The sequence below is a fragment of the Humulus lupulus genome, chromosome 4 (assembly GCF_963169125.1).
Source record: "Humulus lupulus chromosome 4, drHumLupu1.1, whole genome shotgun sequence".
Taxonomy (NCBI): Eukaryota; Viridiplantae; Streptophyta; class Magnoliopsida; order Rosales; family Cannabaceae; genus Humulus; species Humulus lupulus.
In genome coordinates, this window is record NC_084796.1 from 199,736,409 (window position 1) to 199,808,497 (window position 72,089).

The window sequence follows — 72,089 nt, forward strand, 5'->3', positions numbered from 1 at the left end:
GGCTATCTTTCCAAGTATCAATAACATGTTCATTAGGGTTCGCCTATACAAATGTAGAGATAGGAAGTTAGAATGTAAATTTTTGTTAAATTAAATTAATATTTTTACTTACAAATTGGTGACGCTTAGCTGCCATTGATTTTGTGCCTTGCGTCGATGTAAACTTCATTTCTTTTTTGTTTTTCTTGTTTTGGTTGGATCTCACAATAAATTTTTGGCTCAAAAACAACTGAACAATATCTTTCCAACTCTCCTTGGGGCAATGGTCAGGTGGGGCAATGAGAACACTCTACAAATCTTCCGGCATAGAGTAATATTTTTTTAAGTGAGTATGTCTGATGTTCTTTCTCTCAGAATATCTTTTGTGCATCTCTGTGTAGATAGTTTTCATAACTCTCTCGAGTTCTGGATGACCATCAACATTATAAAAATGCTACATTAAAAAAATAACATGTTAGTTTAGTTTGTAAATGATTTTAATAAAAAAATTATACCACAAGACTTGTTCTAAATTTTTACCTTCATCTTTTGTACGACTTGTTCCTTAAATTGTTGAGATACATCAGCAAAATCCAAGTAATGTCCTAGCAACAACAATGTGACTTGGAGGCCTATCTCCCGGAAAAAAGCTTGGTCCTCCAAGCCAACCACTTTGTCCGTCCTAGGATCAAGCTGAAGATCTAGTGGTATCTCGGCATTCCGCCTTCGAATTTCAAGTGGTATGTTATTAGCCAGGCCACGACCCTTTCTTCTCGGCACTTTAGCTATCCACATTATCAACAATAACCAAAATTTGAAATATTAATATATATTAAACATTCATTGAGCTTGACTTTCAAGCTATGAACAAAATTTGAAAATTATTATTAACCTGACTCGCAGGAAGAGGGTGCTCTACTAGGATTTGGCGGGTCTAGACCTCCACCATCTCTGCCGTGAGAGGTGGCTATATCCGCTGACATTGTACTTAGGAACAAAAATTATTAGTTAGTATTAAATTATTAGTTAGTATCAAATATCACCAATGGAAATGAACAAAATGATTACAAGTCCCATATATTATATTTTAAACGATTGTCTATATTACAAAAATATAAAAACTATGTAGAATAATCACTATCACTTTCATCATTAATTAAATTAACATCAATCGGAGACACATGATTAACATCATCTTCACAAATATCAACTAGCAATTCATCTTCTTCAATGACTTCTTCTTCGCCTAAGTCGTCATTTATGAAATTATCATCCAATTGATCAGCAGGTGAATTTTGTATAGTGCCAATATATGTTGTAGCTTCATGAGATTCCATAACCAACTGACCGAGATCCACGGTCAACACAAAATTTGATGAGCTTCTGTCATGTACAACATCAACATCTGCATCAGCTTCATCGTCCTCGATGTCCCAAATTTGACGATGATTGACATCCTCAACAATTTTCCAGTGTCGGCCTCTAAGTAGATCTTCGAGATAGAATACTTGCTTAGCTTGGCTAGCAAGTATATAAGGCTCATCTTTCTACCATTCACTACTGACGTTTATACTGGTGATATTATTTTCAGTGATTGTTTTCTTCTTTCTTGGATCAGTGTTAAACCATTTGCACCTAAACAATGCAACTGAATATGCATCAGTGAAAGATAACACCGGTACTTCTTGAAGCGTGCCATAATAGTTAAAACCTTCAGTTCCCACAACAGACACTCCACTATTCTATGTGGTGCGCTTTTGATCTCAGTCGTAAGCGATAAATCGAACACCGTTAACTATACAACCTTCGTAGGAGGTTGCCAAGTGATTTAACCCAGATGCTAAAGCTAGCAACTCATCACCATTCTCTAAAGATCCAAGTTTGCGCAAGTCATATATCTAAATAAGTTAATAAACCTATATTAGAACGATAAAAATATCATTACAACAATACATGTTTAAAAATAATCTCAATTTTACCTTCTTATGAAACCACTGGCGAAAAATTTTCTTGTGTAAAAAATTATGATCACCATCTGGGTATTTCAGTTTGATCTCTACTAGGTGTTCGCTGTAAATTTGAATGCTTTGACTGTATTAGATAAAAAAATTTGGAATGAACATAAATTTTACTTTAAAGGGAATAAACTTACTCTAAGTAATCCTGAATTTCAGGAGAATTGTCAAGTATGAACCATTCAGCCATTTCACGAGTCGCAAGGTCGATAAGCTTGAGAGTTCCCTTTGTTAGGGGACGACATTGAGATTGAAACACAGTAAGGTGTCGTGGGACATACACCTCATCTTCATTGTGATCAAGACGGTTAAATTTTGTTTCAACCCCTTTGAAATACATCGAACAAAATGTCAAAGCCTCATTAGCAACATAGCCTTCAACTATCGACCCTTCAGGACGAGCTTTATTTCCCACGTAGTTCTTCAATTTTTTCATGTACCTTTCAAAAGGATACATCCACCTCATAAATACCGGTCCACCCAAAATTTCTTCTTCAGGCAAATGTAAGACCAAGTGAATCATTCTATCAAAAAAAAGTCGGAGGAAAAATCAACTCCATCTTGCACAATATCATAACAAGGTCTTTTTGTGCTTCCTCCATATCTGTAACATTTATAGTCCTCGAACATACTTGCCTGAAAAAATATTGAGATATACCTGAAAAGTTCAATAGGAAACCAATATCAGTAGTTAGTTTGATAATTTGAGAACAGAAAATGTAAAAAAAACTTAGACGATGAGAGAAGACTGAGCACGAACCAGACCACCATGGTGAACGCGTGGCGTGGTGGTGGTGCTTGGATGGAGGGGCAGACGGTGGTGGTGCTCGAACTTAGAGGAGAATTTTTTTTAGAGAGAAGAGGAGAAATGGGAGGGACGGACGATCCAATCTCATATGTAGCATTATTACTGGCGGGGATCCACCGCTATTAAAATGCTCCCACTGGTAATACAGTATTAGCGGCTGGGTCAGTATAATCCGCCGGTATAAGTGTTATTACCGGCGGATAAAGGTCCGCTGCTAATAACATTACCGGCGGATAGTCCGCCGGCAATAAGGGAAATAACTCGCCTCTTGCAAATTTGAAATGTCCTCTTCTTTGTTTCCCGGGCATTGTATTAGCGGCGGACTACCCGCCGCTAATAATGGGTAAGTCCGCCGCTAATAAAAAAATTAATTTTGTAATTTAATTTCCCCATTATTAGCGGCGGACCCAGTACTCCGCCGCTAATAACCTGTACATTAGTGATAGTTCAAGTTTAGAGTTCTTTGTTTTTATATAAAAAAATGTATTTATTTACTGATGTCCGCCGCTAATAACCTGTACATTAGTGATAGTTCAAGTCAAGATATTTAGAGAATGTTTGACTACTTATTATTTAAAAAATTATTTTTTATTTTAAAAAACTAAATCTGTATTTTGAAAATAAGTGTTTGGTATTGTTTTTAGAATATAATTTTTTGAAACAAAGTTATAAAAAATAAAAATAAAATGTTTTGTGACGTTCTCAATTTTTTTTCTTACCTTAGTTTTTTATTTATTATTATATCACATTATTAATGCTCACATCGTTTTCTCTCTTCTCAATTTCTCTCAAATGAGTTTCTCTCTCTTCACTTTCTTTATTATCACTTTCTTTGTCACTTTTTCTCGTATCAATTTTTCTCTTCTGAATTTATCTTTCCTCAAATTTTCTCTCCTTATTTTTCATCACTTTTAATTTCACATTACTTTATCACTTTCACAAGTAGAAAAATGGACTACAACTTCGGTTTTTGGTGGATTAACTTCGGTTTTCACATAAATTCGCAACTAAAGTAGTAAGAAGCGAAGTAAAAAGTAGTTAAAAACTGAAGTGGAAAATAAAATTTCTACTTCAGTTTTTCTGTATAAACCGAAGTAGAAACTTTCTACTTCAGTTTATACATAAAAACCGAAGTACAATGTCCCCTTTTTTCGACCAATGTTAATAAAATTAGTTATTAATTCTTGTTTTTTTAAATGGCGCATAATTATGAATTTATGTGTATATTTTTCTCCAATTGGAATCGATTCTATTTTTTTTAATGAAAATAGGCTAACTTTCATTAATTAGAAATGGCATACATAAGGATAGACACAAGTTCAAAATAGACATGAAAACAAGAAACTCTAGCAATTATACAATGTTATAAGTATTTATGTACAATAGACATTTATACATTGATATAAGTATGTAAGTAAGATAGTCTAAACATTAATACATTGACATAAAACTAAACTTAGAACTAAACGAACTTATAAATCAATCGGCCTAGCCATTCATGATGGATTGACAAGAGGTCTGCAATCTTACAATATTCATTTTTCCCATCAAACTGTAAAATTAACAAATATAAATTAATAAAAATATTGATTATTTTATAATTTATACGATACCAAAATAAGTTAGGGTAATTACTCATTTAGTACCGTGAGTTTTATCAAAATACAAATTTGGTACCCTCTGTTTCTGATAATTATCAATCGATACCCCATGATTGCAAAAACTACATAGTTTGGTATCATCTGTGCGTTTAAATTATTAATATTCTCATATTACCTCTCATTTTAGTGATTTATTTTATTTTCATTTGTTTTATTATTTTTAAATGATTTAAATACATTTTCAGAATTCATAAAATAAAATAAATGTTTAATTAAAACTTTAAAAAAATTAATAAAAAAATTTAAAATACATTTAATTAATTAAAATAAAATAAATTATAATTAAAATAATAAAAAATAGTTAAAATCTTTATTAATTAACTTTAAATAAACATAAAGTTTAATTTAATTAATGAAAAAAAAACTCATAATTTACCCAATCTCACCCTCACCATCTCACTTCCCTACCCTCCCAATCTCACCCACATTTTTTTGTTTCAAAGTTGGATTGATTTGATAATTAAATTAAAATTTATGTTTATTTAAAGTTAATTAGTAAGATTTTAATTAGTTTTTTATTTTTTAATTAATTAAATTTATTTTTAAAATAATTTTGTTCATTAGAATTATTTTAAATTTTTAATTAAATATTTTTTTATGAATTATGGAAATATATTTAAATCATTTAAAAATAATAAAATAATTAAAAAATCAAACAAACAATTAAATGAGGGGTATTTTGTGAATATTAAAAATCTAAACGCACAGAGGACACCAAAATATGTAGATTTTGCAAACAGAGGGTATCGACTAATAATTATCATAAAAAGAGGGTACCAAGTTTGTATTTCGATAAAACACTCGTACCAAATGAGTATTTATAAAATTAAACTTACTTTTTATTTTAGGGTTTCTAATGCATTTGATGCCCGTACAAGATCTCTAATGTACTTAAACACATAAAAACAACATTCATGACTTTGTGGCTGTTTTGGACATCCAACACTTAATAACTTTGTTGGATTGACCAGTAATTTATTAGAAGAAGCCTTATAATATGCACTATATAATTTTTTTTTACAAAATCTATTAAAATGTAGTATCATGTAATAGTATTGTGTATTAAGAAATATTATTTAAATTTTAAAACTTACCTCATTATCATTGAATCAATTTCTTTAGAATGGAGTTGAGTTTTTCTTGCAATTTTGTGCAAGAAATACTCAATCTCCTAATAGTATTTCTTGTCCTTGTGTTAAGTGTGGTAACGTTGTCAAGATGACAATTTAAAAAAAAAAAGATCACTTAGTTAGGAATGGAATAGACAAAAGTTATAAAGTGTGGTTTTCGCACAAAGAAATAATGAAAGTCACCGATGAGGGACCATCAAAGAATAATAAGTATTTTGATGTGGATATGAAGTTGATTATATTACAGAAATGATTGATAATGCACAATATGAATCACATGTTGATCTAATTAAATTTCAGTCAATCTTAGAAGATGTTGAGAAACCCATTTTCCCTAATTGTACAAGGTTCACTAAATTATCAGCACTGCTTAGGTTGTATAACTTAAAAGCCAAACATGGGTGGAGTGATAAGGGAATGACAAAGTTGTTATCATTTTAAGGAGAATTATTACCAGAATGTAATGAAATGTCGTCTTCATTTTATGAAGCAAAGAAGACATTGTGTTCGTTAGGCATGCAATATGAAAAAATACCTGCTTGTTCTAACAATTGCATCTTATATCGAAAGAGATTTGTTGATGCAATTGCATGTCCGACATGTGGCGAGTCTAGATGGCAAAACAAAAAAAATCCAGATGCAGTTAGAAAAGGTGTCCATGCAAATGTTTTATGGTATCTACCACCGATACCTCGTTTGGTACAGTTGTACTGAAATGATGATCATGCTAAAAATTTAATTTGGCTTGCCAAAGATAGAGTAAAGGATGGTAAGCTGAGACATTCGGCTGACTCACCAGCTTGAAAAACAGTAGATGTTAAATGACCTAAATTTTGCAATGAACAGAGGAATATTTGTTTGGGTCTTTCTACTAACGGAATTAATCCACACACTTCCCTTAGTAGTAAATATAGTTGTTGGCCGGTAATGCTAGTAATCTATAATCTACTGCCATGGTTGTGTATGAAGATGAAGTTTACCATGTTGACCTTGTGGATATTTGGTCCTAAACAACCTTGAAATGATATTGATGTATACCTAGCTCCTTTAATTGAAGTTTTGAGCACATTGTGATATGAGTGGGTTAATGCTTACGATGCTTGTAGGAAATAAAATTTTAATCTAAAAGCGATGTTGTTGTGGAGCATTGATGATTTTCTAGCCTTAGGTAATCTTTATGGATTTAGTGTGAATGAGTACAAGGCATGTCCCATTTGTGAAGAGAGGACTCATTCTGAATATTTAAAACATTCTAGAAAGATTTGATATATAGAACACCAGAATTTCTTATCGGAAGAACATAAATTTCGAAGTTGGACAGATACCTTCAATGGTAAACCTGAATTTGGAAAGGCTCCACCACCTTTACTTGGAGAACAATTGTTAACAAAGTTGAACAAAGTCCAATGCAAGTTCGGTAAGCCTAGAAATTATACAAATAAGAGGAAAAATGTTAGACCTAAAAAAACAAAGGAGGCTGTAGATGGTGCGATAGGTTGTTTGAAGAAGAAATCTTTTTTTTTAGCTTGAATACTTGGAGCATTTGGTTTTGCGACATAACTTGGATGTGATGCACATTGAGAAAAATGTGTCGGATAGCTTAATTAGTACATTCCTGAATATTCCTGGTCGAAGTAAGGATGGACTTAAAGCTCGGTTGGATTTAAATGTAATGGGTATACGTAGTAAGTTACAACTAGAGATTGGTGAGAGACGAAACTATTTACCACCTTCGTGTTATACACTGTCTAAAGAAGAAAAACAAATTGTATGTCATTCTTTGTCGAATGTTAAAGTACAAGAAGGTTATTCTTCAAATATTTCTTCTCTGGTAGATATGAAAATTTTGAATTTAGTTGGAATGAAGTCTCATGACCATCATACACTACTTGAACATCTTCTACCTGTAGCTATCCGTTCTGTGTTACCCAAAAAAGTTCGATATGCAATTACCAAACTATGCTTCTTCTTTAAATCTATTTGTTTTAAAGTGGGAGATGTATCAAAGTTTGACAATCTTCAAACAAATCTCGTTATAACTATGTGTGAGTTGGAGCAGTATTTCCCACCTTCATTTTTTGACATAATGGTTCATTTAATAGCTCATTTGGTGAGAGAGGTAAAATTGTGTGGACCAATATACTTGATATGGATGTATCCATTTGAAGGGTATATGAAAGTTTTAAAAGGTTATGTTAGAAATAGAAGTAGACCTGAGGGTTGCATAGTTGAATCCTACATCGTTGAAGAAGCAATGGAGTTATGCTCATAATACTTATTAGGTGTGTGCGAGCATTGGACTATGTTTCTCTAAAATTGAGTTTGAAATAATTAAAGGTGATAAAGGTGGTGTTGTTTCTGAAGTAAAAAAATCTGATAGAGATGATGCACATCGCCTAGTCTTACAAAATATTGATGATGTTCAACCATACATCGAGTAAGTTCCTATACATATGTATGGTCAATCTTATTTTGTTCTTTCATTATATTGGCAATGAATGTAGTTTGTTGATATAAATGATTTTTCTTGAAGAGAACATTTCAATTGGATCAAGACCACTTATCCTAATAAGTCTCGGAATAAAAAATGGGTACAAGATGAACATTATTGAAATTTCAGTACTTGGTTCGAGAATAAGGTAAAATACTTGTGTTGTTCTTGTTTGAGTGTTACTGTATTTTACCTTGTTAGAATTTGATATACTTTATTTTATTTTATTGTATTCTAGGTTCTGGATAACAGCACAAATAAACTATCTGAAACACTAAAATGGATAGCACAAGGTCCTTCATTGAGTGTAATTAAGTATCAATGTTATTATATTCATGATACTCAATTCAACACCATGGACCATGATAATATTAGAAAGACACAAAATAGTGGTGTTACTATTATCGCCAAGACTTTTCAAATATCTAGTTCCAAAGATAAAAATCTCATACAATGTGATATGACATTTTATGGGGTGATCAAAGAAAGTTGGGAACTAGAGTATGTGACTATTAGAATTCCTCTCTTCTTGTGTGATTGGGTGAAAAGTGATAACGAGGTCAAAATAGATGACTTAGGATTCACACTGGTGGACTTATACAGAATGGGACATAAATCTGACGCTTTATAATGTCATCACAAGCCAAGAAAGTATTTTATGTGAGTGATCGAGTAGATGCTCGATGGTCAGTTGTCCTAACAAGTCAACCGAAAGATTATCTGATCAAAGAGTCTAGGAGCGATGATATTATACTTGAACAAGAAACATTTACAATTGCGTTACAACCTATTGATGTCACCATTGATAATGATGATGACTATATACGCGAAAATGGTTAAGGGTTATAGGTAGATAATTAAAGGTATATATATATATTAATTTTGTGATTTTGTTTTTAAGTATTTTGTGAGGTTTATACCAGATAATATTTTTGTTCACTTAACTGCAGGTTCATTGATTATGGATCCACCATATGATGATGAGGGCGATCTATTTGTTGATGATGATGGTAATGGTCTGGAGGGGGTTAATCCTACCGCACCAACGAATACACAAGATAAGAAGTATAGGGGCAAATCGATTTGTAGTGATGTATTCAAAGCAAGAAGTGAGGGTCGCAATTATGAGGTCGAGTACAATCGTTTTCGTTGAGTGATGGGAAAAGGGGGGACCAAGATGAATAGCACCATTGGTCTTCTATCACGCACAATCCTTCCTTCAGATGTCGATAATTGGAAACAAATTCCGAAGGATAAAAAGGAGACTATATGGGGTCAAATCAAGGTAAGCTATAATATTAACTATTAAATTTATCCTAAAAAATTAATCTATTGAACGAGTTTAATATTTTTTTCATTTGTTTATGCAAACTACGTTCAAACTTCCAAATTCTCCTAAAACAAACATCCTTAAAGAAGCAGTGTTGACCCTCGTTTTGGTCAACTGACACGGAGTCAAATGCTTGATGTGATGAAAAGTGTTGAAATAGATCTAATGGAAAGAACAGTAAACGACACAACAAATTATAGTGGTTCGGCCCCACGAATTGGTAATAACCTACGTCCACTTAAGCTATTATTGATATTATTCTCAAAGGAGTGATCAAATAACTAGGGTTCTCCGAGTTTCACAAGCCTTAGAGGGATGAATAATACAATCGAAAGATAATAGCTATAAATCTCTTGTAAAGCATAAACACAAATCAGCCAAAAAGTCCCTTCCTTAAGCTATTTCTCTCTATTTATAGACTCAAGGAGGATTACATTAATTAGTTACAGATCTTCTTTCCTAAATAATCGGATCATCAAGAATCATGGGAGATAATCCCGGATATGGTTACAGTTGCACAAGATTATCTAAAAATATACGGAGTATACGACCAAGCTGGTCGTATATAAAATCCAAATGTTATGTCAGGGAAATCTCCCTGGTCGATGGTCGAACAGAACCTCTGCCAGGTGTCAACCACGTGTTAAAAATGTCTGCCACGTCATCCACACCTGCTTTTTGGATAACATTTGCCTCCCAAGTTTATTTATTACGACCAGCAATAAATAAACTTTTAGCAAAATTACCCTTCGATTACCCCACCAAATCCGTCAGAGTAGTTCGTGCCTCCTTGGAAAAAGTGACCTACTCACATCTAATCATGCCTTTTCGGTTCTCAAGAAATCCTATGACGGCTATCACTCTTCCCCATGCCTTGAAAAAAGGAAACTTTTGATTATCTCTTTTTCCATATCTCAGACGATATATATAACTTCCAGAACTTCCTTTTCCCTTTTTACAAGCTAATTTTCTATCAAGAATTCTTCCAAGAACCCCCAAGTCAGAACTCAGAACCTCTTTGAAGATCATCCTTCGTCGTTCCAAAAATCGGCTGTTCGCACACCTACATTCGGAATTTCTCCAGAACTTCACAATCTTCGTCTAGGTAAGCTTCAGAACTCTTGCATCCTTTACTTTGCTATGCATGCCGATTTAAGCTAGTTCTTTAGGCTCTGATATTGCACTGTGTTCTTGGGTAGAGATGCATGAAAATGGGGTGTTTGTCGAGTGATGCTAGGTATGGTGGCGTATATTTTCCATTTAGGAGTTATGAATCAGTTTGATAGTCGAGATCATAAATTTAGGACGTAAAATCAAAGTAAAAATTCAATTTTTATGCTAGTTGAAAAATTGGGTTTTTCCCGCCCTGACTAAAGTTGAAAAATCTTTTTCAGAAAAAACTTTTTGCTTTCACTTTTTGATCTGTTTTTCAAATTGTTTGTATGAAAATTTTAGTTTTTGTTAGAATGTTGTTGTATAAAAGTTAGACTTTTATACACGAGCAGCGTTATTCTAACCAACTTTTTAGGCTCTTCATCCTCACCTCCCCATTTTTCTGCCCGCAGATTTTAATGCCAGATTTGTGGGGAGGTGAGAGGACGATCGACATTGATCTTCTTGCGCAGCTGCTCGAGGGCGAAGAACAGCTAGCTCAGTGCATCCACGAGATTCCTTTCTCTAGAATTTCTCCTTCCAGACCTCAACCAACTCCAGTCATAATGGGTTGTGTCAAGTCCACTGCCCAAAAGAAGAAAAAACCTGAAAACCCCTCAAATCCTCCCGCCCAGCCTAACTTGCAAGCTGGGGTTCCCTCGACCAGTGGTCGAGAAAACATTGTTCCAGACCCTCACATTCAAGTTAGTACCCGCCCTCGGCATTCAGTTATTCCAGATGTCGAGTGGTATCTTTCCCCACCTAGCCAAGTAACCTCCAGGATGCTAGTCAACTACTTTAGAAAGTATGGCCTTACTGAGGTAACTCTTAAAATCCCTACTGCGGAACAGAGGGAAAACTTTCCTGGAGCCGTTTACAGCGCCTGGTCGAGGTATCACATAGAGGCTGGGGCTACCCTTCCTCTCCATCCATTCTTCCAGGAGGTGGCAAACTACTTTGGTGTCGCCCCTATTCAAATTACACCCAACGGATATAGAATGCTTGCTGCACTCTATATCGTTTATAACCATAAAAAAATGGCCAGAGCCTACCCCCCACGAGGTCAATTACCCTTTTCACCTTAAGTCCAACCCCCAACAATCGATCTGGTACGGGGTTCTTTCATTTTTTCCACCAAGAGACCATCCGAACCTTCCTGAGTGACACCATCCACATTTCCAACGTGGGGAAATACCACTACACCAAACACCCATTACCATAACACATGATTATAATACTATTTGAAAAGAGTTATTGTATATATAAAGTTATTGAGTAAAGTCACACGCGCGGCAAATTAAAAATAAAGCGCCAAGTGAAAAAAAAAGATACAAATTTTTCTCATTTTCACTCTCTCGGACCGAAGTCTTTTCTCTTTCTCATTTTCCCTTTTTTCCCCTTCTCCTTCTCGTCTCTCTCTTCCCTTCGCCCTAGCCGCACTCCCGTAACCACCATCATCCTCAGCTCCGACCACCTAACCACCATCCTCACATCCGTTTTTCTCCGAGCAAAGCTCCAAATCTTAGGCACCCGTGAACCCAACCCCCGAACCAAGTGACCCCAGGTGCGAGCCCACCTCTGCGTGCCTTCGACCCAGTGCGACTTCCATTCGCTGGCCACCACCAAGCTTACGCCGTTGAGGAGAAGATGAAAGGTTCTTTTCATTTTCCTTACGACGTTTTATTTTTCTTTTTTGTGGAAAATATTGGTATTCTGCTCAAGTATGTATTCACTGCATTAGATGTCAACCGATGGTTCCATAAATAGTTTTCTACCCTTGAGCCTTTTACATTCCTAAAACTGTGTAGGCTTATCCAGCATTTTGATCCTCAACCAAGGCTATCATGCAATGCATCATTTGTTAGCATCAGATGAATATGCATTTGGATCCCTAGTTTGTGTTGTTTTTACTCTTGCTTTTCAGGGTTGATTTCCTTCATTTTTTTGGCCTTGATCTCATTGGGTAGTTTACTTCACTGGGTTTTGATTGTATGCAGACACAAATTCTCACTCAAGTAGAAAGTGCTTCTATATTTTACTAATGCCTGTAGTGTGTCATCTATGAGCAGCCCCGTGAGGCTGAAATTTCTGTACAGGGGAAATTGGTAGATCCCCAGCGCAAAAAGAGCAAAGGTTGGTATTTCTTTGGAGTTTTAAAAACTTGAACGATGGTGTGCTCAAATTTGTTGTGGAAGTGAGAAAAGCACTATGCAAAAACCAGAACTCTGGCTAGTATGTGACATTATTTGATTAATTGAGCTGGGAGTAGAAACAAAACATTGTCGTTGGTGATAATAATGGTTTAAATTTTGTGTGATTAGTATTTATTTTAATTTTATTGAGAAAGTAATTTGATCACTGCTATTTTTCTAGTTGCCTCTGCTTCTTTGATGGGAATGTTGGCTCTGCTACTAATGTCGTCTTTTTTTTTTCTGCAAGTGATTTAGGTCAAGTTCTTTCGAAAAATATTTATATCTTCGTTATTTTATTTTTTGCTGTAAACTGTAAGCAGTTTTATCTTCAATAACAATTTAAGTCTGAGATGTATGCCAAAGCATTTTTTTACAATTGAGAATTACTTAATCTAATGTGCAACTTTAACATGTAAGATTTCACCTACAAATAAGTAAATAAAAATTGTATTGAGGGCTGAGGCAATTGCTTTATGCGTTTTGATACTTATCTTCGTGGTGCTTTATATATTTTACTCAAGGATAAGTATATTCAGTTCTATTATTTGTGTGTTACTGCAGGCTGCAAGTTTGGATTCTATCACTTCACTCGTTACGAATGACTTGATAACTATTGAAACACTGGTAAGAATAAATTACCTTCTTGTCAGCTATAATTAATTGATTTATGTTCTTATATCTAGTTTTCTGTAATTTAGGTCAAAGAGATGGAAATGTATCTGACCACTACAGATAATGTCATTCGAGCTAGAGGTAAGTTGAAGTTGAATTCATTAAAAATTAACAAAGATTTAGATTTTTGTTTAAATGGTGTTCACTCCACAACTATTACAAAGTTGGAAACATAGTGGTCACATTTTGTATTGCATAGTGATTTTGGTTAATATGGCCCCATAGATTCTACTTTTAGTTTAGACTATACTAGTGAATTTTTACTCTAAACTTTAAAAGTTCATTCTTCTTACTATTTTGGAAACTGCTGTTCTGTTTGTGCTTCTTTTTGAGTAGCACTGTTATTTTTCCTTGGAATATCTGCATTGCACAATAGGTGCTTCAATTTATTCCTGGCAGTTAACCACTTTCTTTCTTTTTTCCCATAAGTTTTTATCTATTTAATTTAATATGAAAATCTCATAGATTATGTCCTCATCTTCAGGTACCCTTCTTCTTGCGGAAGTTCTTGGACGTCTTGCTTCAAAGCCACTAGGCAGTGCTATCATTCATAGCTTAATTGGATTCTTCACAGATAGGCTGGTGAGTTAGTGCTCTTTCCCCTATGCAATTTGTTTGTTTTAAGTCGGTTTGATGGTGAAGCACATTGTCACAAGAGATAATTCTTTGATTAAACTCTTAACTTTTGCTGTTAATGTATTATTTTGTAATGATATTAGGCAGATTGGAGAGCATTACGTGGGGCTCTTGTTGGGTGCTTAGCATTACTGAGGAGAAAAAGTGATGTTGGTGTAGTCTCTTCCACTGATGCAAAAGCAGTTGCTGAGGTGTACTTAAAGACCCTACAGGTGCAGTCTTTAGGTCAGCATGACAGGAAGGTAAGAATCCAAATGCATGAATTTTAATCAAGAAAAAAAAAGAACTACTTGCCTTCATGTATAGCCACTGCCCTTTTACAAAATTTAACGTCAAAGCATTGTTGCAGCTTTGTTTTCAGCTTCTGGAATGCGTCTTACAATGCTATCCCAATGAGGTTGCTTCCTTGGTATTCTTTCCAAACTCACTCATTTTTAATATGTTTAATCGTTCGTTTCTTCTAGTGATATTGGATAAATTGCCAGCTGCCTTCCTTTTTATTTTTTTATTTTTTTACTTGTCAATTAAATCAATTTTCCTTTGCACGTTTGGCTAACTTTAGATGATAATTAGGCAACACAATTGCTTTCTGGTTTTGATGCTTGTTACTAATTTTCAATGTTCATGAAATTTCTAGCATTAATCTCTGAAGGTATTTATATATTAAAATGGTCTCTTTTTACAGCTACAAAATATATATTTTATTGCCTTATGTAATAATATGAATATATTGTCATTTTTTTTTTGTTAGTTTTCACTTTCTTTGGATGCTTATTTGCCCTGTGATGGAAAATCGAATTTTCAGAAGCAGTTTCATGGTTTTGCATTATAAGACAAATAATAAAGAAAATGTAGTATTTGTTTTAAATGGGCTTGGTGATTGGCTAATTTATTTCTGTCATTGATTTGATATCATTGACAGTTATAGGATGAATTCAATCATTATTCGAGCCTTGACGATAATGCAAGTGATAAAACTTCAATTCACGGGCACTTAAACAGATGCTTAGAATAATATGATCTTTCTTATTTTTGAAATTATACTGTGCATTTGGCTTGATTCCTCATTCGTTCTGTTTGGGTAGGTTCATTGGGACTACAAGAGCTTTAGTGGGTAAGGTGAGACTTTTATTTGATTAATGTTATAATCTTCTCAAAATTTCAACATTATTAAATATGGTTATCTGGATCAGGACATTATTTTGAGATATTTTGGCAGTGGCATATCTTGAAAATTGTTATTGCTATTTTGGTCAACACTTTTTGTGTTTTCTTTGCACTATGTTATATGCTGAAGGAACACAAATCAATAGATTTTTGTAATAAAAATGATCTCTGGATAAGAATTGCAGTGTTTACTTTCACCTTGGTTTATTAGCATAATCTGAACATGGTTTTTATAACATTGATCATTCATTCAATGTATGTTAATGCAATAGAGTGGCTTAAACAGATGCCAAGTTCTTTGTCATAGGTTAAAGGGTTCTGTGAAGGATGAATATGCAACCGACTGTCCATTCCAGATCATCTGCCAATGGATTTGGCCGTCGCAAAGGCGAAAGAGATGTGGGGACCAGGCTGGAGAATAGGTCACAGAGTGGGAAGTCAAATTCCAATAACAGATTAACATCTACTGGTGAAATTCGCTTACAATTTCTGTTGTTTCTTGTTAGGATTTATTTTCCATTGTTAAAGAGTCTAAATTCTATGACAAGGAGCAAAACTGGTGGCCATGGGAGTCCTTTGCATGATCGCTTAGTATATATAACTACTTGTTTTGTTGGTCAGCATGTCGATGTCCATGTGAAAAATGGATCCATATATTCTGGAATATTTCATGCAACAAACGAAAAAGATTTTGGTAGGTTTCACTTTTTCTATTTTTGTTGAAGAGCTTATGTTTTACAGGTTTCAACCTTTTTTATTTATTAAAGATCCAATCTTTAATATCTTAGTCTTCATTGAGTATTTTGCATTTTTTCTGGCGTTTAGTATTACTTTAGTCAGCTGACAGTTCTAATCCTGTATTTTAGATGAGCTTTATCACATTCACCTGTTTGTTACATTCAGGAATTATATTGAAGATGGCTCGCTTGACAAAAGATGGTAGCTCTCGAGGACAAAAGTCTACCGCGGAGTCAGTTAGCAAGCCTCCCGCAAAGACATTGATTATACCTTCTAAAGAACTTGTGCAAGTTATAGCAAAGGTTTTGCAATATTTATGTTCTGTTCTTATTTCTGATTTCAATTTGTTGCATATATTTTAAAAAGTAACACTACTTATGGTTTTTGTTTGAGTTATGTTATTTTTTTGTTATTACTATAACTAATAACAAAACTATTACTACTATATTACACTAATGCCTTGCTTGGTAAAAATTTTGGTTTCAAAAGTGAATAAAGGGTGGAGATCTTATCAAGATGTTACTTCAGAAAATCTTCACAATTATTTTGAATATTGAAATAGAAATGTTTACGGGCAATAGCTTAATAGGTAGCTACATTAGATATTACATAATTGGATAGAGTATGCTGATGCAGTGGTAATTCAACTTTGACAGGATGTTTCTGTTACAAGTGAGGGGTTTTTAGATGAGGCTCAGTGTGAAAACAGCAAGAACAAATTTGGAGCTTAGAAATGTATGGAGTATGACTGTAACTAGGGAAAGCTGTAGAAATATACAGGTCACTGATAATTACACTAATTTTTATAGTTTTATAATTACTGATATTTTCTAAACTTTCTAGTTCTCTGATTTTGCACCACGCAACAGTGCATGTGAAGGAAGATCATATGATTGTGTTTATGGTTTGTCTTTATTATTATTATTATTATTGCTGTTGTTGTTTTTCGTACTCCATTTCGTGAATCCCACTGCTGCTCAATTAATTACAATACCTTGCTCGTTACTGTTCATGGCTATAAAGCCTTTACTTTTGGAGATTATTAATACATACCATTTGTCCAAATATTTTCACTTTTTCATGGTATCCTTGCCCTTCTTGTAATGCTTTAGACAATACTTGGTGATTGGCTCTGCTTTGAACTTGTCAAGTGAGATGCATAAATAATGTTGTTTCTTTTTTTTTTAGACTTTCTAAAGTTATAATTAATTTTCTGACATTTTTAATTAGTTTCTGCTTGTTTGAAGTATATTTCAATATTTGTAATTGTAAGGGGCAATTCATCTAAATACTAGCATGCTTCTTTAATTCTATGTTGTTTATTATAGTCCTTTTTTTTTGTGCAGTCCCTGAGAAACCTGTAATTATTTCAATATATTGTCAACATTCTTGAAAGTGATTTTGTACCGCGCAATAGTGCATATGAAGGTTGTTCATATGATTGTATGTATGGTTTTATGGATTTAACTCCATGGCTACATTCTTAAGCTGTAAATCACTGTTGTTTGCAGGTCTCATGAGCTGGGCGCATTTGAAAGAGTCTTTGCTTAACATGCTTTTGGTATGTGCTATCTTAAGAAAAGAATAATGAAGGGATTTATTCTTGTTGATGTGCTATTTTCAAAGTGATTTTTACTGCACCATGCCTCTTATGTTTGAAGCTAATCTTCTACTGCAGGGATCCCCTGTTTTATGGTTTTATATATGATGAATTTGTAGTTATTTTTCTGTGTAAAAATATATAATTTGCCAAAAACATGGTAACTCAGCCAATCCTGAGGATGTTTTGCAGATATACGATGAACCTAAATGGAAGCTTGAAATTGTTGTGCAGTACTTTTGGAAATATGTGGGAAAGGTAAGGGACTTCTTGGAATGTTGAAAGAACAAAGTAATCAACCAATGATAAGACTTCACATATATTGACCAAAGAACTTTCTTCCATGGTCATTGCTGTAGTTTGTTATTGTTGTCCTAAAGTGTTATTTTGTTGTAATGATAAAGCAATTTTTTTACTCATTGCTGATATTCTTATTTACCTTGTATCATTCGATATTGCAGCCTTCTGTCCGTACTCGTAGGTCTAATGGTTCTGTAGATGATACAACATTTAGTGGAGCATTGAAGTGCTTTTCAGATATCACCGGCACAAAAAGCACTGTTAAAAGAATTGGGACTGAAGTAATTCAGTTACTCTTAGTACAAGGATTTCAGGTGATTGGTCTTGCTCTTTATGAACTTATCTATATACCTGTTAATAAGTAACACTGTCTTTCAAAGTTTAACCTGTTGTATGTAAAGAGACCCATGTACTCTATTTTATGCGATTGCTTTAGACCCCCACAACTGCTCTTTGTAGTTCTTTTTTAAATTTTGTAGGATGACTGAGAAGATAAAGTATTACTCTTCTTGCTAAACGCATCGGTTTTAAAGAAAAGATTCTGATTATATAATTATGTAGAGAATGGTTTTTCAAACGAAAATTTGTTTGCTGCTGACTTTCCTTCTCCAGATAATCTCAGTTGTTTATTTGAACATGGAAGAGTTTTGAACTCTAGTCATCTGATAAGCCATTCTAAATTGTTTAATGTTGTGATTCAACCAATTTTAAGGTCCTTAACCATAATTGCTTAATATGGTTTTTTTTTCTGGGTTATTGATCTCTTATGTAATTGAAGTTAAATTTATTGCCTCTGAACTTATATTTATGTGAATTTCCATTTATTAATGCAGCATTTTGATTCATATCTTGTTAATGAATTTTCATAATTTAATCTGATAAAAATCAATTTTTTAGTTGGAGTTTATACTACTTTTATTCATGTTGTTTCTGATAGTTCTCTTACATGGTTAAATTGTGTCTACCGACTGCATAGTCAATGCATTACTTCATAAGACCACTCAAGATAGTTTTATATGTAGTTAAGGAGTCTAATTAGTTAGCATCAGGATTAGGACTCCTAGTGAGACTAATTAGGCTCTTGGGCTTTCATTAAAATTTTCAACCTTTATTTTTAATACTTGTGCTCTGTAACTGTAAATTTTCTATATATAGGGAGTTTTGGAAGACGAACTATCCGCAGCAGAGAGCCAGCAAAAACCATAGACACAGTATTAAGATGGTAAGCTAAAGCTTTACTACATATTTTGAGTTCTTTCTTCTTTGAATTAAATCTGGTATTTTTATATGTATAAATATGTATATATATTTATATATGTATATTCTACCTAAAGACCCCCTTTTTTTGTGTTCAATCTTTTCTAACTGGTTTGTTGAATTAATTCGAGTTCTGTAGCTATTAGAAACAATGGTAAAGAACTGTGGGGATTACAGTTCCATCTGATTATTGAGACAATATTATTATTTTATAGAAGTAAATATTCAATTAGGTTTAAATTGCATAATTATTATGTTTGTTAAAGGTGTCTTTATTTAAAGTGCAATACCGATAAAATGGATATTTGGAAGACTTTTTGATGTTCCATTTGGCCATTCCTCACTGTTAAATATAGCTGCTAGTATCATGCTTGTTTATTACATCATTTTTTGTGAGTAGTGCCATTTTCTTGATTTAAATCGTTAATTTTTTTTGGTTAATGATGGCTCTTTATCTATTGTGGTACAGGCGCAAATGCGAGATTTGGCAGGGTTTGTCGAGACAAAACAACAGCTCTTGTCTCTAAAATCAAATCATCGTATGAATTGGATCGGTTTTGCTGTTGCTCATCATTTAAACTCAAAGTACGAATTTGACCTTATTTATTGATCCTTTATTTTTATATATTTATATATTTATCTTTCTAGTGGCCATCATTTATAGTGACAAACCTAAATTGTTTTTCTTGTTGGTCCCACTTACTAATGTTACTCAAATACTTAATGTTTGATATAAACAACCAAGAAGTTTCCAAACTTATGTTAATTTGGATGCCATACTTGATGCCCTGATGGTTACTTATGTTCATAATAATAAAATGACTTTCTTGTTTACAATGTGCAGGTATATTGAGATGATTTCTTTGGAGCAATTTTTGACAACATTTGTAGTTGAGGCCTTTAGAATGGAAGAATGTATTTCACTAATTTTTGTATACATTTCTTGTTTTGTATTTAGTGATAAAGGAATCTGAATTGGGCATAAATTATGTTGTAATATGATTTCTTAAGCCTAGACTAGTAGACTAAATATTGTAATTATTTGAGTAATTAATAAAAATCTATTTATGTTACCTTATTTGGCTTCAACTTTTATATTTGTTTTCCTAGTTGTGTAAGTAAAAAAAGATTATGTTTCTCTAAGCTAATATAACACGTGTTATACTAAAGTATAGTATAACACAAAAAAAGTGTTATACTAAAGTGTAGGATAACACAAAAAAAATGTTATACTAAAGTGTAGTATAACACAAAAAAAGTGTTATAGTATCGACTATAAATAACATAATTCAACACTTATCTATATATTAAAATAACACAGAAATTTTGTTATCGTTGACAGTACAATAACACATATGTATAACACTGATAAAGTGTTATGTAAAGTATCCTGACCTACGATAAAATAGTCTCTTAACACATCAGAAAGTGTTATCGTAGGTTTTGATAACACATTTTTGGTGTTATTAAAAGCATTTTTTCTTGTAGCGTACAGTCAGGAGTATTTCCTCACGCCTGACATGGTCGCGAATAACTTGGCCTTCACTCGAGAAGGTAAATGTCTTTTTCCACTGGTCGCTGTTTTTACTTAGCAAATTTCCTTGCATTTTTCTGAAACATCTTGTGTTTTTCAGGCCCATGGTTGCGACCAAACCCAACACCAAACATGGTGTTGAGGTCTGCCGTGTTGGCCAGCATGACGAACGTTGAGAAGAGTGTCAAGTCCCTGGTCACCGAGGCTAACTTGAGCTTAGCTGGCCTCCTGGCCCCTCACCAAGATGTGAGGGAACCCGCGGCAGGAATTGCCACTGCCGAGGAAAATCCCGAGTAACAACCACCAGCGTCTCCTCCTCGACAGAGACCAACTGGGGTTACAATCAAGGAACCCGTTGGTACTCCCCAGCATAAAGGTCTTTTGCCCCCCAAGGAAAGGGAAAACAAAAGGCAGCCGAGCCTGTCACAAACTTAGACGAGTCCTCTGACAAAAAACGGTATTGTTATTTCTCTCTTAGATAACTTGCCAATTCCCTGTCTTTTACTCGATGGGGACGGAAATTTTACATATGCTCTAAACCTAGGGCCAGACTTCTTCATGCCAGAGAGTGAGTGTATGACTAGCAGAGTCAATAGTATAGCGACCAGTAGTAATAGCTTGGGTATTTGACTTTGTAATTTTCTTTATTTATTTTCTGATGCAACATAACTTGTCATCTATTTTTGGCTTACTTTCTGCATGTTTATCTCTTTTGCAGAAATGGCTTCTGCAAGCGTTTTCAATCTATACAACACTCTGGAGGAGGAAGAGGTTCCCTTGGTCCGAAAGAGGAAATCAACCAGAAAACATGACGGTGAGTCCAGTCAAGTGCCTTCGGCCAAGAAGAATCAAGCCACCGATCCTTCAAGGATGGGCCCTCCGGCCAAACATCTCCCCAGCCTCCTGCTCCTATCGAGAAGGAAAATCTGCGTCCTCCTCCTCCTGCTGCCACGACTCCTTCACCTCCGGCCCCCACCGAACAGACCCAACAAGCTGAGGGGGTTCCCCCAGGGGCCAAACTATTGGGTCATGCCTTAAGGTCAGCCAAGGACCGCCTTACTCACATCCTCAAGCATGATCGCTGCAAGGAGGCCATGGCTGACGCAGAAACAATGGGGGTCGACCAGATCCTCAATAGAGCCATTAATGAAGTGGCCAGTGTAAGTAATCTTCCTTCTCTCTTATTCTCATGGTCATGATTTTCTCTTTTGAAGTCAGTCTAACTCTTATTCTTTGATTGCAGGCAATGCTGACCATGACGGCTACTCACGCCCGCGCGGGTGCAAGCCGCGGAGGCTAGGCATGCGGGGCAGCTGGAGGTGGTGACCCAACAGAAGGATTCTTTGGCTGCGAACTTGGCGGAGAAACAAGCCTCTCTAGAAAATGCCAGAAAACAGAGAGATGAATACCAGGAGGCCAGCTGAACCCACTGGCGTGAAGTCAAGAGGCTCCAGGATGAAAGTCTCGCGAAGGACAGGAGCATCACCGTCCTCAAGAGCCAAGTGGAGCAACTCAGGCTCACAAAAGCCAAGGACCTGCAGAGGTACAGAATGCGACACTTCGATGTTTCTACGACTTCTGGAAACACAATCAAAGTGCCAACTTCAGCTACCTTCTAGAGGATGCCAGGACACCTAAGTTGGCTCGTTGTGCTGATCGGCTGGCTGCTGAAGAAAGGGCCAGAGTTCCTGCCTCTCCAGATATTTCGCTGGCGATGGGGATGGATGGAGGGGAAGCTGCAGAAGACGCAGTCGACCAAAATGCTCCCCAGGATCCTCCTGCTGCTTCTTAGCCTGTTTTTATGTTATTTTCTTTTCTTTTCCTTGCATGACCCATAGGTCATGATGTTAAGACAATGTTTACTTTTTTATTGCTGCATGGGTAGCTTTACCTTTTAATTTAACATTTACATCCGAGCAATACTGCTCACGGTGTAAAAGGATTCCTTTGACATTATAATATTTCTGTTTTATTATACTATCTGTTCACATGATCGAACCTAGCATAGTACTTTGGCTTGATTTAACAAAACATAAATTTGGAAAAGTACTCTATGTACCGTAGCATGCTTTCACTTATTTTGTTCATGTGTTTACATACCTCTTGGTGTGTTTTTCTTTCTATGTGCCTTATATGCCCCCCCAAGTGATTGGGGAGCTTTAGGTCCTTGGTCACTTGCCTTGACCACAACCTGTACGAACATTACTGCTCGGTATAAAATGCATAACTTATAATACAGCAAAACAACACACATAATGAACAAATACTTGTAAAAAATTACAAAGTTTGGCAAGAATGACTGCCTGCGCACAGTCCCTTATAATTCTTGTATTTAAATGGACTAAACATGTCTTTACGAGTGATCTTTAAAAGATCTTACACTTATAAGCGATTATCCATATAATATGTCTAACCCTTTTTCAAAACATTTAAAAAGTAAAAGTTAATACAAGCCAGTCCTTTAAGAAGGATTGTTTACTGATAATACTTGCGCAAGTGTTCTCCATTCCAATAACGCAGAATGAGATCTCCATTTAAGCGTGCAAGTTTGTATGTGCCTGGATGAATGACTTCTTCAATCTGGTAAGGTCCTTCCCAGTTTGGTCCGAGTACTCCAGCAGCTGGGTCGCGGGTGTTTAAGAAAACTCTTCGAAGTACTAAGACTCTGATGTTGAACTTTCTCTCTTTTACTTTGGAGTTAAAATATCGAGCGACTTTTTGCTGGTACGCAGCTACTCGAAGTTGGGCTTTTTCTCGTTTCTCCTTGATTAGGTCTAGGGACTCCATCAACAGTTGACTATTTTGATCTTGGTGGTATGTGATTCTGCGATGCGAGGGCGGATCTAACTCGACAGGCAACATAGCTTCATACCCGTATTCTAAAGAAAATGGGGTATGACCTGTTGCTATTCGGTGAGAAGTTCTATACGACCAGAGTACTTCAGGCAGCTGTTCTGGCCATGCTCCTTTAGCTTCCTCGAGCCTTTTCTTTAGGGTATCCTTCAGTGTCTTATTTACTACTTCTACTTGTCCATTTGCTTACGGATGAGCAACTGAAGAAAAGCTCTTGATGATGCCATGCCTTTCGCAGAAGTCTGTGAACATGTCACTATCAAACTGGGTGGCATTGTCTGAGACAATCTTTCTTGGCAATCCATATCAACAAACAATGTTCTTGATGACAAAATCAAACTTTCTTTGTCGTTATGGTTGCGAGTGGTTCAGCCTCGGCCTATTTGGTGAAGTAGTCGACCGCCACCACTGTGTATTTCACCCCACCTTTTCCTATTGGCAAGAACCCGATTAAATCTATACCCCATACTACCAAGGGCCATGGAATTTTCATCTACTTTAATTCATTAGGAGCTGTCAGTGGGATCTTGGAAAACCTCTGACACTTATCACATTTTCGCACAAACTCCATCGAGTCTTCGTTCATGGTCGGCCATAAATAACCCTTCCTTAAAATCTTCTTTGATAAGCTCTGCTCCCCAGCATGATCTCCACAAAAGCCTTCATGTACCTCTTTCATCAACTCTTTAGCCTTTTCTGGTGTAACACACCTGAGTAGTGGCATTGAGTATCCTCTTTGGTATTGAACATCATCGACCAGGATATACCTAACAGCTTGTCTCTGAAGGGTCCTGGCTTTGTTTCTATCTGCTGGTAGTATACCGCTCGTGAGATACTCCAAATATGGTGCCATCCATGTATCTGCTAACCGGACCTCCATATTGTTTTCTTCTGCTCGTATGCTCAGCGCGTGTAGCCACTCGACTGGCACTAAATTTAAAGTGTCAGCATCCTTTGCACTTGCGAGTTTGGCTAAGGCATCTGCGTTTGAATTTTGATCTCGAGGTATTTGCTGGAGGGTATATTTCTCAAATTGCGCCAACAGATGTTTGGTTTTGTTCAAATAGGCCACCATTTTCAGACCTCGTGCTTGATACTCCCCTAAGACCTGATTCACTACCAGCTGTGAATCACTATAAATATCAAGCACTTTAATTTTCATGTCTTTGGCCAACCTTAATCCAGCGAGTAGGGCTTCATACTCGGCTTCGTTGTTTGAAGTGGTGAAATAAAACCTAATTGCGCAGTGAAATCGATGCCCTTCTGGCGTTATCAATATCACTCCTGCTCCTGCGTGAGATTCGTTGGACGATCCGTCTGTGAATAACTTCCACGAAGGAGCTTCAACTTGAGGCTCAGGCGCACTAGGCTTTTCACCCTGCTCGCTGTCTGGGAGTTCAGTAGATTTGGCAATGAAATTAGCCAAGACTTGTCCTTTTACTGATGCTCGTGGTGAGTATGTTATATCAAACTGCCCTAGTTCGACTGCCCATTTCAACAAACGACCAGCAGCCTCTGGCTTTTACAAAACTTGTCGAAGGGCTGATCAGTCAAGACTGTGATTGGATGGGCTTGGAAGTAAGGATGTAACTTCTGCGAGGCCAAAATTAGGCAATAGGCTAATCTTTCAATGGGAGGATATCTCAATTCAGCCCTGATTAACCTCTTGCTCACATAAAACACCGCCTTTTGTACGCCTTCTTCTTCTCTTACGAGCACCACACTAGCAGCATATTCGGTGATCGCCAGGTAAATGAGCAAAGTTTCCCCTTCTATAAGCTTTGATAAGACAGGAGGCTGCGCCATGTGGGCTTTTAAGGCTTGGAAAGCTTGTTCACAGTCTTCAGTCCACTCGAACTTCTTGTTGCCCCTAAGTAGATTAAAGAAAGGGACGCATTTATCCGTCGATTTTGAAATAAATCTACTGAGCGCGGCAATTCTTCTAGTCAAACTTTGCACATCTTTGAATGTTTACTGGCGATTTCATAACGATCAGGGCCTAGATCTTTTCGCGATTAGCTTCGATTCCCCTCCAATTGACAATGAACCCCAAGAACTTCCCTGATCCTACTCCGAAGGAACACTTGAGAGGATTTAGCTTCATTTGATATTTATTCAAAACATTGAAACACTCTTGTAAATCCTTCACATGTCCATCTGCCTTTTTTGACTTTACCAGCATGTCATCAACGTACACCTCCATGTTTACTCCAACCAACTCCTTAAACATGTGGTTAACTAGTCGCTGGTAAGTCGCACCAGCGTTTTTCAATCCAAAGAGCATTACTTTGTAACAGTATAGCCCTGTATCAGTCCGAAAGCTAGTGTGATCCTCGTCAGGGGGATGCATACTAATCTGATTGTATCTTGGGTATGCATCCATGAAAGAGATGATCTCATGGCCTGCAGTTACATCGACCAGCTGGTCGATCCTTGGGAGTGGGAAGCAATCCTTAGGGCAAGCTTTATTAAGGTCTGTGAAATCCACACAGGTTTTCCATTTGCCATTAGGCTTGGGAACCAGTACTGGATTAGAGACCCATGATGGATAAAACTCCACCCTGATGAACCCATTCTCCTTTAGTTTTTCAACTTCTTCTTTCAAGGCTTTCAATCTGTCTTTATCGAGCAGCCTTCTTTTCTGTTGCACGGGTGGAAAGCTTTTGTCGACGTTCAGGACATGGTTGATGACTGCAGGATCTATCCCAGCCATGTCTTTATGTGACCAGGCGAAAACTTCCTCTTCCTCAAAAATTCCACCAGTGCGTGCTTGGTTGTTGCTTCTAAATTTTTGCTGACCGTCAGGTCCAACATCTTCCTCAAAATCCCCAAAGCGAGGATCTAAGTCTCTATCCTCACTTTGGGTAACACCCTATTTGGTGACTTCATCACCTGATTGGGCTTGTACATCAATGGCCATCTGCAACTTTTCTGGGGGAGCGCTCCTCGACATACCCTTCTTGGCCTTAGTGATTGAGGCATTGTAGCACTCCCTTGCTTCCCTCTGTTTTCCCAACACGTGTCCTAACCCTGCGTCTGCTGGGAATTTCATGGCCAGGTTCCATATTGAGGTGACGGCCCGAAGGTCAACCAATATGGGTCTTCCAATTACAGGATTGTAGGCCGAAGGACAATCAACTACTATGAAAGTAGTGAGTAATGTCCTGGTAGCGGGCGATGTACCTGCTGTTACTGGAAGCCTAATTGACCCTGTTGTTGCGAGTCCCTTACCAGAGAAACCGTAAATTGTTTGGTTGCAAGGCTCCAAGTCCTTGACGGACAACTTCATTCGTTCCAGCGAAGATTTATACAGGATGATAACTAAACTTCCTGTATCTACCAGCACTCTTTTCACCATCATATTGGCAATTTGAACATCCACGACCAGCGGATCGAAATGTGGGAATCGAACATGCTGGGCATCGCAATCAGAGAAGGTTATTTCACCATCCTTTGTCCGAGCCTTCTTTGATTCCCGGTCCTCCACAGTCATCATCTCGATGTCCTGGTCGTGGCGTAGGGTCCGAGCATATCGTTCCCTTGTCTTTCCGTTGTTTCCCGCAAGATGCAGGTCTCCGCAGATGGTGAGTAAGGTGCCAGTCACGGGGTCAGGCTGTAAAGGTGGCGAGCGTTGGCGTGTAGGCGCCTGCTTGTTGCACCTGGAGCCTCTTGTTGGGAAGCTCCTGAGGCCCGTACATATCTCCTAAAGTGTCCTTGTCTAATAAGGAACTCGATTTCTTCCTTCAGCTGGTTGCACTCATTCGTATCGTGTTCGTAGTCGTTGTGAAAATGACAGAACTTGGTGGTATCCCTTTTCGAAATATCCTTTCGAATGGCAGCGGGTCTTTTGTAAGGCACACTGGAACTTGTGGCCCGATACACCTCTGCTCGAGACTCGATGAGGGCAGTGTAGTTGGTGAACTATGGTTCATAACGGTTTCCCTTAGCGCGCTTGCTCTCGGAAGTAGAGGGTTCGTTATGGGGCCTCTTCCCCCCATTCTTGTTGTTGCCATTCCCATTGCCTTTGCCGTTGCCGTTGGGTTTTGACCCATTGGCGGCTTTGGCGGGGTCTTCAGTCCCCTTATCGTTATTTGGGGTCTTTCCCTCGCTAGCAATGGCATCCTGAGCTTCATGTATCGATCAGCTCGATCCAAAAATTCTTGGGTAGTTTTAACTCCATGCTTTCTGAGGCTACTCCAAAGGGGCGTACGGCGACTAACTCCCGCAGTTAGGGCAATCATTTTTATTCGTCTGCCACTGTTTTGGCTCCAGTCGCAGCTCGCATAAAACGTTGGACGTAGTCTTTCAGTGGTTCTCCTTCTTGCTAGCGTATCTCGACCAGCTGGTTTGCCTCTGTTGGGTGCACACGACCCGCATAGAATTGTCCGTAAAACTCCTTTCCGGACTTCTCCCAAGATACAATACTTGCAGGAGAGAATTTAAAGAACCACTCTTATGCAGCATCAGAAAGTGTTGTAGGAAAGATCCTGCACCGAGCGTCTTCGGACACCTTCTGAATGTCCATTTGTATCTAAAACTTGTTGACATGAGATACCGGGTCACCATACCCGTCAAAGTTTGGCAGTGTGGGAATTTTAAACTTACTGGGAGTCTCTGCCACAGCGATCCTCTGAACGAAAGGAGTGCCCTTATCCTGTTGTACTCAATGTGTGACGTTCTTCCCCCGACCAGTTGTTGTACTGCTTGGTTCAGGGCATCTATCTGGGCCTGAATGGTTTCAGGAATTGCCAAGGCCTCTGGTGCCGGGTGAATTTACTCGTCGTGCCATTCCCTGCGGTTGTTGAGTACATCCCTTAAGTCGTCATCTCTTCGTCGTTGCTCGCTGGCTCCGAGCTGGCTAAGGACATTGTTTTGTCTGGGCTGCCCCCCAGCATTACGTCTCGCTTGTTGGTCTTCTCTAGGTGGTGGGCTTCTGCCTCCACCTCTCTCCTCGTTCCTCCGACCAGCATTCCCTCTGCCTGAGTCGGCCTCATTGTAGCCATGGCCATCTCTGAACCTCGATTTGCTATGGTGGGACCGACTGCCTCCTCGGTTGCCTCCTTGGGCTGGAACTTCCCGAGCGTTAGGGGGAGGCCTGCCCTGGTCGGTAGGTCCCCGTGCATTATCATTCCATGGGGGGGCCCTGATCGCAGAGCCTGTCTCTGAGTTCCTTCTGTTGCTAGAAGGACGATGTCCCCTGCTCGGTGGGTGCGGCTCTTCACCCCCCTGGCGTCTAGGGCAGCGGGGCTGCTGCCCGGCCCTATTCTGCCTTGGCTGTGGGGGATTGCCTCGACCAGCCTGAGATAGAGGCTGTGTCTCAGGGTCCCTAGATGGGACATCATCCTGAGGATTTGGTGGCTGCTCCGGCCTTTGAGGGCTCGTTGGCTGGATTGGAGGGCTAGGATTGGGACCCCTTTGAGGTGGCCCATTTGAGGGTTGATTAGGTATGAGGGAGATGCAGCCTGATTCCTAGCCAATTGCAGGGCTGCTTTGAGGGCTGCCATGGCCTCCCTCTGACGACGATCCATCTTCGCCTGTCTTTCACTCAACTCTTGGCGCTGACGCTCTATTTCTTACTGCTGTCACGCCATGGTCTCTGCATCGCTTTCTTGACTAGCCGTTAGATTGGCCAATTCATCTTGCAATACTCCCAGGGTATTTCTCAGCGTTTCGGAGTCCAGTTCCTCCTCATCAAATTCCAAGTGTGGCTCATTTTCAGCCATGTTCGCAGGAGGAGGTTGAGATGGTGCAGCGCCAGCCGCCTGCCCAGTCTTCTTTGTTGTCTTTGCCATTAATGCTTCAACAACCTCGTCTCAAGCTCTCAATAAAAGCACCAGAATGTTGACCCTCATTTTGGTCAACTGACACGAAGTCAAATTCTTGATGTGATGGAAAGTGTTGAAATAGATCTAATGGAAAGAACAGTAAACGACACAACAAATTATAGTGGTTCGGCCCCACAAATTGGTAATGACCTACGTCCACTTAAGCTATTATTGATATTAATTCTCTAAGGAGTGATCAAAGAACTAGGGTTCTCCGAGTTTCACAATCCTTAGAGGGATGAATAATACAATCGAAAGATAATGGCTATAATTCTCTTGTAAAGCATAAACTCAAATCAGCCAAAAAGTCCCTTCCTTGAGCTATTTCTCTCTATTTATAGGCTCAAGGAGGATTACATTAATTAGTTACAGATATTCTTTCCTAAATAATCGGATCATCAGGAATCATGGGAGATAATCTCGGATATGGTTACAATTGCACAAGATCATCTCAAAATATACAGAGTATACGACCAAGTTGGTCGTATATAAAATCCAAATGTTATGTCAGGGGAATCTCCCTGGTCGATGGTCGAACAGAACCTCTGCCAGGTGTCAGCCACGTGTGAAAAATGCCTGCCACGTCATCCACGCCTGCTTTTTGGATAACGAGCAAGAAAAACATGGAGAAACTGGAAAACAAGACAAACAAAAGAACGTGTTTATGTATATAAGAATGCAGCTCCTGAGCTTCTTGCCAAGCCGACATCAGACTACTGTGAGTATTACAAACCTATTGATTTGAAAAAATTTGTTGCAAAAAGACTAACCCCATATTGGGAAGAGATGAGGAAAAAAAACAAGATGCTCGGGCTCAAAACAAGTATCCACATAACTCAGGGTGTGGTGGTTATGCATTGGCAGAGCAACAAATGGAACATGAATTGGGTCATAAGTTGACCGAATATGACAAATCTGAGATGTGGACATGGGCACGGATGAACAAGAAAGGATAAGTTATTGATGAAGAAGCTCGAGAGGTGGTGAAGAGAATTGTAAGTGTTCTTGGATTTTTTTTAAATAATTTTAATGATTAATGTATGTGTTAAATTCTAATTGATTTACTAACTATGTATACAGGCGGAATACATGCAAAAAGTAGCAGAGGGCGAGTTGGTGGAGGAAGGTTCAAGCGATATACTAACTATGGCATTAGGCACTCCAGAGCATAGGGGGCGTGTTAGGGGGATCGGTGCACATGCCGCTCCCCGTACATTTTTCCATGTCCCACCGCCAAAAAGATTCAATCACAAACAAAAGGTGTGGAAGATGCTCGTTATAAAGACCTTGAAGAGAAATGATGTCAATCTGATGAAAAGACGCGTCAACAAGAGGAAAAGTTAATCCTGTTGATGGCGCATATTGCATCTCAATATAGTGGTGCATTTGGAACATCAAATGCATCTAGTTTGGGTGTAAAAGGAGCCTCAAACACACCACATGCACCAGATGCTCCTCCACCACCGACATGGACATCGTATGCTCACCGACCACCCTCAGAGGTACCATATGCTTCTCCACCACTGACGTAGGCACCATGTTCTCCTCCACCACCATAGTCAAATTTTCCTGATCAGGTAATAGTTTCTTATTAGTTCATTATTGCATATATTTGATAAATTAAAAATAAACTAGTTTATCAAAATTCTAACAGATTAATTGTAATGTAATAGATTAATTGTAAGTTATGTCTTTGTTCGACACAAAACTAGTTGCAGTGGGCAAACTTTTACATTACCTATTGCACAGAAATAGATAGCATTCAATTGCGTCCTAAAAATGATCATGTGAGAGTTGAGGTAGCCATTCAAGAGAACGCTAGTTTACCGCATCCGCTTACAATGGAAGGTTATACATTGGTTGGACAAGCAGTCGAGTACGATGTTGGATGGCCACAGCGTTGGGTCCTTACTAATCAACAAATGAAAGGGCTACTTGCGCCCTCTAATCAACAACCAAGAAAATCAAAGAAAACAATAGAGGCATTGACACAGGAGCCTACAAAAGTGCCTATGACAAGAATGTTGAAGTGTTTGGTGAAGTTTATTGATAATTGGAAAGCTGACCGCGTGGTAGAAATTCCAATTGTAGAAAGGGTATATGGATTCCAAACTATCGCTCAGTTAGGGAAAGATGATGTCCTCCACTTTTGCAACTATGAGATGATCGGACAGATGGAGCTAGCATTATATATGAGGTACAATGGTGTTTACAATCTTTTATTTTATTTAGTGTAACTTGGAATTTAATAGTTTATTGACTTTTTTAATTATATGTAGCTTGCTCGATGATTTAGTGCAAACAACGGGGTTGAACCACATGTACACTTTCATTCATCCCGCTTTAGTGTCCACTAATGCAGGAGCCAATGAAGCACGTGCAAAAAATCTCTTCGATCGATTTCTACAAATAGAGCTAGAGACACAGTTTCTAATTTGTCGTTGGAACAACAAGTAAGTCTACTGAATTTTATATTCATATATTTTGTTTATTGATAAATATCTTACATAAGTTTTTTTGGTTGTAGCTATCATTGGATGTTAGTATTAATTCAGCCACACAATCATTCTATAGCTTTTTTTGATCCTGTAAACTCACATTTTTGTCTGGAAATCAAGGAGATAATTATCATGTGATTATACATATTACTTAATTAATTTATGATTTCATTTCAAACTCATGTCTGGGTAAATATTAATATTTTGTGCAGGGCATTGGATTAATATGATATACACCGAAGAAAAAAAGAGTCCATCAATCTAAAAGTTTATGCTCTAAGGTAGGTAAATTATATTACTTATCGTATTAAATTTTTTGACATATTTTTCTTATAATAACTTGTAAAATATAATACTTAAATTTGGATAACTATGTTGTAATAGTGTCGAAACCAAACTGGGCCAACCAAGTGTGGCTTTTACATTATGAAGTTTGCTAGAGAGTTGATTTCACAGCCTAGACAAAAGACCTACTTGAAAAATGAGGTATTGTTTTACGTTTTAATTTTAATTAAAACTATCATTCATGATTTTATTTGGATGATTTATAACTTATTATTTTAAATATTTTCTAATTACAAATACGGCACCTTAGTCGGCTTATGAAATCAACGAGATACGGGATGAGTGGACTAAATCAATTATGGCGTATCTCAGTTAGCAAATGAGCAAGTTGGTGAGGAAATTTTAGTTTTGGTAGGTTTAATACTTAGAAATTTAGAACAAAAGAGTACCTAGATACATAGATTAAGTTTGAAATCTGAATTACTTTTCTAGATTTGATCGCAAATATTAACTTTAGATAAATGTTTAAAAAATTTATACTATTGTTTTTCTATTTATAATGTTGTTTTTCTATTTCTGCTATTGTTTTTCTGTTTCTGCTGCTATTTTTTTTATCCAAATAGGCCAGGTAAATTGGTATAAACATTTGCAATTTCCTTGATTAATACTTTATGTGACAGTTCCCAACTGACGGCAAAAAAAAAAACTCATCTTTAACATTTGTGGCACTTCATCACTACCACAAACCAGCCTGGCATTTGCATTAGTGGGGAACTGTCACAAATCTGGCATTTGTGGCAGTTTCCCACTGATACAAATGCCAGCATGGTTTACGTCATAGGATTCCGCATCACATTTAAAACTGATGCAAAAACTCAATTGTGGCAGTTAGAAACTGATGCAAATGGCCTTTTTTGTTATAATGGATGTTTGTGTGTTTTTGGTGGGTCCAAGAATACGATTTTTCATTTTTTCATAGCAATCACCAACAATCAATGTTCATTAAAATAATAAGAATGTTAAATATAATAATTAAATTTTTAATATGAATATTCAAATAAGAAAATATTCAAGTCATTAATTGATCGTTCTATATCTTATGCATTTATAATGCTAAGACACTCAGTGTCAAAAAACTTGAAAAAGAAAAGTTTATTTGCATATATGGACTCCCAAATGCATCTACAGAGTTTTCTTAAGTGTTATATATATTTTTTAAATTCCAGCAGAGTTTTCCCTATAAGTAGGACTACCTAATCCTGAAAACATTCAATTTAATATTAAAATATTAAATAGATCGAGTAGATACTCATAACTATTCTTAATTTCATATCAGTCCAAAGAATTAGTTGAAGGGAGACCATAGTTTGAATATCATTGTTGAGCCTCTAATCATGTGCAAAATGACTGCTTGTTCTACATCCTCTGAAGTTAGAAAGATTGATTCACGACTCATGAATGATGGGTCCATGGGAACCGAGACTACTCTGCCTATTCCTTTAACTTTGTAAAATTTTCTCATCATAAATTGAAGGCTAACATGGATGTAATTCATGATGTGATCACCAAATGGTTGACCTTCTATCAGAGCATCACCTAAATTAATGTGAGATCCAGCTGATGACAGATGTGGGCTACATGTAGAAGTACGTTTCCTCTTATCCTTGGCGAGCTTGTTGACATGGAAGGTGTCTTTTTTAGAGGACCCTACACAATCATAGTTAATTCTTTTGGCCATGGAAGGAATACATCATAGGTATCTCGAACATAGCGTATCTCCCCAACAGAACACAAGATTTTAGCGTATCTCTATAAAAACTTATGTATGTCCAAAAAGTTTGAATTTAAAAAAATTTCAAATTCCCTCCTATTTTTTTTAACTAAAATTTTATTATTTATTACATCAACAAGAAAAATATAACACAACATCCCATTCTCTCTCTCTCTCTCCTTGGTCTCTTCCCCCATTTCTCTCTCTATCTCTCTTTCTCTCACGGACTCCACGACCAAGCCACAGACGGCGGCACTTTGGCCACCCCCCCTCCTACACGCGCCGGCGCAATGGACGCAGAAGGTCGGCGACCTTCGTCCCCCGTGAGCCCAGCCCCTCATGCGCCGACCTCCGCCGCCTAAAGTCATTCGAAGTCGCGGTGGTGCTATTTTTTCCAAACACTTTCGAGTGTTTTCCGACCACCTCGAGCTACCCCGACCCAAACGAACACCACCAGTGCATTCCTTGTGCTTTGGGCATCAAAACCCACTAAAGGATTGATCATTTTCCCGAACCGCCACCATGGGGTGGTGGGGCCGCCGTTAACGTCGGAATTCCGGTGGGAGCTTTGGCTAACAATTAATTTTTTTTAAATTAAAAATAAGACATTTTAGGACTTGCATTGTCAGTCCTAAAAGCATTCTTTTAGGACTCGCACATTCGTTGTGAGTTGTAAAAAATATCAGTTTTTAAGGCTCTCAAATAGAGGACACGCGCCTCGCGGGTCCTAAAAAGCCTTTTTTGTAGTAATGACATGCTTATTTTTTTAACACCTCCCATCCCTTTTAATATCTTACGACCTTAGACATAAATAATAACTTTCAATAACTTACAATATGAGACATTAAAAATTCCTTCTAACTTTCATTATCTTACACAATAGGTGTAAGACATTGTAGGAAGTCATTATTAAAAGTGTATTTTGTAGTAGTGACGTCTAGTTATTTTGTTTAAGTTTTTAATAATGGTGTTTAAGTTCATATAAAACCTATTTAAGGGTTTCTAACATTTTTTTAAGTAGTTGGTTTGACCAATTCCTTTTAAGAGTATATTTTAAACATTTTGATTGCATGGGAATAGAATATCATCAAGTGTGGTGTTTTGTCATAAAAAAATTAGTAGGCATTGTTTTTATCTATAAACTTAAAATATACCAGATATAGCACATTAATTCAAAGAATCATATTAGTTACATATAATCACCATATTATATATATTTTTATATAATTCGATGAATAATACGTTGAAGTGTGGGTTGGAATTTGAACAAACGAGGACACGTTAACACGTTTCATGGATAATGCTCGACTTGCCAATGGGGGTAGGTGACGATTGAGAGTTTTCAATATAAATGTCCTAAAAAAGCTTTGTAATATTTGACTTCGACCACTCACTATATGACAAGCGAAGGGGAGGAGGAACTTACCTTCTCAACGATAGTCATCGAAGTCATTAAAATATCTTATATCAAAGTTTTGTTATTTTACTATTAGTATAGAGCTAAAAAATTAAATAAAATTCTTTGACTAGAATTATCAAAATTTGAAGTTTTATTTTCCAAATAAAAAAAGTTTCATTATCTTTTATTTCTTTTTTAAAAAAGGAGTTATTAATATATGGGATAGTGGTGATTTGATTCATATTGTTGGTGAGGGTATAGTTTTAAAAAGTTTTACGCCTTTTAACGGCAACATAATTTGTTATTAAGAAAATAATTATTGAAAAAATATTATATATATTTTTGACGCCCAAATTTTCCTAATATAGCTTTGTGCCTAGATTAGAGGGTTGGGAGGCAATAATTGAGTTACTTATGTGCTATGTGTTATGAGCATGTTATTATGTAAATTATGTAAATTGTATTATGATATGATTATGCTTGCATGTTTAAATGTATTAAATGTGCATGTGGACCTATTTCTTATTATAATTTCATTTTCATAATTTTGACCCGCTGATGGTATAATTGTAAATATGTGTGATCTATAATTGTGACCACATTATTATATCGTTTTATTTGAGTTACCAGGCACAAGGCGATAAGTTAGTGGAAAAATCACAAAGGGGAAAAATACCCAGCTCGGGGTGAGCTTACAGGTATTTTGGTAATTTGGTAAATTACTGGGAATTATAGAGTAACGTGATTAAATTCATGAATATTGGTTTGATAGGCTTATTAAAAACTAGCAGGAATTATGCCAAATGACAATTTTTCCCCTAGGGGTAACCTTTGAGGTCAAATGGGGCAATGGGCATTGTAGTCATTTGACCACATGGGTTAACTAACTAGGCCAGTCGCTGAGCTTAGGCTCATTCACGTTCAAGACAATTCTAGTGGCTTTAGGAGCATTTTCATTGAAGAAAACACAAGGTACTCCAAAGCTAGACTAAGCTCAGATTTTTTTAGGAGACTAAAGGCAATCCTAGTGGAGTGCCAGCTTTGGAATGGGTTTCGAAGTAACTAAGGTCGTCTTCATCCCCAAGGAGTTCGAAATTCAGAGGTGAGACCCCTGTTTTTGGTGTTCTTGAACTTCTCTTGATTTTTTATTCCTAATTTGAGTTTCTATGAGTGTATGTGATGAGCTGAGTGGTAGATTTTGTTGCTTAGGCCTAGTATATTGTTTATGTGGCTAGAATCATGTTAAAATCAAATGGTTGGGTCGAATTCAGGGTCTGAATTTGTGGGAGAATCGCAGAGTTTGTAATGGGGGAAGAACATCATGTTTTGGGCAGATTTTGGTTTCTGGAGACCTAGAGCAACCGCGCTAGTGTCCTAGAAAGGGGGAAATTGGAGTCCAATTTGAGGGCTCTAGTTGTGGGGCGCGACTGCGCCATGGGTTGGCGCAACCGCGCCAATGGCCTAAAAGTGCCAATTTTTCTATGGGTGCGACCGCGCCAGGGGCCCCGAAATGCTAGTTTGTTGAATTTTAAGGGCTAGGCTCGAAGGCACGAGAATCTGATTTGGGAGCCGCTTAGGGGGCTCGGGCGACTTTTTAAGCACCCCGTTACCTGGGAACAATGGTTTTGAGAATTAGAGTTCAGTTTTAAACTCAGGTTCTAGGGTTAATTCTTAATGAGCATATACTTGTGTTGTGACTAGGGTTTCCTCCAGACTCGGGTTAGGGATAGCGCTCAGAGGCGTTTCGTTACTCACACGAGGATCGAGGTAAGAAAACTGTACGTGATGCATGAGATACGTAATCAGGGCTTGGTCCAGTTGTTAAATGTAATATGATTGGGGCTTAGCCCAGCTGTCAAATGTAATACGATTAGGGATTGGCCCAACTGTAAAATGTAAACATGATTAGGGATCGGGCCTTGTTAATAAGCATGATTATAATTATGCCTGTGATTATCTGTTTACGTACACTGTAAAATGTTGTATCTATGCGGATGATGAATGTATTATATGTATGCTTGTTCATGACTTAAAGGCTCAACTTATAAGTTGAGGATTTATCTATTGGATATGATTAAAAGCTCGACCTGTTAGCCGAGGGCATATCTGGTTGAAAAGGCTCGACTTATAAGTCGAGGGTTTACAAGGCTCGACTTATGAGTCGAGGGTTTACAAGGCTTGGCTTACAAGTCATGGTCAACACTATGCGCACAGACCGCTGGCCGTTATGGCTAGGCCACCTTGGAAGTGTATAATGAACTTGACTGGCTCGGATGCCACTTGAATAAATAGAAGTGTGATATGCACTTGTGTGACCCTGTGTTTGCTTACTTGTACAATGTGCTTGCTTGGTTTCAGTTATCACTGTTGTTGACCGTGTTTTTGGCCAATGACGTGTAGACGTCAAAAACGACAAAATCCTTCAAGAGAAATAAACGACACAGACGATTTTTATAGTGGTTCAGCCCCAATGTGTTGGTAATAGCCTAATCCACTTAGAGTTGAGATTATAGGTCTACACTCAAGATCAGATGAACCTGAGTCAACTGAGTTTCTTTAGTGCAGATTACAAGAATACAAGAATTCTCTCAAATACAAGTACTCTCTCTCTCTAAAAAATTAGAATTCGAATCGAAAGTTCAAAAGTCCCCTTTATGATGCCATAAGCCTTGTATTTATAGGCTCAGGATCGTACAGATGGTATCCCCCCATAATCGGGATATTTTGTTATTCTCATTATATTTAATTTACAATAATATTCAAAATATAACAATATACTATATTCGTGGGATAAACTGAGAGATTCCCGCACAAGCCAAGACCGATTCTTGTTGAAGCCGTTTCTGGGATCTCTTGTGTAGCCCTGCTCTGTCTAGTCAATCCATATCACATTCAGGCTGGTCGGCTAAACTTTCACTGGGCAGACACGCACCTAACTAGGCAGACATGCACTTAACTGGGCAGACATGCACTTGGTCGGGCAGACATGCACTTGACTGGGCAGACATGCACTTGGCTGGGTAGACCGGCACTTGACTGGGCAGACATGCACTTGGTTGGGCAGACATGCACTTGACTGGGCAGACATGCACTTGGCTGGTCGGACATGGTCATGACTGGTCGGCCAAGGTCATGCCTGGGCAGACAAACACATGACTAGTCGGACATGGTAATGCCTGGGCAGACAAACACATGACTGGTCGGACATGGTCATGCTTGGGCAGACAAACACATGACTGGTCGAACATGGTCATGCCTGGGCAGACAAACATGTGACTGGCCAGTCAAAAATTCTTCACTGGTCTACCGGGTCACTCCTAAGCCAGATCACCCAACCATTCCTTGCCAGTTTTCATTTCTATTGCCACGTCATCGAACTCCAATTTTTGGGGATAACAACTGTTAAGCATGCTCTTATGTTCTGTTGATTATTTGAGTCTGTTAATATGTTTTCTTACTGAGTCTTTTGGCTCACGGGTGCTATGTGGTGCAGGTAAAGGTAAAGAGAAGCTTGCCTAGCTATGAGTTGGAGAGCGTTGAGGCGATGTGTACATATGTAGTTTGCTCGACTGCGACGATCGAGATATTGTGGGAACTAGGGTTGGACCCTGTTTTTCCTATAAGGTCGACCTATTTTATAATCCCTAAGTTGTAAACAATGTTTAAACTTGTATTTTAGGATCAATATAAAGAGTAAAGTTTTCTTTTAATGGAATTGTTTATTCCTCGACCAAGATTTTGAATACATGAACCATTAGTTGCTTTATTACATGTGTTTAGTCCAAATGACTCGTTTAGTGAGTCCAGCACTAATTTAAACTCATTTCGTAACAATCCCTAATTAGCGGGGCGTTACAACTTGGTATCAGAGCTGCCAAGGTTTCAGGGTTCCTGGTGATGGACTGGGCATGTACACTGGCTGCTAAAGACAAGCTCGACGCAGGGTTTGGTAGCTATTAATATAGTTATGTGTGCAAATTCTTAAATGAAATATAAGTGCCTTACATGTCTGTCTAATTAGGAAGCATGAGCTATTCTGATAGGGCCTGGCCCTTGACTATTGTATGCATGTTAAAGATGTCCTTATTAGCGCAATTGTGGCTTTTAGATGCCATAGACATGCTTATTAGCATCATTATTGCTCTTGAATGCTGGAAATGCTTAATAACATTATGTTATGCATATGAGTGTCAAGAATGTGCTTATTAGCACTATTGATGCTTGTGAATGTTAAGAACGTGCTTATTAGCACCTTGATTGAGCATGAATATGAATCGCCATGCTTATTAGCATGCGCGTATATGTGTGAGATTTATTGGGATGCTTATTAGCATTGTCGATGCATGTGAATGCTTATTTGATCGGTTTTGGACCGTGGGTTGGCATGGAATATTGTTACTATTGCTTGATAAGCCGAGTCATTGATTGTAGATAGACTTGGAAGCATTCATGGCAATCGAATGAGCCAGCCAGCACTGAAAATTAGGTCGGAAGTAATGACCAAGGTCAGAACCTTCCGTCAGCTCCTGAAAACTGGCAACAGATGTTTGCTGATATGCAAGCTAGGTTGTAGAGGCAGGAAGAAGAGATTTGTCAGTTGAGGAAACATCAGGTTCCAGCAGGGAACGCTGCGTCAGAGGCCCCACTTGTTGTTACAATACTGAACAACAACATCAGACAAGGATTAGAGCTGTTGGGAGTTGTTATATGAACGGTTTAGGAAGCAGCACCCTCTGGTCTTTTAGGGTACTGCAGATCCACTCAAGGCCGAACAGTGGATGAGTATGATCACATCCATCCTAGAATTTATGAGGGTGGTGGGAAACGAAAGGGTGGCCTGTACCACGTACATGTTTCGGGAGGATGCCTGAATCTGGTGGAAGGTGGTGTTCTAGACTAGGGAAGTAACTACAATGAATTGGGAAGAATTCAGGAATTTGTTTAATGAGAAATATTATAATGATGCAGTGAAAGCTACGAAGGCAGATGAATTCAACAGTTTGTTTCAAGGAAATATGTCAGTAAAAGAATACGCCCTGAAGTTTTATAGGTTAGCCAAGTTTGCCATGGACTTGGTGCCTACTGATGTGACCAGGAATGAGAGATTCCTTAGGGGGCAGAACTCTATCATAGCTTGGGATGTCAGAATAACAACAGTGCCTAGAGCGACATACGTTCAGGTGGTAGATACAACCCTTAGTGCAAAGGGCACTAAGAACAAGATCTGGCACGAGAACGCGACCAGAAGGGATATCAGGAGAGTGGGACCTCCCTTTACATGATCTAGTAGGGGCGGAGGCCCTAGTGACCAGAAAAGGAAGACACCAGATACTGTTTTGGCTTCCGACACTAATAGGAGGCATGGGGTGTACAAATTGGCTGCCAGAACGGCAATGCGAGCTGGAGGACATATCTAGAGTCCGCCAGATGTAGAAGATGTTATCTGGGGGAGTGTCAAGTGAAGGCCTACTTTTTATGTGGAATCGTGGGGCATCTCAAGAAAGACTATCCAAGAATGAAGAAAGAGGAGCCGAAAAAGGCGGACAACTCAACTCCAGCTCGAGTGTTCGCACTGACGCATGTTGAGGCTGAGGCTAGACCCTTAGTGGTGACAGGTCAGCTTTCTAGTGCTGACTCTTCTTATACTGTACTGATTGACTCTGGTGCTACACACTCTTATGTTTCTAGTAGGATTATTGATAGACTGTGTAGGCCATGTGATTATTATGTTGTGGGGTTCAGGATTATTACCCACTGAGGAGTTAGTAGTTTCCAAGAGATGGGTCAGATCACTGCCAATGATAGTGGACAGCAGAGAGTTGTCAGTTGACTTGATAGAGTTGGTTATGACCGACTTTGATATGATTTAGGGGATGGACTTGTTAGCTAGATACGGGGCAACCATTGATTGTACAAAGAAGATGGTAACCTTTGATCTTGAGGGTGAGGACCCCTTTGTATTTGTTGGCACTGTCCATGGACCCCATGTACCTATGATTTAAGCAATGAGGACTAGGACCTATTGTGAAGAGGTTGCATAGGATTCCTGGCCAACGTGGTGGATACTAGTCAGGTCGTGCTAGTGTGACTAGAAGAGACTAGGTTAGTCTGCGAATTCCTAGATGTGTTTTCAGAGGAATTACCAAGGTTTACACCACACACAAAGATAGAATTTGTTATTGAGCTGGCACCAGGGACATAGCTAGTGTCTAGAGCACCCCAATAGAGTTGAAGGAACTGAAGGTACAATTATAGGAGTTGTTAGACTTAGGTTTTATAAGACCCAATTTCTCGCCATGGGGTGCGCCGGTCCTATTTGTGATGAAGAAGGATGGTTCTCTAAGGATATGCATAGACTACAGGGAACTGAATAAGATGACTATTAAGAAAAGGTATCCTCTACTAAGGATAGATGATTTTTTTGATTAGTTACTGGGAAATATGGTATTTTCGAAGATAGATCTTCGACCTGGTTTATTTGATAAACGAGTTATAGGCTCGCTTATGGTCTAGTTTTAGGATGGTTTTCGTTAGTTTAGGATTATTTTGTTGAAGAATTATGTTTGTTTGTTCATGTTTCAGGTTTTCCATGCTAAGTTGGTGAAAAGAGTGAAAAGGAGTGAAAGTGGAAGAAAATATAGTTAAGATGGAGAAAATCTTATTTTTCGGAGTCAATATGCGAGAGTTTGGATGCTTACAATAGCGCTACAGCGCTATCAAAGGAGCGCCATAGGGCTAGGAAGGACATGGAGGAGTTGATCGATTCTGGTAGTAGTGCCCCAGCGCTACAAAGGCAACGCCACATCGCTATCAAGAAATGCAGAGCAACGCCCCAACGCTACATCAAGGGCGCTAAAATGCTAGTGAATAAAGTTTTAAGGGAATTTGGCTTTGACTTCAGCGCCCCATCGCTACATTAATAGCGCTACAGCGCTGTAAACGCGTTTTCCATATTTTAAAGCACTTTTTGAAGGGAAAATGGTCTTTTCACTTGGTAACCTTGGAAGGCTATTTAAGAACATTAGTCTGCAATTTTAAGAGGAGTCGGAGTTTTGTAAACCCTAGATTAGAAGAGGCTGCTGTAATTAGTTTTTCTGTTTCATCTATATTCATTAGGTTGATTTTTATGATCATTTATTTGAAGTTTAATTTCATCATGTTATTTATGAACTAATTTCTTTTATCTAGGGATTAATATAGTCACTGGGATTTCTATTTTATTTTATTATGATTTTCTACTGATACTTATTTTCTATTCTAATCTATATGATGTTTGTTTAATGATAGTAAATACTTGATCACTATTTACTTGATTTAATGGTTTTGATTCAAAATTTGAAAGATGAGAATTGAATATGCTATCATTGTATAGACATAGGTTGAACATTGGACGAAAGTACTTGTATGACTTGTGTAGTAATTAGGTTTCCATGTTTAATGCCTTCTATATGTTCAAGTTTATCAAAGAAATGTAGAAAACCTGCATATAGATTGAGATTTTATATCTTGAAAAAGAATAGGAATCAATTATATTAACCTGCTATTAGAATAGAAAGAAGAGATTTAGAATTGATTATTAAATTAATAGAATGAACAGTTGATGAAATTAATTCCTAGGTTTTTTTTATTATTTATTTTTGATTAGTTGATTCGTTGTCTTGTTTCCAGTTCTCTAATTTTTGTTCACAGTTTATAGTATTTCTTTTACCTTTAATTATTCACTTAAATTTTAATTCACCAAATAGAATTTGAAAATCAATTAGTGATATTTGGAAGATAGTCTCTGTGAGACGATATCTGATCTTCCAGAATTTACTACTTGACACGACTACGTATACTTGCATACATAAATTACAGATCAAGTTTTTGGCGTCGTTGTCGGGGACTTAAATTCCAATATCATAGTTAATTGTTATTTGTTCTAATTTGGTTATTTTACTTAATTTAATTTATGTTTAACATTTATTTGGATCAAGGTTCTATTGTGTTTCAGGAATCGTTGGTATATGTGAAGCAATAGAAAAAAGGAGATTATACCAATAGATCTAGAAATTGAAAGAATGTGCAGATAGAACCGGAAAACAAAGAGGAGATTGGAGTTTACTATGGCTGATAATTTTGGAAATGGTGCTAACAATGGTCAAGGGGCTGCAGAGGTTCCAAGGGAGCAAGGACCAAGAACATTGAGAGATTATGTACTTCCTACTATTACAGGAGTGCATTCATGCATTAGACCTCAAACCATTGCTGCAAACAATTTTGAGATTAAGCCAACCATTCTCCAAATGGTCCAAACAACTGTTCAATTTGGAGGTATGCCAACGGAGGACCCCAATTTACACATAGCTAATTTTCTGGAGTTATGTGCTACGTTCAAGATGGATGGGGTGAGTGATGATGCTATAAGATTGAGGCTATTCCCATTTTCACTGAGGGATAGGGCAAAGAGTTGGTTGATATCCTTACAGGCGAATTCTATCACTACATGGGAGGAGTTAGCTTAGAAGTTCCTTTCCAAGTTCTTTACTCCAGCGAAGGCTGCAAAGCTAGGGGGAGAGATCAATAACTTTTATCAGATGGAAGGAGAGTCACTGTATGATTCTTGGGAGCGTTTTAAGGAGTTGTTAAGGAAGTGTCCACACCATGGAATAGAAAAGTTGATGTTCGTGCATAATTTTTACAATGGGTTTAATGGAACAACTAGAACAATTATAGATGTTGCGGCGGGAGGTGATTTTATGAGTAAGAGTACTAATGAGGCGTATGAGCTATTAGAAGAGATGGCGATGAATAATTATCAATGGCCAACTGAAAGGGGACAACCAAAGAAGGTGGGTGGAATGATGGAATTGGATGCCATATTAATGCTTACTGCTCAAGTAGCGGCCTTGACAAAGCAACTACAAAAGACTACACTCCCATCTCAAGCTATGCAAGTTCAAAATCTATGTGAATTGTGTGCTACAACCCATCCACCCAACCAATTCCCTGCTCTAGATATGAATAACATGCCCATGGAAGAAGTACAAGCTATAGGGAAGTATCTGAGACAACCCAATAATCCAAATTCCATCTCCTACACCCCAGCTTGGAAGAACCATCCTAACTTTTCCTGGTCCAATATTCAAAACACACTACAACCTTACCTTCAACCTCAGCCACAATATCAACCTGCCCAAAATAGACCATCGTATCCACAGCAACATGCACACCAACATCCTCCACCTGGATATTATCAACCACAAAATAGACCACAACAAATGCCAATGAAACCAGCTGAACCTCAACCTGATGTACTTAACCAATTCATGACTGAAACCATGGCATCCATAAGGAGTTTAGAGACTCAAATAGGGCAGTTGGCTACTTTAATGTCGAATAGAGCTCAAGGAAATTTTCCTAGAACTACAGAAGTTAATCCTAAAGAACAGTGTTAAGCTATTACTTTGAGGAGTGGAAAAAGGTATGAAGGGCCAAACAAGAATCAGTCAGAAGAAGAAGGCCAGAAGGGAAATACACAAGGCATAGAAGAAGAAAAGTTTAATGAAGAAAAGGTTACTAAAGACCTTAGGAAGGAAGAGGAGGTACCACCTGTGAGTAGTGAGCATCCTGTTAGAATTCCATATCCACAAAGGTTGCACAAGCATAATTTGGATAACCAGTTTGCAAAGTTTTTAGAGGTGTTTAAGAAGCTACATATAAATATACCTCTCACAGAAGCATTAGAACAGATGCCCAGCTATGTGAAGTTTATGAAGGAGATTTTGTCTAATAAGAGAAAGATGGGTGATTATGAAACAGTAGCGTTAACGGAGAGTGTAGTGCGATTTTGCAAATGAAACTTCCTCAAAAGTTATGAGATCCTGGTAGTTTTACTATTCCATGCACGATTGGGGAGTTTGAATGTAAGCTTGCACTTTGCGATTTAGGGGCAAGTATTAATTTAATTCCTTTGTCAGTATTTCATAGACTTGGTTTGGGTTAAGCTAGGCCAACCACAATAACATTGCAGCTAGTAGATAGATATGTGAAGCATTCACATGGTAATATAGAAGATGTGTTGGTTAAGGAGGATAAGTTTATATTTCCAGCTGATTTTATAGTTCTTGATATAGAAGAGGATGAGAATGTTCCTATTATCTTGGGGAGGCCATTTTTAACAACTGGGCAGGCATTATTAGATGTGCAAAAAGGAGAAGGGGAAGAAGTAGTATTTAATGTGTTGAAGGCTATGACTTATCCTAAAGGAAGTGACAATTGTTTCTCAATTGATGTGGTAGAAGAAGTAGTAGGGAGAAAAAAATTAATTAAGGATCCTCTTGAATTAAGTCTTACAGTTAATGATGTAGATGATGAGGATAATGAAGAGGCTTTGAGTTATTTGAAGTGGATACAATATATTTAGCCGTGGATGCATAAAAAGTTTGAAGAATTGGGTGAGGGACCGGAAAGACCATTACCATCTATTTTGAAGCCACCTGTGTTAGAACTGAAGGTTTTACCAAAACATCTCCGCTATGCTTATCTTGGAGAAAAAAAGACTCTTCCGGTCATAGTTTCACCATTTCTTTCGGAAGTAGAGGAAGAGAAGTTGTTGAGGGTGTTAAGGGCTCATAAAACTACTCTAGGGTGGACTCTTGCTAATATAAGAGGAATAAGCCCATCGACAGTTATGCATAGAATTCTTATGGAAGACGATGCTAGACCGACTATTGATGCTCAATGAAGACTTAATTCGACAATGAAAGAAGTGGTGAGGAAGGATATTTTGAAATGGTTAGATGCTAGAGTGATTTACCCTATTTCTGATAGTGCTTGGGTAATCCAGTACAAGTAGTACCTAAAAAGTGTGGTATGACCATGGTGAAGAATGAAAGTAATGAACTGATTCCAACAAGGACTGTGACGGGTTGGAGGATATGTATAGATTACTAGAAGTTGAATAAGGCAACTAGGAAAGATCATTTTCCTTTGCCTTTTATTGATCAGATGTTGGATAGGTTGGCGGGGCATAACTACTATTGTTTTCTAGACGGGTTTTCAGGCTATCATCAGATTGTAATTGCAACAGAGGTTCAAGAAAAGAGAGTGTTTACATGTCCTTATGGTACTTTTACTTTTAGAAGGTTTCCATTCGGGTTATGTAATGCACCAGCCACATTTCAACGGTGTATGATGGTGATATTCTCTGACATGATTGAGAAGGGGATTGAGATTTTTATGGATGATTTTTCGATTTATGGGTCTTCTTTTAACAAGTGTTTGACTAATTTCGAGATGGTTTTGCGGAGATATGAAGAGTTGCATTTAGTACTTAATTGGAAAAAGTGCCACTTTATGTTAAATGAAGGAATTGTATTGGGGCACAAGATTTCTAGGAAAGGTATTGAAGTGGATAGGGCCAAGATTTCTACGATAGAGAATTTTCCACCTCCGATTTTAGTTAAAGGAGTAAGGAGTTTCTTGGGCCATGCAGGATTTTATAGGAGGTTTATCAAGAATTTCTCCAAGGTCTCAAAGCCACTGTCCACCTTGTTAATGAATGGGGTTCCATTTGATTTTGATGAGAAGTGTCACCAAGCTTTTAAGATACTTAAGGAGAAATTGATTTTGACACCTATAGTTGTAGCACCTAAATGGGATTTGCCATTTGAATTGATGTGTGATGCCAGTGATTTTGCAGTTGGGGTAGTGTTGGGACAAAGAGTTGACAAGGTATTCAGAACGATTTATTATGCAAGTCGTACCTTGAATGATGCTCAAATTAATTATGCAACTACAGAGAAGGAGTTGTTGGCCATAGTGTTTTCCTTTGATAAGTTTAGGCCATACTTGATTGGGAATAAGGTGGTTGTTTACATAGATCATTCTACGAAAAAGTATCTTATGATCAAGACAGATTCCAAGCCTCGTCTTATTCGGTGGATTTTGTTGTTACAAGAATTTGATGTGGAAATTAAAGATAAGAAAGGCACAGAGAATTTGGTGGCTGATCACTTATCTAGATTGGAGGTTGATGAGGATTCTCTTGATAAAGAAGTTCAGATTAATGATGCTTATCCTGATGAGCAACTGTTTGAAGTAAGTGTTTGCAAGGATGTTCCATGGTTTGCAGAATATGTAAATTTTTTGGTTGCTAAGGTTATACCTCCTGAGATGACAAGGCAACAATTGCATAAATTTTATTCGGAGGAGCCTATTCTGTATAAACATTTTCCTGATCAAGTTACTAGAAGATGTGTGCCCGAAGAGGAGATGTTGTCAATCTTGACTCACTATCATACTTTGCATCGCGACGGTCATTTCGGAGGAACAAGAACAGCAGCAAAAGTTTTGCAGAGTGGGTTTTACTGGCGTACATTATTTAAAGATGCTAATGTTTTTGTCAAAAGTTGTGATCGTTGTCAATGAATTGGGAATATATCAAGAAGAGATCAAATGCCAATGACTGGTACTTTGGAATATGAGTTGATTGACGTATGGGGAATTGACTTTATGGGACCTTTCTCGTCATCGTATAATGACAAGTACATTTTTCTTGCCGTGGATTATGTTTCTGAATGGGTAGAAGCTGCAGCAACTCCGACTTGTGATGGGAAAGAGGTACTTAGATTCCTTGACAAAAATATCTTTACTCGATTCGGCATCCCTAGATCAATTATTAGTGATTGGGGAAGTCATTTTTGCAACAAGTGGTTCACTACTCTTTGTGCTCGCTACGGTGTTCGTCATAGAAAGGCATTATTTTATCATCCAATTTCAAATGGCCGAGCTGAAGTGTCGAATAGGGAAATTAAAGGTGTATTAGAAAAGACAGTAAATACGTCAAGGAAGGATTGGTCGAAGAAGCTGGATGATTCACTTTGGGCTTATCGCACTCCATTTAAAACTCTGATTGGTATGTCAGCATATCGATTGGTGTTTGGTAAGGCATGCCATTTACTGGTGGAACTAGAGCACAGAGCTTATTGAGCTGTGAAAAAGTCAAATCTTGATCTCTTTATGGCAGGACAAAATAGGCTTATGGAGTTAAATGAGTTAGAAGAATTCTGAAATTAAGCTTATGAGAAAGCAAGGATCTATAAAGAGAAGTCGATGGCCTTTCATGATAAGCAGATACTGAGGAATGATTTTCAACCAGGAGATATAGTGCTGCTATTTAATTCCAGACTTGAGCTTTTTCATAGTAAATTGAAGTCGAGATGGTCAGGACCGTACACGGTAGTTGCGTCACTTCCTTATGGAGCAGTGCAAGTTCATAGTAAGAAGACGAGACATTTTAAGGTGAATGGTCAGAGGTTGAAGCATTATTTGGAGGGTCCGGTGGAAAAATGCAAGTCCGTGATGATTTTGGAACCACTTTGATCTGAATACAAATAAGGATTTGGCTAAAAGATGTTAAAGACAGCGCTCTTAGGAGGCATTCCTAAGTTTATTTTTTTTATTATTTCTTTTGTAATTTAAATTAATGATTTTTGTTTTTATTTGGTTTGGAACAATGTATAGGGAATTTGTTTAGTGATTATTTTTATTTTTATTTTTGATGTATTGTATGAACAGTGAAAAACGTGGAAAAAAAACGCAAGAGTTTACAAGAAAAAGATTGGGAAAATATTAATTGGTGGTGCAGTAGCGCTACAGCACTAAGAAGAGGGCGCTCTGGCGCTAATCTCATAAGTAAAAAGGGCATCTTGAAAGGTTATTAGTGCTACGACGCTGTATTAGTAGCGTTACAACGCTAGTTCCAGAGAGAAAAGAGGTTTTTAAACTGTGACACAGTGCTACAACGCTAAACTAGCAGCGTCATGGCACTATTTCCATAACCGAATAGCCCAAATACCCTTATCAGCGCTACAGCACTGACCATGTAGCGCTATAGCGCTCTGACCCATAATTTTTTTTAAAGGGGCTGATTTTCGAATTTCTTTTCAGCAAACCCTCATATTTCTTTTCCCTTCCGTGTTCTCTCTATCTCAACACCCCAATGCCTCCATTACAGCCTCTTTCCAGAAAATCTCACCATACCTTCCACTATTCTTCTTCATTTTCTTTTCTATTTCATCTCTTTTGACCATTTATCAATTTCGTTCCTCTAAATCTAATCCCAATTCCCCAATTACCTTTTCTAACCCTAAAAATTCAGAGTTCTAATTTCTTGAAGAAGATTAAAATTTTCAAGGGGCTTTACTCAATCAAGCACAAGGGAGACCATTTCAAGGGTTAGTAAGTGTTTGTAATCCTTTTCCTTCTAAGATTTTGTGTTGCATTTGTGATTGTGTTTCATTGTTGCTTTCCTTTGGTGGGTATTGATTTTTGTTGCTGTGCTTTAGAGAATTTGGGTTTTGTGTTTTGTGAAATTGAATTTATAGGGTGGTTATGAAGAGGGAAAGTGTTTAATTTAAGGGGAGGTGTTGTCAAAAAAAATACTGGGTTGGTGTTATTGAGAGTGTAGATAATGGCTCCTAAAAGTAGAGCAGGAAGGAATAAGGATAAGGGGAAAGGCCAAGCTTCTATTTCCCAACCAAGGGATGATAGTTCGGAGCAAGAGTATGATGAAACTAGGTTTATAAATTTTCAGACTCAAGAGCGTTATGAAAAGTTTGTTAGAAAAACATTGATTCCTGAACGTGAGGTGGAGTATCAATCTAACCCTTTTGATCATCAGATTTTTGAGTTGGTTAGAGCCAATCTTGCGGCTAGGAAGAGGGAAACTTTTGTGACGAAATTGGCACAGGCAAATGTCTCATTGGTGTATGAGTTTTATGCCAATTTAAGAAATAAACACAATGATAAGGTTTTTGTTAGAGGGAAGCGAGTCCCTTTCACTGCGGAGTCTATTAATAAGGTTTTCAATGTCCCACATATAAAGGAGCAAGAAGAAGAATATACAAGATTTTTAAAGGGATATATTGATTATACTGCTGTGGCTAAAAAATTATGTTTTGAAGGCGCTCCTTGGAACTTATCTGGCACTTTACCTAAAAGTATAGCATCTTGTCAATTAAATATTGAGGCTCAATTTCGGGCTTTCTTTGTTTGTGCTCGATTTATGCCAGTAAGTCATGTATCTGATATGACTAAAGATTGATTACTACTGATTTATGCGCTCATGACAGGAATGACTATTAATGCGGGTTCAAGGATTAAGGAAAACAATGAGTTCATTGAAAAAGGCCATACCACTGGAGGTCTGGGCCATGGATCTTTCATAACAATGTTATGTTATAAGGCTGGAGTTCTGGAGTTTGTTACTGACATTTATCAGTTGTTGCAGCAACCTTTGTCAATTTCTTTGATGAAGGATTATCCTGAGCCTGCTCTATATGTGCCACAAACGAGAAAAAGGGGTAAACGCCGTGTTGAAATAGAGATGGAAGAAGAGGCTGATATGGTGATGCTAGGAGGTAGTAGTGATCAAAGCCTGAAGAACGTCAATGATAAGTTGGATTATCTTATCCAACAAAATCAATATATGGTTCAGCAGCAGCACATGATGAATCAATAAATGGGTCAGCGGTATGAATATGAGGTGAACCATGTGGCTCGCTTAAACAACCTGGTGAGTCGGTGGTCTTTGAATGAATTGGATCAAACTTATTTTGCTCCACCACCACCATATCCACCGTATGCTCCATTCTACTCTCCGCCTCTGCCTCAGTCACTTGCAGGATTTCAAGAACCACAGCCTCCGCAGTCTCAACCTTTCGAGGGACCCTCGTCTCAGCCGCCACAACCGCCATACTGAAGTGGCTAATCAAGTAAGTCGCTGTTCTCATTCTTTTTGTACTTAACATTGGGGACAATGTTCGGTTTTAAGTTTGGGGGAGAGATTTATTTTTGGTGTTCTTTGCGTTTGTTTTACGGTTTGACATTTTAATTTTTGTTAGTTTTTTGTTTTGAGCCATGTTTTAGAGTGTAAATTAAGTTAATAATTATTGCCATTTGAATATGATTTACTGTTTTGTAGTATAATCCAAAGGAAAAATTTATGTGCTTCTAAAAACAATATGTGTGCTTGGTTAGATTACTTTGCTTTTCACTGTGATTTGTTGACATTAAGAATCTATTGCTCATAAATTGCAAATTTTATAATTGAGTTATTTTATGCATGTTGAATTTTGATTGTGGATTGAAAACATTGAAAAAACTTCTAGAACCTACTTGCTTACTATTTGAGATGAAATTTGAAAGAGTGCACATTTAGGAAAATGATATAGGCAATTTTTGTACTGGTTGTGCCTTTCAAGCTAACCCTATTAAATTTTATCTTTGGCTAACCCTTTTGAGCCTTATAACCATTTTGTTTATTAACACATTCTTTTGAGCCTAACTATGAAATGAAATACCATTTACTCTTTTTGACCCATACCATGAGCATGAAAATTATTATATGAGGGGAGTGAATGTGTAATGTGATTTTTGTATTATGTGTTATTCGGAAAAATTAATTGTGATTGAGAAAACAAATAAAGAACGTGAAAAATGATTATGCTCCCAAACAATTATCTATTGAAAAATCAAAGTCTGGGGGAGTGTATTGAAAAAATATATATATATTCTCAATATATATACCTAAGCCTTCTATTACAACCCTTATAAAGTCCTATTGATTCTTATTTGTGCATTGGATTATATTAATGGAGAGTAGTAAGTAATGCAGGCATATGGAAATATTTGGTTATAAGGTTAGTTGGTGAGAATTTGATGTGCATAAAGTTTGATATTTCCTTCCACCTTGACTGGGCCAACCATGCAATGGTTCAAGCAGAATAAAAAGCAGTCCATCAGCTCGTGGAAAACCTTTTCTGCCGACTTCAAGAGGGCATTCCGAGCTTCTCAGGCTGCCCGCGTCAAAGCCGACACCCTGGAAAATGTAGCCCGAGGAACCTTTGAAAGCTTACCTGAGCAGATTCGCAAATGTAGCGGCTCAGGCCAGGGACGCAAATGATAGTTCCAAGCTTATGGCCTTGAGGACTAGGATCCTCGTTGGAGGCAGACTCTGGGAAGAGATACAGAGAAAAGGTGTCAGCACCATGAATGAATTCTTAAATAAGGCCCAGGGATGGATAAACTTGGAGGAGGCGCAAGCATCGGCCGTGGGAACCAGCCAAGCCCCTGATCAGCCCGCTGGAGTGGGAACGGATGTCGTGAAAATGATCCAAACCGTTACACAGAATAACCAATGGGGTGGAAGCAAGAGAAAAAGGAGCAGCAAGGGCGGCCAGCATGGTCCGAAGAAGAACAAGCCCGTGGAAAAATTTAAACTAGTCTACGCGACTTATACCGAGCTCACAAACACTAGGGAGAACATTTTCCTAGAAAACTCTGCCCGCCTTCCCTGGAAGAAGCCGGAGCCTTTGAAGTACCAGAAGGCTAAGCAGGACCCCTCCAAGTTTTGTCGATTCCACAACGACATTGGCCACAACACTGATGATTGTAGGCACTTGAAGGATGAGATTGAGACTCTCATCAGAGCCGGACCCCTGGCTCAGTACGCACGGAATAGAGTTCCCGCAGGTCAACCGGCTCCAGAAGCTCCGATAAGTCAGCCCGGGCCCCAGAAAAATGAGGACACCCCTCCTCTTGTGATAGGGGGAGAGATCTCCACGATCTCCAGAGCCCCCCATCTGGCCGGCACGAGCAGTGGTGCCCAGAAGAGATATGTCAACGAATTGAAAGCTCATAACAGAGTGGAGTTCGTCCCAAAGCAACATCTACCTAAACAGCAACGACTGGAAAGGCAACCAATCATATTCACCGAGGAAGATGCCAGTCGCGTCCAGTTCCCCCATAACGACCCTTTGGTCATAGCCACGCAGCTCGCCAAACGGAGAGTTAGGAGGATACTGGTCGATAATGGGAGCTCAGTGAATCTGCTGTTCTGGTCTACGCTGGAAAAGATGGGTTTATCTATCACCGAGTTGAAAGCCACCTCCATGATGCTATATAGATTTTCTGGAGAAGGGTCGGCAGCAATAGGAACAATCGAGATGGTGATTACCTTGGGAGAGGGACCTCGGACTGTCTCAAAACTCCTCGAATTTGTGGTCATCGATTGTCCCGCCGCGTACAATGCTATTTTGGGCCGACCTACATTGATAGCATTTGAAGCCATAACCTCCATCTGCCACCTCGCACTAAAATTCCCCTCTTCCACGGGGATATGCATGGTCCGAGGTGATTAGCTTGTTGCCAGGGAATTCTATAGCAATTCTATGAAGGGAAAATCAAAACCCGGGCAGTAGACGATGACCATCCAGGGCGGGAATGAGGAATCTCAAGAAATTGTACCTAGTCCTGAGATAGAAAAACCTCAGAATGCTAAAGGGGAGGGTATCATCTTATATAATGATATCGACCCCAGAGTAGGCGAGGATAGATCCGAGCTCCAGGCCATCGAAGAGCTTGAGGAGGTAAATAACCCACAAGACCCCTCGAAGGTGGTGAAGCTTGGGAAAAACCTATGTAGCGAAAGGAAGGCGGAGTTGACTAGGTTTCTGCAAGAAAATCTAGATGTGTTTGCCTGGTCTCATGGAGACATGATAGGGATCAGCCCGAGAGTCATCATGCCCACCCTCCACTTGGATAAAAACGTGCCTGCAAAGTCACTGAAACAAAGGTGCCCAGGAACGACCCGAGCTGAGGCCCTAGAGGAGGAAGTAGCCCGGCTCTTAAAGTGCGGCTTTATCCGCAAAGCAAAGTTCCCAATCTGGGTCGCCAATCTTGTATTGGTCCCGAAGCCCAACGGGAAATGGCAGACCCGCATCGACTTTTCTGATCTGAACAAAGCCTGCCCTAAGATTGTTTCCCCTTGCCAAGGATCGACCAATTGGTAGATGCCACGGCGGGGCACGAGCTCATGTCTTTTATGGATGCATACTCGGGTTATAACCAGATCGCCATGAATCCCGAAGACCAGGAACACACTAGCTTCATGACCCCAACTAACGTTTGTTGTTACAAGGTCATGCCTTTCGGGCTGAAAAACGTAGGAGCTATGTACCAGAGGTTTGTAAATAGGATGTTTACCAATCAGATCGGGAAAAATATGGAAGTGTATGTTGACGACATGTTGGTCAAGTCAAAAACTACCGATAACCATGTCTCCAATCTGGACGAATGCTTTAAGATTTTGAGGGATTACGACATGAGGCTAAACCCCCAAAAGTGTACTTTCGGGGTTGCGTCAGGAAAATTCCTACGTTTCATCGTCAATACCAGGGGAATAGAAGCGAACCCCAATAAGATCAGGTCGCTACTCGAGATGTCCTCACCCCGGTCGAGAAAAGACGTTCAAAGTCTGACAAGAAGGGTGGCGGCCCTTAATCGGTTTATTTCTAAATCAACCAACAAGTGTTTGCCATTCTATAACCTGCTCAGGAGAAATAAAAAATTCCGAGTGGACTGAGGAATGCGAACGTGCCTTCCTCAACCTGAAAGCACATTTCGCCGAGCCGCCCGTATTGTCCAAACCAACGGTAGGAGAACCTATTTTCCTTTACCTAGCTGTCACGAAAGATGCGGCTAGCGTCGTACTAGTCCGAGAAGAAGACCGGTCTCAAAAGCCAATCTATTACATCAACAAGAGGCTTCTCGGAGCTGAATCCTGGTATCCGTTGATGGAAAAGATGGCTTTCTTCCTTATTACGGCCTCCCGAAAGCTCAGGCCGTATTTCCAATCTCATTCAATACACGTCATAACCGATCATCCTTTAAGGTAGGTTTTGCAGAAACCTGAAGCATCGGGACATCTGTTGAAGTGGGCTATCGAGCTCAGGCAATTTGAGATACTATACATACCGCGAACTGCTATGAAAAGTCAGGCCCTGGATGGTTTTGTGGCAGAATGCATAGGGTTTCGAGAAGACCCGGTGGAAGAATCAGCTCAAGACTCATGGAAAGTCTTCGTAGATGGCTCGTCTAACGAGAACGACTCTGGGGCTGGAATCATATTGATATCCGCAAAGGGACATCGATTCCACTCGGTGTTACGATTCAGATTCAAAGCATCCAACAACGAGGCCGAGTACGAAGCTTTATTGGCTGGGCTAAGGGTGGCCCAAGAGTTGAGGGCCAGCTCCGTCTAGTGTTACAGCGATTCCCAGCTCATGGTAAACCAAGTGTTAGGAGAATACCAGGCACGGGGAACCAAGATGGTTGTTGACCTGGCCAAGGTAAAGAAAGAGTTATCCGCATTTGAGAGTGGCTCGATCGAGCAAATACCTCGGGAGCAGAATACCAACGCAGACGCCCTGGCAAAGCTCGCTACCTCTGGGGAGGCGGAGACTTTGGGGCTAGTGCTGGTAGAGTTCTTGGAAAGACCAAGTATAGAGGGAATCGGGGCAGAGGTCAAGATGATCGATGCCAGACCGACTTGGATGACTCCCATCCTCGAGTATCTCACAGCAAGGAAGTTACCTGAGGGGCGAAATGATGCAAGGAGGGTACTTTACCAGGCTCCGAGGTATACAGTGATAGATGGGATATTATACCGGCGTGGCCTCTCTTTACCTCTCCTATAGTGTGTTCTGCCAAGGGAGGCGAAGACCATTTTGCAGGAGGTGCACGAGGGCTTTTGCGAAGATCACGCTGGGGGAAAAACCTGGCTCTGAAGATATTAAGGTAAGGGTAATATTGGCCCACTCTGTCAAAGAACTCGATCTCCTATGTCAAAAAATGTAACAAGTGCCAGCGATTCGCCACAATTGCCTGAGCTCCTCTGGTCGAGCTGAAGATGATCTCGTCACCATGGTCGTTCGCGGTCTGGGGGATTAACCTGGTTGGTGCCCTCCCTACTGGAAAAGGAGGAGTTCGCTACGCTGTGGTGGCTATCGACTATTTCATAAATTGGGCAGAAGCAGAGCCCCTGGTGATGATCACTTCAAAGAGGGTCGTTGACTTTGTGGTCAAGAATATTGTTTGCCGATTCGGGCTGCCAAAGAAGATCGTATCATATAATGGAACACAATTCGATAGCAACCTTTTCGCCGAATTCTGTGAGAGGCACGGCATAATTAAAATCTTCTCCTCTATAGCCTATCCCCAGGCCAATGGGCAGGTCGAGGCTGTCAACAAGACGCTAAAAGCAAGCCTTAAGAAGAGACTGGATGAATCCAAGGGAGTTTGGCCCGAACAGCTCCCCCAGGTACTGTGGGCATACCGGACCTCGTACCGAACTTCGACGGGTCACACTCCTTTCTCCCTAGCTTTCGGGAGTGAGGTTGTCCTTTCTGTCGAAGTAAAGGTAGCTTCGCACAGAGTCCAGACATTTGACCAAGACCGGAATGACGAATTGCTCTGCGCGTCCCTTGACCTAATTGACGAAAACCGAGAAGCTTCACAGTTGTAGCTCGCGCATTATCAACAAAAGATCACTCGTTATTTCAACTCAAAGGTCAAGAAACGTGTCTTTAGCGTAGGCGACCTGGTACTCAGAAGAGTCTTCTTAGCCAGTAAGGATCCCAAGGACAAAGTGTTAGGACCAAACTGGGAAGGGCCCTATCAAATAACAGAGGTTGTGAAAGAAGAAACCTTCAAGCTAGCTCGGCTTGACGGAGAAGCAGTTCCGCGAACTTGGAACTCTGTACACCTGAAGAAATATTATCAGTAATATCTTTGTAAGGCTTAGTTAGAAAAGCCACCTGTGTCTATTAAATAATAAGAGATAATCTTTTCGCATTGTCGTATATGTTTGTGGATGTAATGTCAAGTAACCACGAAAGGCCATTTCCTGATTACTTGGGGGGCATATATCCTGGATACAACTAGGTCCTAAAACATAGAAGTTGATTCAAAATTATTGATCGATGTTTTTCTTAAAAAGCACGAGATATCAATAAAGGATTAACACGAACTAAGTTTTTAAAATTAATGTCCTGGATACAACCAGGTCCTAAAACTTAGAAGTTGATTCAAATTGATTGATCGATGTTTTTCGTAAAAAGCACGAGATATCAATAAAGGATTAATGCGAACTAAGTTTTTTAAAATTAATATCTTGGATGCAACCAGGTCCTAAAACTTAGAAGTTGATTCAAATTGATTAATCGATATTTTTTTTTAAAAAGCGCGAGATATCAATAAAGGATTAACGCGAACTAATTTATAAAATTATTGACCTGGATACAACCAGGTCCTAGAACTTAGAAGTTGGTTCAAATTGATTAATCGATGTTTTTTCCTAAAAAGCATGAGATGTCAATCATAACACCAACAGAAACTAAGTTCTCACCAAATGCGTTAAAGAGGAGTAATAATAAAGTTCAACCACAAAATATATATATAAATAGTGTACGCCCTGGTTTTCCCATGGGCTGATTAGCAGGTCGAGCCTCGGACTAATCATGGTTAGTCCGTAAATTTCCCCAGGTCGGAGCTCCTGTTTTCGAGGTCGTACTCTATTAGCTCGAGGTATCCTCAAGGACTCGCCAAGGTTGCCCAAGACTGGGGGAAGGAGTCTGAAGGTCGAAGGTCGGGTCAGGGAAGCAGCTCGTGGTACGATATGTTCATGGATCTCTGACCCTCTGTAAAGTCAACACACGCAAGATAAACGTGCCTATATCTGACATCACGTGTCTGATATCTCCCTGACTTCTTGGACACGCAGCAGGAACGTGCGTATTCAGACACCTACGGCTGGGTTGGGCCGTGCGGCCCATCATCTCCTTACCTATCGATTTGACCATACTTATGTGTCAGGTTTAGGAATTAATCATGAATGTCACAGAGTTGATATGACAAATAAGAAGGTCACGGGATGACCTCCTTACCAACTTCCAGGTGCCTTCTCCTATAAATATGGAGAACCTGGGAGTTTATAAGGGTTGGAAAAAATAGTCTCTGGAGAGATATATACTTTGTAACCAAATACCCAGAACAAATCAATTATATTGACTAGTGGAGTAGAAGGATTTTAACCTTTGAACCACTTAAAAACGTGTCTTGAGTCACCAAGTTCATCCTCTAAGATTTCATATCTGTGACGGTTCTACTTTCAGCACTAATCCCTTTCTCTTCTTCTCTTAATTACCTGTTGGCGAAGAACCGCGTCAACAAATAGATTAAAGTAAATCTGAGGAAACCAATTGTCTCGAGGATGAAAAACCTTGTGATATAAAGTTACAAATGAAAAATAAGAAAAAGGACCAAAAGTCCTAAGCCCCACTAGGCTGCTCCGACGAAGTCACCCCTTCGGTGTCCTGCTTGGCTGTAGCGGAAGTCTCCCCAGTCTTAGAGGGCGCCTCCTGTTGAAGTCAAGCCTTGAACTTTTCTTGGAAGGACTCCCACACCTCCGGCCCCAGGATGGAAAAGTCACCATCCTGGTTGAAGGCCCATCAATGATACAGCATGGCCTCCATGGAGGAGCGGGAAGATGCCCTCTCTGCCACAAGGGCGGCCTTGGCCTCTTCAAGTTCGACCTTCGCGGCATCCAAGGCGACCTTGGTAGCCTCGGCCTCCAGCAACTTGGCCCGGGTTGCCTTCAGGTCGGCATGTGCAGCAACCAAGGCAGCCTGCACATCCTTCTCGCTTTCCCTGACAGTCGCCAGGGCAGCCTTGGCATCCTGCTCTTGTTGTTGAGCAGACGCGAGAGCAGCCTGAGCAGCCTAGTACTCGCCCCTGATCTCGTCAAACCTGGCCCTGGACCGAGATATGCTTCGGTGTAGAGCCAAAGCCGCCTGCAAGATAAAAATATAATAAGGCAAGTGCTTTAAAAAAGCAAAGAGAACCATTGATAAAGCAAACTTACCGTAAGGGTCATCCCTAGTGTAGACTCCATAACATTCTCGGGGCTCCTCGTCTCATTCTCCAACAAGTCCCTTCGGGTGGCGTTGTAGCAGTGATCCACCATACAGGTCGTGGTTTCGTAAACCGTCCCTCGAAAGGCCTCGGGGATTTTCTCCAAGGCCTGAGTGTTGACTGGGACGCGCATGGTGGGAGTCAGAGCTGGCAAGGTCCCAGTTGGCACCTCTAGTTCCCGGGTAGAGACAGGAGGTCGCGGGGGAGGTGGAGCCATCTTCTCTGTGGCAGGAGGGGGTGGAGGCACCTTCTCTTTGGCAGAAGGACCCTGGCCCTTCCCCTTGACAGGAGACTTGGAGGTGGTCCCGAGAGGGGGAGTTTTCTTGGTCAGCCGGAGCCTCTTTACCAAGGGTTCAGACGACCCGGAGGAAGGATTTCCCCCTTGGAACATGGATCGCAGGATGTTGTCCCCGGGTTGTGACATCTCCTCGCCTAAAACAAAGACAACGAAGCATCATTATGCATGCAAAAATATTTGATCGCAAAAAATCTAAAGAATGTATTGAAAAAGGTCCTACCCTCCGAGCTAGAGGAGGAATCTATTGCCATGACCTCTGGCCGCGGAGCTTCTACGGGGGAGTCTAAGATTATAACTTCACGAGTGAGAGGGGGCTCTAGGTGTGGATCCGCCTCAGGACTGGACTCCTCTACATACTGCCTAAGCCCCGGAGCTACTATACCCTCCAGAAGGGAGGGCCACGACCTAAGGTTGGTCCCGTACTCCTCAAAAAAGGCCGACCTAAAGGCCAGGGTATTGTCTACTACTACAGTGCCCCTAGGGCGGCCCATTTCATAGCGCAACACTAATTGGTCAACGCACTGGAGTAGAGTTATGTTACGATCTGGGTCATTTTGATAACGGTGAACGAGTTGGCTGGGGTTAAACCTAGCAACCCGTAGGTCTGCGGCAGCCCTATCTAAATCCTTAAACAATTATGGGTTACATTGGCCGGAGGGGCCGGCTGCTGCTCTGGACTGGGTCCGTTCCGCGTTGATCCCCTGGGCGACCTCAAGAGCCCGCTTCCGACGCACGAGCGGCACCTCGTCTTCCTTGTCCTCCTCGTCATCATCCGCGGCCCTCTCCTCAGGGATGGGCGCCATCTCGCGAGCTGCTGGGGTGATCCGTGGCCTCCTCAAGGCCAGAGTCTGGCCCGGATAAATTAACTTACACGCCAGCTGGTGGTACTCTTTCTCGCCTGGAGGGAGCCCAGCCAAGGTTTCATATTGACCCCCGAGGGTCACCAATTTAGCCATCCTCGCAAAAATAGCTGCACGATAGTCTTTCAAGTCAATACGCATGGAAAGAAACAAGTCAGCAACAATTTTGTGAGCTGAGGATAGAAGGAACTTACGAGGATGGTTGAAGTAATGATGTTCGCAGTTGCGGATCCCCTTCGACATGAAGAATTGGTCCTTGAAGTCATTGGGGTGGCTGGGCAGCTCAATGACTACGGCAGAGTTGGGAAAACAGGTCAAGTAATAGAACCTGTCACCTCGCCCCCATTGATCCGGGCTGGCTTTGAGGTAGAAGAAGTAGAGAATGTCCATCGGTGTAGGGACCTCCTATTCCTGCTTCAGGAACAGGTACCTCAGCCCCGCAAGCAGGCGGTAGGAGTTAGGGGGGGTTGAAAGGGGGCCAGCTTCACGAAGTTCAAGAAATCCACGAAGTACTGGTCCAGGGGAAGAAAGGCCCCTGCCTTGAGGTGTTCGTCGCTCCAGGCCGCGAACTCCTCGTTGAGCAGTGCGCAGCTCCGCTCGCCCTCAAGGGGAGGACGAGCAACAAGAGAGCCTGTCCCTATCTCGATGTTGTGGGAAAGCAGGATCTTGTTGACCTTCCCCTGAGTTGTAACCTTCGAGGCAATCCTCTTGGCCTCGAAGAAGGCATCAAGTCCCACCTCGACCTCTTTCTCCACGGTGGGACTGAAGTGGGGGATAGGGGAATTTGCTACCACCTCCTTCCCCTTCCTGGCCTGCTGGGATGACGAGCTGGCGGAACTCTTCTTGGGAATGTTCTTCTTGGGTCCAATCTGGTCGCCTAACAAATAAAGATGAAGAAAATTTAGAAAGGCGACCTAAAAATAAGAAAAGGAATCTAGCGCGAGGAATGATTTTCCTTACACGGGTTGAGGTAATCTCAGCCCGCGGTGAGTGAGGCCACGCGGTTCTATGAACACGCGCCTATGCTACCAACGGGTCCCCGATTGCTCGGGATCCATGTGTCAAGAGGGTCAGGATAATGCTTTCCTTGTAGGGAAAGTTTCAAAAAGCAAAACTGCCGGGGAAGCGTGGCCCCTAAGCTACCTAGTTTTGCACCCCAGAAACTTATTGCCTTCCCTTCTCCAAACAGGCATTTCAAGAGATTACCCAGAAAATTCACCCCAGAATTATCTTGTCCTATGCGTCATATTCCTAAGCATTTTCTCCTATGGTCGATACCCCTAGGATAAAAACGTACGCACAAAATACCAGCCAAAAAGAAAAAGAAAACAACCTACAGTGTGCGACTAAGAAAGAAGTTTACCTAAACAAAGAAAAACAGAAACATTTAAACATACAGCAGGCAGAGGACTTACAGAGGTTTTTGCTATGAGAAAGTCAAAAAGGGTGTAGGAATCAGAATCCTGGTGGAGCCTTTAGAACTGGAGTCACGGAGAAACCCTTGTGTCTGGAACTCAAGGACTTCTAGAACGATAACCGGAAGGAAAAAGGTTTCTGAGGCTAAGAAGAGAGAAGATGAGAAAAAAATTTCAAATAGGGTGGCTCATGCGAAAGGTGGCCAACCTTATATATACGTAAAAGGCAAAGGAACGAGGACCGTTCGATCGCCTTAATGCGAGATACGAGGGTCACAACTCAAAAGACGAAACGACGGTCGAAGATCGGCTAGGCCATTTAATGCGATTCTCGGAAGACGAACCGTCACCAATCACAATGCTCCACGTATTCGATGCCAGCGCAATAGGTGGGACATGAAGAGCTGAAAAGGAAGCCTAAAAGCCCCCACTGTGGCCACAAGTGACGTCATGTGCCACGAGCAGGGGCTTGGGGGGCAAATGTACGCTCTAAATATCCACGGGTTATTAGCGAGCTGGAAAAGGGCATAATTATATCCGCCACGTGGAAGCCACCTACCTGGAGCTGTTGTTATGAGTCTCCACCTCTTTAGCCCGAGCTAGTCAAAGGGTTACTAAGAATACTCGAAGACATCGGGTCAGCAGTGTGGACACCACGAGCTGGAACTACATTAAGCTCGAGGTGCGGCATAGAACTGACACCCCCGACCATTTATGAAGTCAACCACGCAATGTAAACGTGGGCATATCAGACATCACGTGTCTACTCCATTCCTGAATTCTCAGCATAAACGTGCGTGTTCAGGCGCCCCACGACTGGTTTGGGCCATGCGGCCCATTACCCCCCTTACCTATTGATTAGACAACACTTCATTGTCAGGTTTTAGGAATTAATCATAAGTGTCACAGAGCTGACATGATGGGTAAGAAGGTCACGAGATGACCCCCTTTACCAACATCCAGGTATCTTCTCCCTATAAATATGGAGACCCTGGGCATTGCAAAGGGTTGGCATCTAGTTTGTAAAGAAACACCCTGTAAGGAATACTAGAGATATATCAATAATATTGGCTGGTGGACTAGAGGGATTTTAACCTTCGAACCACCTAAAAGGAAAGGAGTTATAACCGTCCCCCTATACTATTTTCGCCAGTTTGGAATATAAATATTTACATATTACGGTTCATTATCTAGCACTAATTCATCCTGTTTATTCATATAATTATCTGTTGCTGAAGAACCGTGTCAACACCAACGCTTTGAGTACTCAAACCACGATCTTGTGGAGTATTCTCTACACCTCAATATGTGTGTGTGCACATAGAGAACATGAGTTTTTAATTTAGGAATCACAAGTATTTCTCAACACAAGAACTTTGATTATGGTCTGAGAATGGTTAGAATAAAGAAGAAGAAGAAGATAAACTTTTGTCTGAAAACTATCGTGAATAGTATGTGTTTTTGTATATCTCTTTTCTTATTATTCCATATCATATAAATATAGATTATTCTATTACCTTATTATTCCTAATAATAATAGTAGTATAATAATAATAACATAATGATGATAGGAATAGATTTAGGTAAATATCTAACATACCAAATTTGAAAAAAATTATTTTTAAATTATTAATTAATTGAATAAATAAAATAAAAACAACACTAATTCAATATCAGTGCGGTGTTACATGCATGACATTGTCCCTGGACAGTTTCATGTGTGAACTGCTAATTCTCTTTTTAGGGATATTGCATTTTTCTTTTATTTATTTATTTAACAAAAATCAATCTTCGACAACATAATGTATTTATCTTTTTAAGGAAAAGATGAAAACCATATTTCAAAATTTAAATTTTAAATTCAAAATTCAAAATGATGTTCATCATTATCATCATCTTTTAAAATTCAATAATTCAAAATCTATTTTTGACTTACCGATTTTATTTGCTCCCACTCAAATAAAATAATTTATTTATATATATGAATTTCAAAATTATATATTTAAATTAATAAAAATATTTTCATAAAATTAATAATTAAATGCAAATTAATTATTTAATCTCAATTATCATATAATTGTATACTTGACCCAAAGAATAAAATTCTTCTCAAATTTCCAAATTACAGTTTTACCCTTGTATCAACTCTTACCTTGATATGGTGTTGATAGAGCCACCCTAAGGACCTATGGACCTATAGTATCAAGCTCCAATAAATATTACATTGTTAATCAAAACTCTTTGATTAAATAATCATATTTATTAATCTCATGATTACTCCATTATAAATATGAGATTGAACTCTTAATAATTAAAGACATATATTTACTGAGTACTTGATTAACGAATAAAGTGCACATTGATATAATCATTACATACAATGTTAATCATGTATTAATGATTCATAATTAAAAGGGAATAAAATTACTGTTTTATCGTTTTAGTTATATGTTGTTCCTAGAGTACCATTGACTTTACTAGTGAAGGTTGTGTCACAACAAGCTTGTGACATGAGCGCTCATAACCTTATCAGTTCAAAAAGCCAACCCAATAGAGAACCCCTATTCAATCTATAAGAAGGTGTAGATTCCATATATGTTAAACTATGTCCCCAACCATATACATCAATGAGTCCCCAAAACAATTGTTCTTAGCGTGATTATTCTGAGAAACCTTAACACGTGAATCAAATGATCAGATGACATATATAGGAGTTCATAGCAATATCAGGATTGAGATCATCATGTATATGATCATCATTTGATTAATACTATGAAATAGTGTTTAAACAAGTATTAACCAATCACATTTGGTCCAATTCTATATATCACTATATATAAAGTACATTCACTAAAGTGTCATACTACACTAGTAACCCGGATCTAAGAAACTTGTATTCATAATACTAGTGAACCGTACTAGCAGTAATTAAACTAAAGATTCCATAACTTTATTATACTACGAACTGTTTTAAGTTTATTATCTTAATCTCGATCCTTTCATACCAAATGAGATTAAGACCACATAGATAAACTTTGAAATTTTCTGATATTTACTTAATAATATCAACATAATATCGGACATAGTCTATATATATATACAATAATTCAATTCAATTATTTATTTCATTTAATACATTTGTCAACTATAATTGCTTTGAGCGCACTATTCCCAACATAGAGTTAGTAGTGGGCCAGTTAGCCAACATTTCCCTGCAGTCTACTGTTCTAGAAAGAATAAAGGAGAGTCAGTTGAGAGAGCCACAACTGATGAAGATTAGAGGAGATGTCCTAGCTGTTGTGGTTAGGAACTATACAATATCAGATATGGGTTTACTGAGATTCTAAGGTCAGATCTATGTTCCGATGGATACTGTTATCAGACGAAAGATTCTGGATGGATACTCTTTTCATCCTGGCACCACGAAGATGTATGAGGATCTGAAGAATTTATATTGGTGGCCGAGGATGAAGATAGATGTAACTGAGTATGTGGCCAATTATCTAACGTGTCAGCAGGTCAAGGATTAACATCAGAGACCAGTCGGGATATTACAACCCTTGGATATCCTAGAGTGAAAGTGGGAGGACATCACAATGGATTTTGTGGTGGGATTGCCCAGGACAGTGGGTCAGCACAATTCTGTGTGGGTTATTGTAGACCAATACATCAAATCAACTCACTTTCTACCAGTGAGGACAACATATACACTTAAAAAGTATGCAGATCTCTATGTGAGAGAGATAGTACATCTTCATGGGGCTCTGAGGTCGATCATGTCAGATCGGTACCCACATTTACTTCCAAGTTTTTAGGAAGTTTGCAAAGGGTAATGGGCACACAGCTGAAGTTTAGTACAACTTATCATTCTCAGACCGATGGTCAGTCTGAGAGGACTATCCAAATATTGGAGGACATGCTGAGAGCATGTGTATTGGACTTTGAAGGGTCTTGGAGTAAGTATTTGCCTCTGATAGAGTTTTCCTACAACAACAACTACTAGGCGACCATTGGAGTGGCTCCTTATGAGATGTTTTATGGTAGGAAAGGTAGATTACACATTCACTAGGATGACATGGGTGAGCGGAGATACTTAGGTCTTAAAGCAGTTCAGAGGACCAATGAGGATATCGAGAAGATTAGAGCTCAGATGCTCGCATCACAGAGTACATAGAAAAGTTATGCGAATCTGAAGTGCAGGAACATAGAGTTACATGTGGGAGAGTATGTCTTACTTAGAGTTTCACTACTAAAATGGGTGAGGAGATTTGGGAAGAAGGGCAAGCTGAGCCCTAGGTTCATAGGACCTTTTGAGATCCTGGAGAGGATTGGTCAGGTACACTATAGATTGGCCTTACCTCTGACATTGTCGGGCGTGCATAATGTATTTCATATTTGGATGCTACAAATGTAACGACCCAGATTTTCAAGACTCGATAATGCGGATATATAAATGTTTTCATTTAACAAAATGTCTCAAAAACCCGTATAAAAAAAACTTTTTAAAATGTCGTATGGCCATACTTAACATTTAATATAAACATATTTTATGAATAGTAAGAATGAGCCTAGTTTATGAAAATAACACAACATTTCCAAAACAAAATGACTTCCCAAAAAGGTCGGTCCACATGTACATTCGCAAGGTAGACTCCAGTACTCACTGCTCTACCTTGCCCTTGTTCTTACCTACAACAGGAAACAACTAGGTAAGCGAAAATGCTTAGTAAGTTCAACTTTAAAAACAAAAGCATGCAGAGAAGACAGGTGGTCACTGACCAAGTTACTATCCACAGATAACAATAGCTCACAAAAATTAGGGTTCCGGATCCATTCGGACCCTACGCAATCAATTTCAAGAACGCAAAAGCGTCCTAGCAAACTTATGGTCATGCCTGATAACCAATGGCAAACTATTTCCTATAAACAGATAAATCCCTGCACTCAGAAAAATCCCAGAGCAAGCAAATATAATATATCATAACTATTTCATATAAACCTATAAATCCTTGCACTAAGAAAATCCCAGAGCAAGCAGATATAATATAAAACAATATAATTCGAGACCAACGCTCGACAATTTCCAACAATTCGGGTGTAACACACCCTCCAGCATAAATGATAATCTGTAAGAGAGAACCAAGTCTCAATACTAAGATCTAGCCAATAAATATCCCCATCAAGGGTAACAATCGCGTTACCTAGGGCATCATTACTTAACCAAGAGTAAATCCCTCTCAAGGGTAACCATCAAGTTACCTAGGGTATCACTACTTATCAAAGAGTGTAATCGAAGTTACACGAGTTACAGAGACTTCTATGTTAATCAGTGGTGGTGGTGAGCAGTTGCCCCTAGGGTGTTCAGCCTTACTCAAACGTGGCAACCCCTAGTATCTCTAGGCACTCTCACTGAATGGCCAATATTCATGGCTGCTATCCGGGAATAACTTATCAGAGCACTTGCTCGGGTTCTAACCGTTCACTGATTAAGTAAGCATGAGGGCCCATAGGTCCCATTCATTTTGGCGCCCCTAGGTTTAAACCAGCAATCCTCACCTCTTGGCCACTCGTTGCTGTAATGATCCGAACATAAACAAAATCAAGCAGTGTGACTGGGATCAACTGTCTACAATATGATGGATATCTACCGGCCATATTTTCTAGAATCAGCACCAACTAGACTAACGTCTCTAAGCAAACTTTCTACGACAGTGTATATATGTGCATGTGTCTCTATACTAACATACAATACAGTAGTCGTTTCATGTTGGAGCCACACAATAGAAGTTGACTTACTTGGAGTCCTTTGCTCTCAGTAAGATTTCGCCCTCCAATGTATAATCCAGTTATGCTTAGCCAATACTGTAATTATCCATACAATATACTCGGATTAATTATGGCACTTCATAATTCATTATTATTATTATTTTGGGCAGTTTGTTCATTTTTTAAAAAAAAATCATTTGTAAGGATTAATGATCCTTGTTTGGTTTTAAACCCATTCAAGAAATTCATACTAAAAAATTTGAGACTAAACCCTAAGTCTCGAGGAGACCTATCATATGGTCTCGACACCTAGGCTCGGGAATCACAATAGTATTTTCCCACAATCTGTTAAAAATATTATTCTTTAAAAGTATCACTATTAACCCGTACTTTCACATGTCGATTAATTATATAGAAGATTTTAGCCAGTATTATATCCAGAAAATACTAATTAAATTCCTTAAATATTTTTCAAGAAAATAATCTCTTAATTTTCCTTTTATTTTTCTTAAGGTTTTAATCTCTAAAAACTTATTTAAGGAAATAGCCTCATTTTAACTTAATCAGGAAAACCGTTAAAATTTTCTTATCTTGACTAGTTAATTTTCCGAAGTCAATTAATCAAGTTTACTTACTTGAAAAATAATTTACTTAATTATTTTCTCAACAATATAGGGTTTTAAACCCTCTTTTAATTTATTTACTTATTAATAAATTAAATCTATTACTTTTTAGAAAGAATAAAAATTCTTTAATAAAAATAATTCTCCCTAATCTCAAAGTGGTATTTTAGGTCAAAATATGTTTTCAAGACTTGCCAAGTTTTTATCTTGCAATAAGAAAAATTTTACTTTTTTCCTTAAGTTCCAAAATCTTATTTTTACCCTAAGTGTGAAACCTCAATTTTTCACGTTTTTAACTACATACTTTGTTAGGTCATAACTTGAAATTTACTTACTCCATTTTTACCAAAATTTACCAATTCTATTTTTGGTATACCATTTAGGTCTTTGTAAAATATTAGGTCAAAAGGAGCATTTTTTATTGGTGAAAATATTTTCCAACAATGAGGTAAAAATGATCTTATTTTCAAGTCCTTATATTTTCCAAAATTTGGCACTTAATAACTTTCAAACCGCTCAATATTTTGTTACCAAATTTTACAGTGGAATATTAGGTTATGCCAAGAATATGTCCACAAATATTTAGAAAAAAAACTAGGTTTATTTGACCTATACAGTGGCTGTCCAAACTTGATCCCGAAATTAAGAATACGAAAAAACAGTTTTTTTTACCTAAACTTTGAAATAGCATAACTCACTCATTTCTAAACATTTTTTAGTGTTTCAAAAGCTAAATTTTATGTACTCCATCTAAAAAACATCACAGTATAATTAAATTTTACAAAATCAATATAGAGTGGATGCTTGACCCCTTGGAAGTCACAACTCAAAACTTGTATTTTTGTTTTAGGGTTTTCAACAAAACCCTTGGGGATTTTGGTTCCTATTTTCAAAAATAAACACACAAGCATCCTAAAAATTATAAAGAAACTACAACATCCTTATTACATCACCAATAAGAAACTTTAAGCATTAAATATACAAAACAATGGTTAAAAAAATAAAAACCATACAATAACAACCATAAAAATTAAACTTTTATTTTCTGAGATTTTTACCCGATTAGGGTTTTTGTGTCGGTCCAAGACCGAAAGTCTTATCTTGACTTTTAATCACAAAATTCATAATTTGGCTAGCAATAACTCATGGAAATAAATTCCAAACAAATATAATATTATTTAAAATAATATTCTTAACTCGGGGAAAAATCCTGACCCGAGTTGTTTAAAGGTACCTGAAATGCAGGGCGTTACAATGAAAGTATATATCTAATGTGACTCATGTACTGAGTTATGAAGATCTGGAGCTACAGACAGACTTATCCTTTGAGGTGCAACCAATCTAGTTATTAGACAGGAAGGACAAGGTCCTGAGGGATAAAATCATACCTTTGGTTAATGTATTATTGAGGAACAACAAGTTCGAGGAGGTGACCTGGCAATTTGATTCAAACACGCAGAATCAATATCTCAAGTTATACAGGTAAAATTTTGAGAACGAAATTTCTTTATGGAGGGGATAATTGTAACGCCTCAATTTCCCTAATATGGCTTAGTATCTGGATTTAGGAGTTTGGAGGCAATAATTGAATTAATTAGGTGCTTATGTGTTATCAGAATGTTATTATGTGAATTGTATTATGATATGATTATGCTTGCATGTTTAAGTGTATTAAATATGCATGTGGCCCGATCATAATTAGAAGTGCATTTTCATAATTTTGACCCGCTGAGCGTATAATTGTAAATATGTGTGATATATAATTGTGAACACATTATTATGTGGATATATTTGAGTTACCCGACACGAGGTGATCCTAGGGATCAAGTTAGCGAAAAAAGTCACAACGGGGTAAAATACCCGACTTGGGTGAGCTTAGGGGCATTTTCGTAATTTGGTAAATTACTGGGAATTATAGAGTAACGAGAATAAATTGATGAATATTGGTTAATAGACTTATTAAAACTAGCGGGAATTATGCCAAATGATAATTTTTCCCTTTGGGTTAACCCTTGAGGTAAAATAGGGCAAGGGGCATTGTGGTCATTTGACCACATGGGAAACTGACTAGGCCAGCAGCTGAGCTTAGGCTCATTCACGTTCAAGACAATTCTAGTGGCTTTGGGAGCATTTTCTTTGAAAAACAAACAAGGCATTCCAAGGCTAGACTAAGCTCAGATTTTTTTAGGAGATTAAAGGCAATCCTAGTGGAGTGGCAGCTTTGGATTAGGTTTAGAAGTAACTAAGGCGATCTTTATCCCCAAGGAGTTCGAAATTCAGAGGCGAGACCCCTGTTTTTTATGTTCTTGAACTTCTCTTGATTTTTGATTCCTAATTTAGCTTTCTATGAGTGTGTGTGTGATGCGCCAAGTGGTAGGTTTGTTGCTTAGGGCCAGTATATTGTTTCTGTGGCTGGAATCCTGTTAAAAATAGATCGTTGGGTCGAATTCAGGGTCTAAATTTGTAGGAGAATCGCAAAGTTCGTAATTGGGGAAGAACATCTTATTCTGGGCATATTTTTGGTTTCTGGTGACCTAGCGCGACTGCGCTAGTATCCCAGAAAGGGGGAAAGTCGAGTCCAATTTAGTGGCACGAGTTGTGGGATGCGACTGCGCCAATGGCCTAGAAGCCCCAATTTTTTTGTGGGCACGACCGCGACAGGGCCCGTAAATGCTAGTTTGTTAAATTTTAAGGGCTAGGCCTGAGGGCTCAAGAATCTGATTTGGGAGCCGCTTAGGGGGCTCAGGGGACTATTTAAGAACCCCGTTACTTAGGAGCAATGGTTTTGATAATTAGAGTTCAGTTTGGAACTCGGGTTCTAGTGTTAATTCCTAATGAGCATATACTTGTGTTGTGACTAGGGTTTCCGCCAGGCTCGGGTCAGGGATAACACTCGGGATCGTTTCATTACTCAGATGAGGATGGAGGTAAGAAAACTGCAACGAATGCATGAGATACGTGATTATGGCTTGGCCCAGTTGTTAAATGTAATATGATTGGGACTTAGCCCAGCTGTCAAATGTAATACGATTAGGGCTTGGGCCAACTGATATGTAACGTCCCCTAATAAGGCTTAGGGCCTTGATTAGGGAGCCAAGATGGCAAATTATGGAATTATGTGGTTATATGATATTTATGTGCTTCATTATGTGAGCATGGTATGTATGTTGGAAGAGTAGGTGTTATGATTGATGCATGAATGTTGTGAGCATGTATTTTGGTACCGCAGTGGTGTGTGAGTGTGGTGTTGTGTGAATGTTCTCGTGGGGAAGGCTTTGGAATATGCTCATCATGTTTAAGGGGACATGTTATTGACTGCAGATTCAATCAAAGGTTATGTGACCAAGGCAGTTGATGAGACCTGGTGGTGGTTATACCGAGGCTGAGAATTACAGCCAGGGCTTGAACCTTTCATCTGCTCCTCAGAATTTGCAGCAAGTGTTTACATATATGCAATTAAGATTGCAGAGGCAAGAGGAAGAGATCAGGTGTTTAAAACAGCAGCAGGTTCTGTCAGGGAACACCTCTTCCTTTCCTATGCCAGGAGTGGCACCATTATTGACTTAACCTAGGGTTGAGAATAGGTGGGAATTTCTTTGTGGTAGATTCCAAGAATATTAGCCCTCCCATTTTTGAGGGAGGCCTAGATCCATTCAGAGCTGAGCAATGGATGGGCATGATCAGTTCCATCCTTGAATGTATGGGGGTGGTAGGTCACGATAGTGTGATCTATGCGACATATATGTTGTGGGAAGATGCCCATATATGGTGGGAAGTGGTATCCCAGACACGAGATACAACTGTGATGAATTGGAAAGAATTTAGGCAGTTGTTTGATGAAAGATATTAATGTGATGTAGTTAGGAATGCAAAGACAAATGAGTTTATGAACCTGGTTCCGGGCAATTCAATAGTAACTCAGTATGTTAACAGATTCGATGGGTTGGACAAGTTTTCTTTTTATATGGTACCCACGGATGTATCTCGAAAAGAACGATTTATCCAAGGGTTGAATCCTAGAATAGCTCAGGGTGTTAG

At 38.9% G+C, this 72,089-nt stretch overlaps 3 protein-coding genes and 1 non-coding gene across 5 annotated transcripts; 3 read left to right on the forward strand and 1 right to left on the reverse strand.

Moving 5' to 3' along the window:
• Positions 1-13,440: 13,440 nt before the first annotated feature.
• On the forward strand, positions 13,441-16,686 carry LOC133829361 (MMS19 nucleotide excision repair protein homolog). 2 transcript variants are annotated; one of them, XM_062259138.1, is made up of 6 exons: positions 13,441-13,511; positions 13,915-14,012; positions 14,150-14,308; positions 14,416-14,475; positions 16,137-16,273; positions 16,628-16,686. In XM_062259138.1, exons 1-5 carry the CDS (start codon positions 13,466-13,468, stop codon positions 16,146-16,148), a joined length of 375 nt encoding a protein of 124 aa, XP_062115122.1. In that variant the 5' UTR covers positions 13,441-13,465; the 3' UTR covers positions 16,149-16,273; positions 16,628-16,686. The 2 variants fall into 2 exon arrangements, with proteins under 2 accessions (XP_062115122.1, XP_062115121.1); XM_062259137.1 differs by lacking the exons at positions 16,137-16,273; positions 16,628-16,686 and having other exon boundaries at positions 14,416-14,983.
• Positions 16,687-18,851: 2,165 nt separating this feature from the next.
• Positions 18,852-20,153, forward strand: LOC133829362 (N-terminal acetyltransferase A complex auxiliary subunit NAA15-like). Its single transcript, XM_062259140.1, has 3 exons — positions 18,852-19,093; positions 19,598-19,713; positions 19,973-20,153. The coding sequence occupies exons 1-3, from the start codon at positions 19,091-19,093 to the stop codon at positions 20,100-20,102; spliced, it is 249 nt and encodes an 82-aa protein (XP_062115124.1). The 5' UTR covers positions 18,852-19,090; the 3' UTR covers positions 20,103-20,153.
• A 23,683-nt stretch (positions 20,154-43,836) lies between these two features.
• Positions 43,837-43,943, reverse strand: LOC133833273 (small nucleolar RNA R71). The gene has a single exon (XR_009892665.1). It is a non-coding gene; the product is annotated as a small nucleolar RNA R71 (small nucleolar RNA).
• Positions 43,944-43,953: 10 nt separating this feature from the next.
• Positions 43,954-45,698, forward strand: LOC133832794 (uncharacterized). Its single transcript, XM_062263089.1, has 3 exons — positions 43,954-44,651; positions 44,757-45,111; positions 45,306-45,698. The coding sequence occupies exons 1-3, from the start codon at positions 43,954-43,956 to the stop codon at positions 45,696-45,698; spliced, it is 1,446 nt and encodes a 481-aa protein (XP_062119073.1).
• The last annotated feature ends 26,391 nt before the right edge of the window (positions 45,699-72,089 follow it).

What these genes read in the sequence shown, in the direction of transcription:
- LOC133829361 (XM_062259137.1), top strand. Translation starts at nt 13,466, where the DNA reads ATGGAAATGTATCTGACCACTACAGATAATGTCATTCGAGCTAGAG. An exon ending in GATTCTTCACAGATAGGCTG is followed by an intron (nt 14,013 to 14,149) that starts GTGAGTTAGTGC and finishes TAATGATATTAG; the next exon opens with GCAGATTGGAGAGCATTACG. An exon ending in TAGGTCAGCATGACAGGAAG is followed by an intron (nt 14,309 to 14,415) that starts GTAAGAATCCAA and finishes GCATTGTTGCAG; the next exon opens with CTTTGTTTTCAGCTTCTGGA.
- LOC133829362 (XM_062259140.1), top strand. An exon ending in GCTCATCATTTAAACTCAAA is followed by an intron (nt 19,714 to 19,972) that starts GTACGAATTTGA and finishes TACAATGTGCAG; the next exon opens with GTATATTGAGATGATTTCTT.
- LOC133832794 (XM_062263089.1), top strand. Translation starts at nt 43,954, where the DNA reads ATGTTCGTGCATAATTTTTACAATGGGTTTAATGGAACAACTAGAACA. An exon ending in TTAGAGACTCAAATAGGGCA is followed by an intron (nt 44,652 to 44,756) that starts GTTGGCTACTTT and finishes GAGTGGAAAAAG; the next exon opens with GTATGAAGGGCCAAACAAGA. An exon ending in CAGTAGCGTTAACGGAGAGT is followed by an intron (nt 45,112 to 45,305) that starts GTAGTGCGATTT and finishes ATAACATTGCAG; the next exon opens with CTAGTAGATAGATATGTGAA.